Source organism: Hordeum vulgare, chromosome 7H (genome assembly GCF_904849725.1).
Source record: "Hordeum vulgare subsp. vulgare chromosome 7H, MorexV3_pseudomolecules_assembly, whole genome shotgun sequence".
NCBI classification, from domain to species: Eukaryota; Viridiplantae; Streptophyta; class Magnoliopsida; order Poales; family Poaceae; genus Hordeum; species Hordeum vulgare.
In genome coordinates this window covers 564,036,561-564,103,105 of record NC_058524.1, presented here as the reverse complement: position 1 = coordinate 564,103,105, position 66,545 = coordinate 564,036,561, and the positions used below count along the sequence as shown (strand labels likewise).

Sequence of the window (66,545 nt, the reverse complement as noted above, 5' to 3'; positions counted from 1 at the left end):
ATACGTTGGTTCTCAAACTGAGGGAAATACTTACCACCGCTTCGCTACATCACCCTTTCTGCTTCGAGGGAACACCAACGCAAGGCTCCAAGGCCACGGGGGAAATCCTTTGCATACTTGCCTAGGAAGTCCCTTAAGGCGTAGCCGCAGCTGAAGGATTCCTGGTGCCGTTGCTGAGGAGTATCAAGCAACACTCCTATTTCTGGCGCCTTTGGAAGGTCTTTTGTTGCAGTAGCATCCACCCACATATCAAATTATCAAAGTAACGAACGCGAATCATATGAACATGATGAAACTAGCATGACAGAAATTCCCGTGTGTCCTCAGGAGCGTTTTTCCTCCTATAAGACTTTGTTCAGGCTTGTCCCTTGCTACAAAAGGGATTGGGCCACTTGCTGCACCGTTGCTACTACTTTTTACTTGTTACTCTTTGCTTGCTATGTTTCACCTCGCTACACAATCACTTGTTACCGCTACTTTCAGTGCTTGCAGTTATTACCTTGCTGAAATCCGTTTATCAGAGCCGTCTTATCCTCGTTGGGTTTCACACTCTTACTTATCGAAAGGACTACGATTGATACCCTATACTTTTGGGTCATCAAGACTCTTTTCTGGCGTCGTTGCCGGGGAGTGAAGCGCCTTTGGTAAGTGGAAATTGGTAGGGAAACATTTTTATACTGTGCTGAAATTAATTGTCACTTGTCACTATGGAAACTCTTCCTTTGAGGAGTTTGTTCGGGGTATCTTCACCACGAACGTAAGCACGAGGAGTTTCTCCTCAACCTGAGGTACCTACTGAAAATATCTTCTATGAAATTCCTTTGGGTATGCTTGAGAAACTGCTGGCTAATCCTTTTACAGGAGATGGATCTTCACATCCAAACTTTCATCTAATCTATGTAGATGAAGTTTGTGGTTTATTTAAGCTTGCAGGTTTGCCCGAGGATGAGGTAAAGAAGAAAGTCTTTCCTTTATCTTTGAAGGATAAGGCGTTGACATGGTATAGGCTATGTGATGATGCTGGATCATGGGGCTACAATCGGTTGAAATTGGAATTTCATCAAAAGTTCTATCCTATGCATTTAGTACATCGTGATCAGAACTTTATTTATAACTTTTGGCCTCGTGACAGGGAAAGCATAGCTCAACTTGGGGGAGGCTTAAATCAATGTTATATTCATGCCCCAATCATGAGCTCTCGAGAGAAATCATCACTCAAAACTTTTATGCTCGGCTTTCTCATGAAGATCGTACCATGCTTGACACTTCTTGTGCCGGTTCTTTTATGAAGAAGGATATTGATCACAAGTGGAATTTATTGGAGAGAATCAAACGCAACTCTGAAGATTGGGAGCTGGAGGAAGGTAAGGAGTCAGGTATGAATTTCCAGTTTGATTGCGTTAAATTTTTTGTTGAGGCAAACACTTCTAGAGATTTTAGCGCTAAGTATGGACTTGACTCTGAGATAGTAGCTTCTCTATGTGAATCTTTTGCTGCTCATGTTGATCTTCCCAAAGAGAAGTGGTTTAAATATCATCCTCCTGTAGAAAGCAACATAGCCAAAACCAATCTAGTTGAGGAGAAAATCATAGCTTTTAGTGATCCTGTTGTTCCTTGTGCTTACACTGAGAAACCACCATACCCTCCTAGGGTAAAGGATTATTCTAAAGCTCCAACTGTGATACGTAGGGGATACATTAGTCCACTTGCACCCCCTGAGGAGATTAGAGTTGAACCTAGTGTGGATATTATCAAAGATCTCTTAGCCGAAGACATAGATGGGCATGTTATCAAATTCTGTGAGGACTCCGCTGTTGGAAATATGCCCTAGAGGCAATAATAAAATGGTTATTATCATATTTCCTTGTTCATGATAATCGTCTATTGTTCATGCTAAAATTGTATTAACAGGAAACAGTAATACATGTGTGAATAAATAGATCACAATGTGTCCCTAGCAAGCCTCTAGTTAGCTAGCTCGTTAGTCAATAGATGATCATGGTTGCCTGATCATGGGCATTAGATGTCATTGATGACGGGATCACACCATTGGAGAATGATGTGATGGACAAGACCCAATCCTAAGCATAGCACTAGATCGTATTGTTCGTATGCTAAAGCTTTTCTAATGTCAAGTGTCTTTTCCTTCGACCGTGAGATTGTGCAACTCCCGGATACCGTAGGAGTGCTTTGGGTGTATCAAACGTCACAACGTAACTGGGTGGCTATAAAGGTGCACTACGGGTATCTCTGAAAGTGTCTGTTGGGTTGGTACGAATCGAGATCGGGATTTGTCACTCCGTGTGACGGAGAGGTATCTCTGGGCCCACTCGGTAGAACATCATCATGAGCTCAATGTGACTAAGGAGTTAGTCACACGATGACGTGCTACAGAACGAGTAAAGAGACTTACCGGTAACGAGATTGAACAAGGTATAGGTATACCGACGATCGAATCTCGGGCAAGTTCTATACCGACAGACAAAGGGAATCGTATACGGGATTGATTGAATCCTTGACATCGTGGTTCATCCGATGAGATCATCGTGGAGCAAGTGGGAGCCACCATGGGTATCCAGACCCCGCTGATGGTTATTGGCCAGAGAGGTGTCTCGGTCATGTCTGCCTGTCTTCCGAACCCGTAGGGTCTACACACTTAAGGTTCGGTGATGCTAGGGTTATAGGGAATTGTTATACGAGGTTACCGAAAGTTGTTCGGAGTCCCGGATGAGATCCCGGACGTCATGAGGAGCTCCGGAATGGTCTGGAGGTAAAGATTGATATATAGGACGGATGGTTTTGGACACCGGAAGTGTTTCGGGCGTCAGCGGTAACGTACCGGGACCACCGGGTCCACCGGAGGTGGCCCCGGGGGTCCACCGAAGGGGGCAACGACACCAAAAGGCTAGATGGGCCTAGTGCGGGAGGGAACCAGCCCCTAGGTGGGCTGGTGCGCCTCCCACACCCAGCCCAATGCACAAGTGGCGGGGAGAGGGGGCAACCCTAGGGGCAGGTGGGCCTTAGGCCCACCAGGTGGTGCGCCACCCCCTCCCACCCTATCCGCCACCCCCCTTTCCCATCTGGTGGCTGCCGCACCACCTAGGGGGGAACCCTAGGGGTGGCGCACCCCCCTCCCCCTCCTCCTATAAATAGAGAGGGGTTTTGGCCCTTGGGAGACAGACTTCTCCCTCTCCCTCGGCGCAGCCCTGCCCTTCTTCCTCCTCCTCTCTGCTGGTGCTTGGCGAAGCCCTGCCGGGAGACCTCGTCTCTCCATCGACACCACGCCGTCGTGCTACTAGAGTTATTCCCCAACCTCTCCCTCCTCCTTGCTGGATCAAGGTGCGGGAGACGTCACCGGGCTGCACGTGTGTTGAACGCGGAGGTGTCGTAGTTCGGCACTAGATCGGAATCGCTGCGAGTACGAATCCATCAACCGCGTTCTAGCAACGCTTCCGCTTAGCAATCTGCAAAGGTATGAAGATGCTCTTACCCCTCTCTCGTTGCTGGTCTCTCCATAGGAAGATCTGAATATGCGTAGGGAAATTTTGAATTTATGCTACGTTACCCAACATCTGCTAGAATTGCTAAACCTCACGTGAAAGACAAGCACGAACCTGTAGTTGGCCTGCCCGTTGTTTTTGTTAAGATAGGAGATCACTGTTACCATGGTTTATGTGAGATGGGAGCTAGTGTTAGTGCAATACCCCGCTCTCTCTATGATGAAATCAAAGATGAGATTGCACCTGCTAAAGTTAGAACCCAATGATGTCACTATTACGCTAGCTAATAGAGACACTATCTGCCCTCTGGGAATTGTGAGAGACGTAGAAGTCCTGTGTGGTAAGATGAAGTATCCTACTGATTTTCTCGTCCTTGGTACTGCACAAGATAGCTTTTGTCCCATCATATTTGGTAGACCCTTTCTCAACACTGTCAATGCTCACATTGATTGCATTAAGCAGACTGTCACAGTAAGTTTCGAGGGTGTGTCTCATGAATCTAACTTCTCCAAGTTAGGAAGACAACCCCATGAAAGAGAGTCGTCTGGTAGGGATGAAATCATTTCTCTTGCCTCTATTGCCGTACCTCCTACGGATCCTTTAGAGCAATATCTGCTTGAGCATGAAAATGATATGCATATGGAGGAGAGAGATGAGATAGATAGAATTGTCTTAGAACAACATCCTATTCTCAAGAATAATCTGCCTGTTGAACTGCTTGGGGATCCTCCCCCACCAAAGGGTGATCCTGTGTTCGAGCTTAAACAGTTGCCTGATACTCTTAAGTATGCCTATCTTGATGAGAAGGAGATATATCATGTCATTATTAGTGTTCTCCTCTCAGAGCGTGAAGAGAAGAAGTTACTAAAAACTCTGAGGAAGCACCGCGCTGCTATTGGATATACTCTTGATGATCTTAAGGGTATTAGTCCTACTCTATGCCAGCACAAGATTAAAACCGATCCTGACTTTAAACCTGTTGCTGATCATCAAAGGAGATTAAATCCTAAGATGAAAGAGGTCGCTAGAAAAGAAATATTAAAGCTTCTGGAAGCAGGAATCATTTATCATGTTGCTCATAGTGATTGGGTAAGTCCAGTACATTGCGTACCTAAGAAGGGAGGTATCACCGTCGTTCCTAATGATAAGGATGAACTAATCCCACAAAGGATTATTACCGGCTATAGAATGGTGATAGACTTCCGGAAACTGAACAAGGCAACCAGGAAAGATCATTATCCTTTGTCGTTCATCGACCAAATGCTAGAAAGGCTATCAAAACACACACACTTCTGCTTTCTAGACGGTTATTCAGGTTTCTCGCAAATACCTGTTGCACAATCTGATCAAGAGAAAACCACTTTCACCTGCCCTTTTGGTACCTTTGCCTATAGACGTATGCCTTTTGGCTTATGTAATGCACCTGCCACCTTCCAAAGATGTATGATGGCTATATTCTCTGACTTTTGTGAAAAGATTGTCGAGGTTTTCATGGATGACTTTTCCGTTTACGGGTCTTCCTTTGATGATTGCCTAAGCAACCTTGATCGAGTCTTACAGAGATGCGAAGAAACCAACCTCGTCTTGAATTGGGAGAAGTGCCACTTTATGGTTAATGAAGGTATCGTCTTAGGACACAAAATCTCTGAAAGAGGCATTGAAGTTGATAAGGCTAAGGTTGATGCAATTGAAAAAATGCCTTGCCCCACAGATATCAGAGGTATATGAAGTTTCTTAGGTCATGCTGGTTTCTATAGAAGGTTCATTCAAGACTTCTCTAAGATTTCTAGGCCTCTTACCAACCTCTTGCAGAAGGATGTTCCTTTTGTTTTTGATGAGGATTGTGAGGAAGCCTTCGAAATACTTAAGAAGGCTTTGATAACCGCACCTATTGTTCAACCACCTGACTGGAAATTGCCCTTTGAAATCATGTGTGACGCTAGTGATTATGCTGTTGGTGTTGTTCTAGGACAAAGAGTTGACAAGAAGTTGAATGTCATTCACTACGCTAGTAAAACTCAAGACAGTGCTCAAAGAAACTACGCCACTAGGGAGAAGGAATTTTTTAGGAGTCGTGTTTGCATGTGAAAAGTTCAGATCTTACATAGTTGATTCCAAAGTCACTATTCACTCTAATCATCCTGCTATTAAGTACCTCATGGAGAAGAAGGACACTAAGCCTAGGCTGATCAGATGGGTTCTCCTGCTACAGGAATTTGATTTGCACGTCGTTGACCGAAAGGGTGCTGATAACCCTGTAGCAGATAACTTGTCTAGGCTAGGGAATGTCCTTGATGACCCACTACCTATTGATGACAGCTTTCCCGATGAGCAATTAAATGTCATCCGCACTTCACTTAGTGCACCGTGGTATGCCGATTATGCAAACTATATCGTAGCCAAATACATACCACCCAGTTTCACCTATCAACAAAAGAAGAAATTCTTCTTTGATTTGAGACACTACTTTTGGGATGATCCTCACCTTTATAACGAAGGAGTAGATGGTGTTATTAGACGTTGTGTGCCTGAACATGAACAGGGACAGATCCTGCAGAAGTGACATTCCGAAGCCTACAGAGGACACCATGCTGGAGATAGAACTGCCCATAAGGTATTGCAATCAGGTTTCTATTGGCCCACTCTCTTCAAGGATGCCCGTAAGTTTGTCTTGTCTTGTGACGAATGCCAAAGGATAGGGAACATCAATAAGCGTCAAGAGATGCCTATGAACTATTCACTTGTCATTGAACCATTTGATGTCTGGGGCTTTGATTATATGGGACCCTTCTCGAGTTCCAATGGGTACACTCACATCTTAGTTGCTGTGGATTACGTTACTAAGTGGGTAGAAGCTATCCCCACTAAAAATGCTGATCACCACACCTCTATTAAGATGCTTAAAGAAGTCATATTCCCAAGATTTGGAGTCCCTAGATACTTGATGACTGATGGCGGTTCACACTTCATTCATGGTGTTTTCCGCAAGATGCTAGCTAAGTATGATGTCAACCATAGAGTTGCATCTCCTTATCATCCTCAGTCTAGTGGTCAAGTTGAGTTGAGTAATAGGGAGATTAAGTTGATCCTACAAAAGACCGTCAATAGATCTCGAAAGAACTAGTCTAGCAAACTTGACGATGCACTATGGGCTTATAGGACTGCTTATAAGAATCCCATGGGCATGTCACCGTATAAAATGGTTTACAATAAGGCCTGTCATTTACCTCTTGAGCTGGAACACAAAGATTATTGGGCAATCAAAGAGCTCAACTTTGATTTCAAACTTGCCGGTGAGAAGCGGTTGTTTGATATCAGCTTGTTAGATGAATGGAGATCCCGGGCATATGAGAATGCCAGGTTGTTCAAGGAAAAGGTTAAGAGATGACACGACAAACGAATACAGAAACGAGAGTTCAATGTAGGTGATTATGTCGTGCTATACAATTCTCGTTTGAGATTCTTTGCAGGCAAGCTTCTCTCTAAATGGGAATGTCCCTATGTTGTCGAGGAAGTATATCGTTCCGGTGCCATCAAAATCAATAACACGGAAGAAAATTTTCCTAGAGTGGTAAATGGGCAAAGAATCAAGCATTACATCTCTGGTACTCCCATAAATGTTGAGACCAATATCATCAATGTCATAACTCCACAGGAGTACATAAGGGATGTTTATCAACCTGTTTCAGACCTTGAAAATGAAGATGTATCTGTTTCGGCAAGAAATTGGACTCCGATACTTTTCCAATAGGAAATTTCCTCAGTTTTGGAATTTTTGGAAAATTAGAAAAATAAAAAGCAGTCCGGAGAGCAAACGAGGCAGCCACAAGGGCCCACTCCGCCACCACCCCCTAGTGGCGGTGGGCAAGCTTGTGGGCACCTCGTGTGCCTCCCGGACTCCTTTTTCTTGCGGAGGACTCCTTCTGGCCCAGAAAAAATCAATATATGGTCGCCCGAAGGTTTTGATCTCCGTATCGCGCAGTTTTCCTCTGTTTTCGTTTCGAGCTTTTTTCTGTCACGGATCTCAAAGGTATAAATCAAAGATTGATAGCTCTCTTGGAATCAAAGGCGACAACAACACCACCATCACCACCGAAGGAAGGCAACTAAGCATTGGTATGGGAAATCCCCTTGGCTTCTGCCAAGCTTGGGGGAGTTGCCCTGGTATCGTATCACCTTTATATCTTTTGCTTTTACCTTTGTTTTAGTTCTTTCCTTTTTAGTTTTTATTTCTTATTTTAGAGGAATAAGTATTTAGTTTTTAGTTTGAGTCTTTTGTTTTTTTATCTCCCCCGATGTATTCGAGCTTACAAGCTATATAATAAAGAGTGTCTTAGTCAAGGGCTTTGCTTTGTGCCATGATCAATAGTATGAAAAGAACGATAGCATGAAAGATCATGAGACGATCTTATGGAAAGTGATAACTTCACATATGACACGTATGATGATTGAAACTTGTTGAGAATAAACCAACATAGACATTAGTCATTGTTGCAATTAATAATAAGTAATAAGGAAAGAGAGGTCCACATATAAATATATCATCTTAGACACTTTTTACAATTGTGAGCACTCATCAAACTATTACATGCCTAGGAGTAGATGTTGGACAAGGAAGACAACATAATGAATTGTGATTGCTTGGTTCCAAACAATGTTATATGATTAGAGATCCCTTAGCATGTGACGATTGCTTCCACCTCATATTAGCCAAAACTCCCGCACTAAGTAGAGATACTACTTGTGCATCCATAAACCTCCAACCCAGTTTTGCCATGAGAGTCCACCTTACCTACCTATGGATTGAATAAGATCCTTCAAGTAAGTTGTCATCGGTGCAAGCAATAAAAATTGCTCTCTAATATGTATGATCTATTAGTGTGTGGAAAATAATCTTTGTACGAACCTGTGATGAGGAAGACATAAAAGCGACAGACTGCATAATAAAGTTCTTTATCACAGGAGGCAATATAAAGTGATGTTCCTCCGCACTAAGAGGACACACATTCAAACCTCAAAAGAGCATGACAACCTCTACTTCCCTCTGCGAAGGGCCTATCTTGTACCTTTACTTTTTGCCCTTGTAAGAGTCATGGTGATCTTCACCAATTACTTATTTTCGCCTTTGTCTTGGCTACCGTCACATGCTTGGGAAAGATCTATATTCATATATCAAATTGGAGTTGAGTACTCATGCTTTATTATTGTTGACTTTACCATTGAGGTAAATCGTTGGGAGGCAAAACTATAAGCCCCTATCTTCCTTTGTGTCCAGCTGAAACTTTGACACCATGAGTACCACGTGATTTGTAACAATTGTGGAAAACAAAGAGATGATTGAGTATGTGGATTTGCCTTACAAGCTCTTATTTGACTCTTTCCAATGTTGTGATAAATTGCAATTGCTTCAATGACTATGGATTATTGTTGGTTACTTCTCGGTAAGGTTTTTGCTTCATGCTTTGCTTTGTGAAGGAATTTTTACTTTCCCATAAGAATCTTTATGATATATTGCTGTTCTATGTGTGATCATGATGCCCTCATGTCCGTATTTTGTTTTATCGACACCTTCGTCCCTCAACATGTGGACATGTTTATGGAACTTGGTTTTCGCTTGAGGACAAGCGAGGTCTAAGCTTGGGGGAGTTGATACGTCCATTTTGCATCATGCTTTCATGTTGATATTTATTGCTTTTTGGGCTGTTATATTACTTGTGGTACCTTATTTATGCCTTTTATCTCTTATTTTGCAAGGTTTATTTGAAGAGGGAGAATTCAGGCAGCTGGAATTCTGGACTGGAAAAGGAGCAAATCCTAGTCCACTATTCGGCACATCTCCAAATGCCCTGAAAATTTACGTGGATTTTTTCTAGAATATATTAAAAATACTGGGCGAAAGAACTACCGGAGGGGGGCCACCAGGGCCCCACAAGCTTGCCCACCGCCACCCCCCCTGGTGGCGCAGGGCAGGCTTGTGGGCTGCCTGAAGGCCCACTAGGCCCCCTCTTTTGCTATATGAAGCGTCCTAGTCTGGAAAAAATCAATCAGGAGCTTTTTCGTGGTTTCGCTGCCGCCACGAGGCGGAACTTGAGCAGATCCAATCTAGAGCTCTGGCAGGACGATCCTGCCGGGGAAATTTCCCTCCCAGAGGGGGAATCGTCGCCATCGTCATCACCAACACTCCTCTCATAGGAGGGGAGGCGTCTTCATCAACATCTTCATCAGCACCATCTCCTCTCCAATCCCTAGTTCATCTCTTGTAATCAATCTTCGTCTCGCGACTCCGATTGGTACTTGTAAGGTTGCTAGTTGTGTTGATTACTCTTTGTAGTTGATGCTAGTTGGATTATTTGGTGGAAGAGTTTATGTTCAGATCCTTGATGCTATTCATTACACCTCTGGTCATGATTATGATTATGTCTTGTGAGTAGTTACTTTTGTTCCCGAGGACATGGGATAAGTCATGCTGATAATAGTCATGTGAATTTGATATTCGTTCGGTATTTTGATATGTTGTATGTTGTTTTTCCTCTAGTGGTGTTATGTGAACGTCGACTACATAACACTTCACCATATTTGGGCCTAGAGGAAGGCATTGGGAAGTCGTAAGTAGATGATGGGTTGCTGGAGTGACAGAAGCTTAAACCCCAGTCTATGTGTTGCTTCGTGAGGGGTTGATTTGGATCCACTAGTTTAATGCTATGTTTAGACTTTGTCTTAATTCTTCTTTTGTAGTTGCAGATGCTTGCAAGAGAGGTTAATCATAAGTGGGATGATTGTCCAAGTAAGGGCAATACCCAAGCGCAGGTCCACCCACATATCAAACTATCAAAGTAACGAACGCGAATCATATGAACATGATGAAACTAGCATGACAGAAATTCCCGTGTGTCCTTGGGAGCGTTTTTCCTCCTATAAGACTTTGTTCAGGCTTGTCCCTTGCTACAAAAGGGATTGGGCCACTTGCTGCACCGTTGCTACTACTTGTTACTTGTTACTCTTTGCTTGATAGGTTTCACCTTGCTACACAATCACTTGTTACCGCTACTTTCAGTGCTTGCAGTTATTACCTTGCTGAAATCCGTTTATCAGAGCCTTCTGCTCCTCGTTGGGTTCGACACTCTTACTTATCTAAAGGACTACGATTGATCCCCTATACTTGTGGGTCATCTATATTGGTGTTGGGCTACTGTATTCTCACTTTTCCATGGCTAGTACCCCACGATACTATCCATAGTTTCATCAAAATAAGCAATCAACACAACAAAAACAGAATCTGTCAAAAACAGACCAGTTTGTAGCAATTTGTATACTTAGTATACTTCTGGCATCCCAAAAATTCTGAAACATTATGAAAATTGGGGCAATTTGCATCTAAACCAGAAGCAAAAAGAATCAACTCAAAATATCTTTCTGGATAGGAACTAAAAATAATTTCGTGAGCACAAAGTTTCTGTCTTTTTCATCATGATCAAACAACCATCACCAAAACTAATCATAAAGGTTTTACTTGGCACAAACACAAAAAGAAACACAAAAAACACAATCATAACAGAATTATGATGGTGTTGACACAACAAAACAGAAAGCAAAAAAGCAAAGATAAATTCATTGGGTTGCCTCCCAACAAGCGCTATTGTTTAACGCCCTTAGCTAGGCATAAGGCGATAGAATCAAGTATTGTCGTCTTTGGTGCTCAAACCATAAGTAGCCCTCATCATGGCTTCATAAGGCAATCTTATTTTCTTTCTAGGAAAGCGTTCCATGCCCTTCATTAATGTAAATTGAAATCTAATATTCCCTTCCTTCATATCGATGACATCACCAATAGTCCTAAGGAAAGGTCTACCAAGAATGATGGGACATGTCGGATTGCAATCAATATCAAGCACAATGAAATCTACGGGTACATAGTTCCTATTTGCAATAATAAGAACATCATTGATCCTTCCCATAGGTTTCTTAACAGTAGAATCTGCAAGATGCAAATTAAGAGAGCACTCATCAATCTCATTGAAGCCTGGAACATCACATAAAGACTTTAGAATAGCGGAAACACTAGCACCCAAATCACACAAAGCATTGCATTCATAGTTTTTAATCTTGATTTTGATATTAGGTTCCCACTCATCATGAAGTTTTCTAGGAATAGATATTTCCAACTTAAGTTTCTCTTCAAGAGATTTCATCATAGCATCAACGATATGATCGGTAAAGGCCTTACTTTGGCTATAAGCGTGTGGAGAGTTTAGCATGGATTGCATCAAAGAAATACATTCAATCAAAGAGCAACTATCATAGTTGATCTCCTTGAAATCCAAAGTAGTAATTTCATTACTACTCAAAGTTTTGATATCCTCTACTACACTTTCAGTGCTTTTAGCATCAAGATAAATAGACTCCGAATCATTGGGGCGTTTCTCAACCAAAGTGGATTCACATCCAGCCCCATCATCATTAGGATTGACATTAGAAAACAAGGATTCAATAGGAGTCACACCAAGCACTTTAAGACCTTCGTGATTCTCATCACGAGAACACGCCTTTTTAAGCCATTCATGTCTAGCATGAATTTGGGCGGTTCTTTCTTTACTCTCATTCATGGAAACACACATAGATTTCAAAGTTTCATCCATATTAATCTTGGGAGGAGCACATCTCAATTTCAAAGCATCAATATCAAGAGACATTCTATCAACGGTCCTAGCCAAGTCATCAATTTTGAGCAGTTGTTCTTCTATGGACGCATTGAAAATCTTTTGCGAGTTGATAAACTCTTTAATATTACTCTCAAGATCATAGGGTAATTTATTGTAATTTCCATGAGCATTGTTGTAGGAATTACGAAAGTTATTAGAGGGATTACTAGGAAAAGGCCTATGAATAAAGTTACCTCTATAAGCATTGTTGTTGCCAAAATTATTCCTACCAAAAAAATTAACATCCAAGCTCTCATTGCTATTCTCAATCAAGGAAAACAAAGGCATATCATTTGGATCTAGAGGAGCACCTTTACTAGCAAACAAAACTCATCCATCTTAGCACTCAAAGAGTTAATTTCTTCTATAGCATGCACTTATTTACTAGTAGGTGACCTTTCAGTGTGCCATTGAGAATAGTTTGTCATGATATTATCTAGGAGTTTTCTGGCTTCTCCTAATGTGATTTCCATGAAAGTTCCACCGGAGGCGGAATCCAAGATATTTCTAGAAGCAAAATTCAAACCAGCATAGAAGATTTGTATAATCATCCAAAGACTCAAGCCATGAGCGGGACAATTCCTAATCATCAATTTCATTCTCTCCCAAGATTGTTCAACATGTTCATGATCTAGTTGCTTAAAATTCATGATATCATTACGGAGAGAGATAATCTTAGCCGGTGGAAAATACTTGGACATATAAGCATCTTTACACTTGTTCCAAGAATCAATACTATTTTTGGGTAAAGATGAAAACCAAGTTTTCGCTCGATCTCGTAACGAGAACGGAAATAGCTTCAATTTAATCACATCATTATCCACATCTTTTTTCTTTTGCATATCGCATAACTCAATGAAGGTATTAAGATGGGATGCGACATCTTCACTAGGAAGGCCAGAAAATTGCTCTTTCATAACAAGATTCAGCAAAGCAGCATTGATTTCATATGATTCCGCACTAGTGGCGGGAGCAATCGGAGTACTAATAAAATCATTATTATTAGTATTCGAGAAGTCACACAATTTGGTGTTTTCAGTCATGGTGACTTCAGCAAGCAGACAAGCACACAAGCGAACATAAAGCAAGCGAAAGAGAAGGGCGAACGAAAAAGGTAATTATTTTTGTAAATTTTTGTTTTTCAGAAGTGGGGGAGAGGAAAACGAGAGGCAAAAGGCAAATAAAAAGTAAATGCAAGAGATGATTTTGCGATAGTTACTTGGAGATGCTTCACTTAGAATAGTCCCCGGCACTAGAAATTGGCACGTTGAAAGGAGACTATTCTTGACTTGATACTCCCCGGCAACGGTGCCAGAAATTCTTCTTGCTACCTCTTGAGCTTGCGTTGGTTTTTTCCCTTGAAGAGGAAAGGGTGATGCAGCACAGTAGCAGTAAGTATTTCCCTTAGTTTGAGAACCAAGGTATCAATCTAGTAGGAGTATCAAGACAAGTTTTCAATGTACCTGCGCAAAAACAAACAAACTTGCACCCAACGCTATAAAGGGGTTGTCAATCCCTTCACGATTATTTGCAAGGTGAGATATGAAGGTGGAAAGTGTAACAAAGTAAAAGTGTAGAGATGAAAATATGATGTGAAGTAGACCCGGGGGCCATAGTGTTCACTAGAGGCTTCTCTCATGATAACAAGTATTACGGTAGGTGAACGAACTACTGTCGAGCAATTGATAGAATCGCGCAAAGTCATGATGATATCTATGGCAATGATCATACATATAGGCATCACGTCCGAGACAAGTAGACCGATACTTTCTGCATCTACTACTATTACTCCACACATCGACCGCTATCCAGCATGCATCTAGTGTATTAAGTTCATAAGAAACTGAGTAACGCCTTAAGCAAGATGACATGATGTAGAGGGATAAATTCATGCAATAGATATAACCCCCATATTTTTACCCTTGATGGCAACAATACGATGCGTGGCTCGCTACCCCTTCTATCTCTAGGTGAGGACACCGCACGGTATGAACCCAAAACCAAGCACTTCTCCCATTGCGAGAATTATAGATCAAGTTGGCCAAACGAAACCCACAACTCGAAGAGAATTACAAGGATATGAAATCATTCATATAAGAGATCAGAGGAGACTCAAATAATATTCATAGATAATCTGATCATAAATCCAAAATTCATCTAATCTCGACAAACACACCGCAAAACAAAGTTACATCGGATAGATCTCCATGAAGATCATGGAGAACTTTGTATTGAAGATCTGAGAGAGAGAGAGAAGAAGCCATCTAGATACTAGCTATGGACCCGAAGGTCTGTGGTGAACTACTCACGCATCATCGGAGAGGCAATGGTGTTGATGAACAAGCACTCCGTGTTTGAATCCCCCCTCCGGCAGGGCACTAGAACGTGCCCCAGATGGGATCTTGCTGAGACAGAAGCTTGCGGCGGCGGAAAAGTATTTTCGTGGCTCTCTCTGGTGTTTTTAGATTTTAGGAGAATTTATAGGCGGAAGAAGTAGGGAAGAGGATCCACGGGAGCCCACAAGCCTGCTAGGCCCCCCCTTGGCCGGGGCTAGGTGGCTTGTGACCTCCTCCGAGGTCCCCTGCCTTGGTTCTCAAGTCTCCTGCGTATCTTCTATTATGGAAAAAATCATTCCGCAGGTTTTATTCCGTTTGGACTCCGTTTAATATTCTCCTCTGAAAAAGGTCAAAAACACGAAAAAACAGAAACTAGCACTTGGTACTGAGTTAATAGGTTAGTCCCAAAAAAGATATAAAATAGCATATTCATGCATACAAAACATCCAAAGTTGACAAGATAATAGCATGGAACCATCAAAAATTATAGATACGTTGGAGACGTATGAGGCCTCCACATCGTGGGTGCCCTCCTCGTAGTGGTGGGTGGCCTGAGCTTGTACGGGTACCAACCTGTTGGCTCTCGAGTTGAGAAAACACGGGCACACTGAGAAAACAACTCGTAGTCGTTGTCGAAGGCACCGACGGAGCCCCTCGAGAAAACACCATGAGCTGTTGTTTAAAGAAGACAACTACGTGCGAGGAGTCGATGGTGTCCTTGACGATGAGGTGCTGCTCTAAGATCCAGGGGTCGGCATGCATGTCATCCATCGCGGCCTCATCGACGCGTGCGGCTGATACATCTCCAGCGTACATATAATTTTTCATTGTTCCATGCTGACATATTATCATCCTAGGATACTTTTTGGGTCATAATTTACCAATTTATTCTATTTTTAACACTAATCTATTGACCTAGTGTCGAGTGCCAATTGTTGTTTTCTGCGTGTTTTTTTACTTTTTAGGTTTACACTACCAAACGAAGTCCAGTTGTCCCGAAACTTTTTTATGATTTTTCCTGGACCAAAAGAAGACCTGAAAGATTCGAGAGAAGGTCGGAAGCCACACGAGGGAGGCACAAGCCAACAGGGCGCGACTAGGCGGGTCGGCGCGTCCTGATGGTTTGTCCCTCCCCGGTGGCCCCACTACCTCCATTCTATGGCCTATAAATTCACATATATTCCGAAAACACCAAATATCATAGAGAAACACTTTTTCCACCGCCACTAGTCCCTGTTCCACGACGATCCCATCTGGAGCTTCATTTCAGCACCTTGTCGAAGAGGGGATCGATCACGGAGGGCCTCTTCATTAACCTTGTTTCCCTTGTGATGATGTGTGAATAGTTCACCACAGACCTACGGGTCCATAGTTAGTACCTAGAAGTCTCTCTCTCTCTTGATCTTCAATACAATGATCATTGCATCTTCGCTTTGATCAATCCGATGTAATTCTTTTATATGATGTGTTTGTTGGGATCCGATGAATTATGGGTTTATGTTCAGATTATTCATGAAAAGTATTTGAGCCTTCTTTGAAATTATTATGATTCTTATTTTCATGATCATCATAGCTTCGTAATTCTCTCTGATCTATTGAATTGCTTTGGCCAAGTAATTTGATATTTCTTCAGTGAGAGGGGTGTGTTGTAGTGGGTTTAACATGACAAGTTTCTATATCCCAGTGACAGAAGGGGTCAAGTTGCGTCTTTGTGTTGTTGCCACCAAGGATAAAACAATGGGGGTTATTCATGTTGGTTGAGTTTATTTGGTCTAAATCATGCCATCTTTCTCCAAGCATTACTCTGTTTGTCATAAACTTAATACGTAGAGATGCAAGCATAGAAGCGCTTTTGAAGTGGAGTATTAGTAGTAGGTGCAGGCATGAGTCGGCCTATTTGCTTATGGACGAGATGCCTATATACACATAATTATTGATGTGAAAATCACATAACTATCTGTTTTTCTATCATTTTCCCAACAATAATTTGTTTACCCATCATATGTTGCTTTCATGAGAGATTCCACTAGAGAACACTATGACCCCGAGTATATTCACTTATATATTCAGAAAACTTATACTTACCTTGCTGTTCTTATTTGTCTTTTATTTTATTTTTCAATTTACAATTATCTATAATTATCTAGACACCTCATTTGCTTGCAAATAATGAGATCTAGGGGATTGACAACCCTCTTGCCCGCGTTGGGTGCAAGTTGTTTGCTCTTTTGTGTACAACCGCTGAAGGTGGTTGAGGATTGATATTCCTATTGGTTCGATAAATCTTGGTTTTATAACTAAGGGAAATACTTACTCGTATTGTGTTGCAGTTACCCGTTCCTCTTCACGGAAAACCCAACACAGATCACAAGTATCAGGAAAGATTACTGGCGCTGTTGCCGGGGAATATCATCACCAACTATCAAGTAACTTCACATAAATTATCATTCACTTGTTTTTCTTTTTTATTTGTTGTTATATTTTGCTTGATTCCAAAAAAATCAAAAATATAAAAATATTTACCTTTGCTTATTACTCATTTTCCTATTTTGCTTGTCACATTTGCTTGAAAGTTGTTATCATGTCTGAGTTTGAAATTAGTGGTACCTCTGCCTCTAGTGTGGAAGCCCTTGATTATCAAACTTCACCTTGCAATGAGAATGCTAAAAGAAATTTTGATGAAGTTTCTGATGAAAAGCTTGATTTTCTTGTGGATGATGATCCTTCTAAGGTAGAGCATAGCAATGTTGAGGACATCGCTTATCGTTAGCGTCTCGGTCAGCTAGGGATAAGAGATTAATTAGAAGTCGTTTGATTAATTGATTTTATCAGTCGACTGATAATCGACCATTCTTTGCTAATCCCATGTTCCTAACACTGAAATATGCTATATTAATCACCCAAAAAATATTGGATAGAAGTGTTACCTTGATTCCTAGCCCTTGAATCCTCGTATAATGACAAAAAATAGGGAAATAATACATATTGCACAACAAGGTCAACAAAAACAAAAATAAACATAGTGTTTTGCAAGCATAGTGCTAGGAATAGGCCTAACTTATCGGTAGATTCCCGTCGCTTGTGAGAGTGATAAATCGGCCCAAAAGATAAATGGTTAAGATAAGGCATAATATTATCGGTCACCCCATGAGTAGTGATGGATCGGACGATAAATTGTTGAATCGGAAGATTTTTTGAACAGTGGAACATAGTATGCAAACTAAGGAACTCCACATAGGTAGTGGTAATATTATTGGAAAGAATGTGATTCAAGATTTTTTTTCACTTATGCGAGATCTCTACCCTTGATAGGAGGCTATATTGTTGCTAGAACTAAAAGTTATGCGGATGATATATCTTTTATTATAGTACAATTGGAAAGACAATTTGTTCACATGCATCCTTTCATACAATGGTTGTTTCTAGAATTCTCTGATATTCATGAAACTTCTACCAAACGTCTAGCCACTATATTCCTTGTTCAAAAATTTAGTAATATCATGCAAGAGGCTAGAGATATATGTGCTCATTATAGGTTTAATGGTGAGTGCCCACCCATAGAGGGGATTCTTTATGAGATGGAAGAAATAAGAAAACTAAGATCCACTGGCTATATTGCTTATGATGAGAATCTTAGAAAGAAGGTTCCACTTAATGTCTCGTCCACATGCCGCGACCACTCTCTTGACCTATTTATCTTCTCGTATGCACACCACCATCGCCGCCGCCATCACTCTTGGGACCTAACCTAACTATCTTCAATGAACAATCTGATCATAAAATGACAGTTCATCATATCCGAACGACCACACCATCGATTACATCGAATTGATCCCAATCATGTGAGTAAGCTCACATGAACATGGTATTAGAGAGACAGAGAGGGGGGGGAGGGAGGGAGAGGGAGATATAGATATATAGATAGAGAGGGAGAGGGAGAGGGAGAGAGAGATTCATCTAGATACTACTATGGACCCTAAGGTCCTAATGGAACTACTCGCACATAGTGATGGAGACAACAAGGTTGATGAAGAAGCCTCTGACAATGAATTCCCCATCAATTAGAGCTCCGGAATAAGCCTCCATATTGGATCTTCGCGAAATATAACTTGCGGCGGCAGAAAAAACCTTCTAAAATATGGTGGAGAGTTTCAGTATTTGAAGGAATTTATGACGTGGAATGGATGAAAGGCGATGCAGGTGGGTCCCACACGGCCTAGGGCAAGCCATAGGGCTGGGGCATGCCAGGTGACCGTGTGGCTCACTTGGCTCCTCTCGATCTCCCTTGAAGATTCTTATGTCCTTCGTCCCCCCCCCCTCCCCAAAAAAATCATATTATTCGACAAGTTATTTTGACCTCCGTAGATATTGATTTTCTCTAAACCAAAAACAAGCAGAAAAACATGAACTGACACTGGTCATTAATTAATATGCTAATCCAGAAATATATATAGAGAGAGAAATGATAATATGATAGCATGAAACAAACATAAAACAGACTCCCTCCGTTCCTAAATATAAGTCTTTTTAGAGATTTCATTAGAGGACTACATACAAAGCAAAATGAGTGAATCTACATTCTAAAGTATGTCCATACATCCGTATGTAGTCTTTTAATGAAACCTCTAAAACTACCTATATTTTGGAACGGAGGGAGTAGATATGTTTGAACATATCACCCGCCTGCTGTGAAACACTCCAGTATCAACTGAACACACGTAGTACTTTTTTTAGGTGTGTTATACAATACTTGAAAGAAACATTATTATATCAATTGAACCTTGAAAGCATAAAAACAAGCTCTCCAAATTGTCCTAGAAATAACGTGAGCTTACGCCTTTTCACTAGTCTTGTCATGGGACACACCTCATGGGCACACCAACTAGAAATTCATCAGAATATTCGCCGCACCGAGTAACGCCGTGCACGGAAAATAATAATCCAGAAGTCATCTAGTCCCACGTGATATCCACCTACACGAGATCCACACCCTCCTCGCAGCTCCGCATCCCGCGTCTCACCTGGAAAAATGAAACACACCTTCCCCGCCACGTCATATATCTGTGCCATCCTTTCCCCAATTCTCCACCACACATCTCTCACCCGGCAGTCGGCACCCCGCATCACGCGGATCGCGGCTGCGCCCTAAGCCCTAAACCACACAACTATAAAGGCGGCCTCGCCCTACACGGCAAAACCATCAACATAATTTGGATCTAACTATCTTCTACTCCACCCACCGCCGCCACCACCACTCTTTAGACCTAACTATACTCTTCTGTGCACGCAACCATGGACATTGTTTAGATCTAACTATCTTCTCCTCCACCCACCACCGCCACCGCCATCAACATACTCTACATATCTTTGCCCTCATAATTATGAGCCATCGTCTATGTTTTCCTCTCATGTGAGATCCATGGTATTCCAAGTCACTGACGAGCCGCACCATCAGGCCATTCCTCATGCACCACAGTCGCTGCCCAACTGTTAGGCCATGCTCTGTTTACATCTCGGATGAAGACAACAAGATCCAAAGTGAAAGGTACGGGAAATGAATTTATTCACTAGGATCATAAAAGGTTTTGTTCATACTTTTTTATGAGGAGCATATTAGAACTAAATGCATGTTACTCGGGCTTGTGCGGAAATCTCATTGCTCAAGTTCAGTAAGTGTGTTAAGATGCCACTTTTGGAAAGGAGAAGTCGAGGTCTAAAATCAAATCTAAGGGAAAGTAATTTATTCACTAGGAGCATAAAACGTTTCCGTTGATACCATATTTTGTTTTTTCTACAGGGTCATATTAGAACTAAATACCTATTTTTGAGGCTTCTACAAAATTCTCATCGTTCAAGTGCAGCAAGTGCATTAGGGTGCCACTTTTGGAACGGAGAAGACGAAGTCTAAAATTCAAGGTAAGGAAAAGTAATATATTCACTAGGAGCATAAAAAGGATTATCTTGATATCATTTTTGTTTTTCCGAGGGAGCATATTAGAACTAAATGCTTATTTTCCAAGCTTTTGTGAAAATGTCATGGTTCGAGTGCAATAAGTGTGTTATGATACCACTTTTGGAATGGAGAAGACAAGGTCTAAAATCAAAGATAAGGAAAAGTAGTTTATGCAGTAGAACTATAAGAGGTTTCTATTGATACCATTTTTATTTTTCTAGGGAGCATTTTAGAACTAAATGCCTATTTTGCAGGCTTCTGTGAAAATCTCATTGTTCAAGCGCAATAAGTGTGTTAAGATGCCACTTTTGAAACGAAGAAGACGAGGTCTAAAATCAAAGGTAAGGAAAAGTAATTTATTCAATAGGACCATAAGAGGTTTCTATTGACACTATTTTTATTTTTCTAGGAAGCATATTGGAACTAAATGCCTATTTTGCAGGCTTATGTGAAAATCTCATTTTTCAAGTTCAATAAGCATGTTAAGATAGCACTTTTGGAACGAAGAAGACGAGGTCTAAAGTCAAAGGTAAGGAAAAGCAGTTTGTCCACTAGGAGCATAATAGGTTTCTTTTGATACCATTTTTGTTTTCCTAGGGGGGCATACTATAACTAAAAGCTTATTTCCAGGCTTATGTGAAAATCTTACTGTTCAAGTGCAATAAAATCTTCAACTAGAATTACACCAAGGTGGTCTTTTGAATTATGTGTCTTTTTCTTTGTTGCGAAACTGAAATATGTGTGTATGATGATGAACTTGTACTCCCTCCGTTCCTAAATATAAGTTTTTTAAGCGATTTCACTAAGGGACTACATACGAAGCAAAATGAATGAATCTACACTCTAAAGCATGTTTATATACATCCGTATGTATTTCTCTAATAAAATCGCTAAAAAGACTTATATTATGGAACGGAGGGAGTATGAAGTAACCAATCAAGGGCACATCTATCCAACAGAACAACCACCTCACTTGTTATTTACAAGAAATTTCAGCCTATTGTTACTAGCTTGCAATGTCTCTCTAGTACACATCCACCTCTGCTGCATGATCCTATTTTGAACCATGCTCGAGATTTGCCTCGATAATCCGGCAAAGTTTATGTTGCATGTTCTGGTGATCATGTAACTACGATTTCATGAACACTTTTTTATGCCCACTGTTAGAAGCATATTATTATCATGGTGAAAAAAAATGAAAGGTTGTTGTCCAACCAAAATTCGTTCCCCCACCCACCCACCGGCCAGCAGTGAATGCCCTTTCAGCGATTAAAACCCGTCGTCCCGTCAAATGTCCAGAAATGGGAAACAGACAAAGCCCTTTCCAGCCCGCCCCCAAAAACCCCCACCTCCTTCCTCGCCCTTGCCGCCTCCTCCCTCCTCTCGCCGCGCTGATCAGAAAAAGCAAAAGCCAGAGCGCAGCAGAGCCCACGACGCGCAGCGCAGCAAGGAGGGGCGGCGGGCGCGCGGAACCGGCCTCATCCGCCGCCAAAACCCCGGCGGCCCCGTCGGCGGCGCACCCATCCCCGGCCCCCGGCGAGGAAGGACGAGGTGCGGCGCGGCCCCACCGGCGGCCTGCTGTGAACCCCTCTGGTTCTCGCGCCGGAGGGGACGAAAATGGTAAGTAAGATCCCTCGCGATGCCCTGTTCCGGAACGAAGCCGGCGAGAGGGGAAACAGGTGGTGGTTGGAGCGTGCCGTTCAGGGCTTTCTGCCGCGCAGAGTGCGTGCACCGGAGCGCGCCGCCCCGGAAGAATCCCCCTTTCTCCGTTTTAGGTTTTGTCCGCTTCTGGGAGTTGGGTAGGGTAATGTCGGATTCTGGAAGGCGTTTGAGCCGATCCGAAGGAATTTGCTGAAACTTTGACAAGGAGCACTATGGTTTCGTGGGATTTTAATACCGGAGGAAGATAAAAAAGAGAGGGTATTGTTGATTTGGTACTAATGTGTGAACAACTACTCGTACATGTTACTGAGTTTTCCTGTGGGATGGTACCGAAATAGTTAACCTTTTTACTTACACCGGGCCAGTACATGTTTCTGGAGTCAGCGTGCTATGGTGAAAATGGCCAATTGTTGAACTGTCCTGTTACAGCTACTGTTAATTCATTGCATCGGTGCCCAGCAATTTGTTGCCCTGTTGACAATAAACCTGTTATTTGTGAACAACCTCATGTGTTCAGTCTATTGCTAGATATACTATGAACTGTAGACCACGCCTCTACATGCTCTTCTTGAAGAGTTATACAGAACAAACTGTTCTTTGTCGGATTTTTTTTACAGAACAAACTGTTTCATCCAGTAACACTGTGTTTATACTTCTAAGGTACAGTGTTTAGTTGGATCACAGAGTTCTCAGTTCGCATATGGTAATTTATGGTAAATAGCAGTATGTCATGTGCTGTTATGAAGAGGAAGCAGATGAAATCTAATCATTGGTGAAACATTGCATTTTTACACATGTTTTGGGAATTAGATATTTTTATTTCTGCATTACTGAAGTGTGTCTCATTTCTATTTCTTCAGGTTTTTTCTGCACAAGATCCTCAGACAAGTAATCGTGGAAAAGAAAGGCATGGGAAAACCATTGATGAGGAAGGCAGCAGAGTGAGCTGCAATTACTGCGGTAAGGTGGTTTGTACTTACAACCGTCTAGAGCAACATGTAGCAGGCATCAGGGGCAATGTTCGTCCATGCAACCTAGTACCAGACAGTGTCAGGACAAGCTTAAGGGCTTCACTTGTGGATCGCAAGAAAGGTCGGATGCTCAGACAAACGAAGAGACTGAAGCATGAACATGATGAGGTTTCTCATAAAAGCCCAGCCCTTCCATCTGCTCAAGTCCAGCAACCAAAGCTACAACCAACTGTGTCCAGTAACAACCGCTGCTTTCTTCATTATCCACCGGATTTGACGCAGCCCAAGGAAATCACATATAATTCTTGTCAACTGAAACCCAAGGTTGAGGCAAGTGATTACTTCGATTCTCCGTCAGCAAAATCAATTGGGAAGTTCTTCTTCGAAGCTGGACCTGAGCCTGGTGTTCTCCATTCATCATCTCTGAAGGAGATGGTTGTGTTTCCCCATGGGCCTGGGGCTGTAATAATGCCTACGTACGAAGCTGTTCTGCAGGAGCAACTAAGAGAAACTGAGAACCGCGCAAAGGAACTCAAGCAGGAGTGGCAAACAAGTGGCTGCACTGTAATTGTGGATAGTTGGAAGAGCAAGTCCGGCAAAAGCTTTGTAAGTGTCCTGGTGCACTGCAGCAAAGGTATGCATTTCCTCAGATCCATTGACGTCTCTGAAATCACTGAGGACTTGGATGAGCTAGAATCAATGCTTTCTCGCGTGGTTGATGATGTTGGTGCCCATAACATTGTTCAGATTATCACAAATGATGTGTCGCCCCATATGCAGATTGCACGGCAGTATGTGCTAAATAAATATGATGAATTTTTCTTTGTGCTATGTGCTGACCATTGCATCAACCTTCTGCTGGAGAAAATAGCAGCTCTCAAGCATGTCAGTAAAGTCCTAATAAAGGCAAGGGATATCACAAGGTTTTTATATGGCCATGCATTGCCAATGAAACTAAAAGGAAGATATGTTCAGGAGGAGATTTTGAGCAGTTCTTACCTGAACTTTGTTGCAGCGTTCATCACATTAGAGAGGTTAATTTCTGCAAGAGTAGGTCTGGTGCAGATGTTCAGCTCGCCTGAATGGGTTCCCTCTGGTTGGGCTTGTCTTGATTTGTTCGAGCGTATCCAGCGCATAGTAAAGACAGACGATACATTTTGGCATGCTGCTGCCCAAGTCGTGAAGGTTACAAACCCACTTGTCAGGGTGTTGTCTAAACTGGAATCTGATATCTGTCCGATGGGTATCTTGTATGAAGCCATGGATGGTGCAAAAGAAGAGATACATGTCAATATTGGAGATGAAAGTGAGCTTTATTGGGGTATGATTGACAGGATATGGGATGGTTACTTGCATAGCCCTCTCCATGCTGCTGGTCATATGCTAAACCCAAGGATCTTTTATGCAGCTGGATTCCATGCTGATACTGAGATCAGCAGCGGCATCGCGGCCTGTACAATCCAACTGGGCAAGGCTCATTACAATGCCAGAAAAGCGTCTGCACAATTGGAAGTGTATGAAAAGAAGTTGGGCTATTTCGACACAGATCCAGCAATGCAGCAAATCATGGAATTACCACAAGGTAAGCTTCACCCTAACCTCTTGCAAAATGCCCACTCCCAAACAAGCCGCTGAAGGTAGTGCCAGTTCTGTGTCATATGTAGTGGATTTTTTCATTGTTTTGTTTGTGGGAAGGGTATCTTTAGAGCGAGCAGGGATAGTGTCACGAGGGGCTCCATGATATCTGATAACTGATGTGTGCATTTGTGCACCCTAATACAATGCGCCAACATATTTAGTTAGAATGTGAACATGGCACAAATATATCATGTCATAACTCATAAGGGCACATCTATTCAAAGTCAGAGTGTGTAGAATGTTCAACTTGTCTGCATTAGCCTAACTTGTCAACATGGTTGTTTAAATAAATAGCAGAGAAGTTAAAAGGTTTACAGATGAATGTGTAGAATGGTCAACTTCTCTGCATCAGCCTAAGCTTGTCAACATAGTTGTTTAGTTAGGAGTATGTTGCAAGTTGCAAACTGGAGTATATGGGCCTGCTTAGACTGTATCGCAGCCTTCTCTTCTACTGTTTTTACTTTAACTTTCAAACCCAAACACTTGCACCCACTAAGATCATCACCACTTCATCCGTTCACATCATGCTACATGAATTGCGAGTACCTTCTGACCGTGTCTCACTTGACATCGCAGTTCAATGGTGGTCGACGCACGGGGCACGCGTGCCGGACCTGCAGACCCTGGCGAGGCGGGTCCTGAGCCAGACGTGCTTCGGCGCCACCAGGTACAACATGGACTGGAGCCTGTCGGAGAAGCTGCACGCCGAGTGGGATGAGATGACGCCGCCCGAGCAGGAGAGGCTCCGGCAGAAGGAGTACGTCCACTACAACCGCGTCCTCGCCGGCGCCGCCCCGCTCCTGCACGGCTCCTCCGTGAAGCAGCACGACAGGGTCACCATAGTGCTGCAAGACTGGATCAGACCGCAGAAATAGGCTGCTGGACGGCGCTCAGTTCAGCCTGGAACAATGCCTTCGCCTCCTCCGTTTTGTTTGCTACTAGTATCTGTGTGCGCTACTGCAATGGTTTGCAGCAGTAATCTGTCGAATGCCCACCTGTGGCTTGCTCTTGTGCTATCGTGGTCTGAATCTCCAGGTTTTTTTATTTCTTGAGCTCCTGCTGGATTACCATGTTAGTTATGTTCTGTTGAAACCCTGCTGAATTTCCAAGTTATCATTAGTATGTTGGAGAAACCCTGCTGAATTTCCAAGTTATCATTAGTATGTGTGGAGAAACCCTGCTGAATTTCCAAGTTACTATTAGTATGTGTGGAGAACATATCGTTGCTTTGTTGGTAAACTGTGCGGATGCGCAGTGCACCCACCTAGGATCCACTCTCGGGCTCAGGTTGTTTCTTCTATAAATAAAATAAAAATAGGGTCAATGATATTCATCATACGTGTAGGCTTTAAAGGGGCCTTGCCGCACATTCCATGTGATATCTACGTAAAACAGCCCGCACGCCTTCGTGGAAGCTCCTATGCAGCGCTGCAGACGCCCGTTAACGGTCTGGAACCTACATCCTGCTAGCATGGACCGGCCCACTAGAGTGATGTCCAGTTTTTTTATTGTTTTTTGTTACGAAAAAATATAAAATCAAAAAAGGTTTACAGATTTAAAGAAAAAAGGTTCATTCATTTGAAAAAAAGTTCATATCTTTAAAAAAGGTTCATCAATTTTGAAAAAAGCTCATTGAAAATGAAAAAAAAAGTTCATCCAATTTAGCAAAAGTTCATTAAATTTTTAAAAAGTACAATAAATTTAAAAAAATTTGAAGAAAAGTTCATGTATTTTTTTTAAAAGTTCAATAAACTGACAAAATGTTCATTAAACTGGAAAAAAGTTCATAAATCTTTAAAAAGTTCATCCATTTTCAGAAAGATGTTCATCAAATTTCAAAAAAGTTCATCAATATTCAAAAAAAATCATCAATCTTAAAAAGTATTCATTGCAATTTAAAATAAATTCATCGATATTCAAATAAGTTCATAGAATTTTCAAAAAAAAACATCACAAGCGCCTAGATGGGCCGGCCCAGTTCGAGCAAAACAGCGAACCCCCGCCCGTGGTGCCAAATAGGAAACGCCCGCCTTTGTTCAAGCAAAACAGCGAACCCCCGCACGTTCGGGCATCCACCTTGCGGCCCACACGTCCGTGCGTCCCACCTAGCGACCCGCACAACCCTCCTCCCTCGTCACAAACTAAAGTAGGTCTCCCGCGAGAGAATCGCCACCCCAAACCTCTTAACCTCTCTTCCATCTCCCACCACCAGATTGGCTTCTTTCCCTACCCCTCCTCGTGTTTCCCAAGTTGCCATGACAACCACAGCAAAACCCTAGCACCGCCTAGCCGAAAACACGACAACGAATTCCTCAAGGTGGGAAACCTCATGAATCCGGCCGTTCTCCTCTCCCCTTCCCTTACAAATTCCTACATATTTTCAAACAAATCTGACACAAAGGTGTGTGTCATTCAAAATTGCCATGCTTGCCGCTCACGAATAGTTGGTAGAAGTTGGATGTGTGAAATTGCCACCATGTTGTCCTAAATTTGATCTGCATCTTAGTTGCCATGTGGTTGGCAATGCATTCTCGCATGTGTCCACTTCTAGAAAATTTTGTCATGTACATGATGATATGTTTGCCATGTTTTCAGTATTGCACTGCCATGTCTAACCAGCTAACATTTGCCATGTATGTGGAATAGCAGTCGCAATGAGCAGCACAATGCTAACATAGATGGGCAGTGAAATAACAACCAAATGGACATTGGAAAACTCAGTTAAAGTAGTTGCCACGTAGCATCAATTAGAGTTGCCATGTATCATCAACTAGACTTGCCATGTAGCATCAACTCCAGTTGTTTACACATTTTTTATAGTTGCCATGCATCATCAACTAGAGTTGCCATGTATCATCAACTAGAGTTGCCATGTGTAAACAACTGGAGTTACCATATCTGAACAACTATAATTGCCATCTTCAGTGGCAAAAATATAATTGGGATTCCCATAAAAATCGCCATGGGCTGCTAATGCTTTCATATTGTAGCACAAAGGGTAGTTGCCATGAGCCCTACACAAGCATGTCAAAAAGTGGGTTGTAGGCAAGTAGGGAGTTATCTGCTAACTAAAGTAGCATGGCAAACTGGTAAGTTGTTACACAGATATAGTTGTCATGCTTGCACCACATAAACATAGAAATTAAGCAAGAGATATTTGCCATGTGGCCTTGCAAAAAAGCTTGGCAACAAACAATGTTTTGGAACATGAAGAGCAAGTTGCCACCTGCTAACTAAATACACTGTGCAGTTGCCTCGTAACATTAAAAAGACAAGGCAAATAATGGTTTGGAGTAAAAGAGGGAAACACCATATGCTTTTAAGCACCCTAGGTAGTTGCACTATATCACTACAAAAGACATGGCAAATGACAGTTTGGGGTAAAGAGGAAATTGACATCTGGTTCTAAGCACGCTAGGCAGAAGCAGACGATCGGGGGGGGGGGGGGGGGGGCGTGCGGGCGTGACTACAATTCCACAATACGTCGGGGGTGGCATGGACTCCTGTGTGTGCGCAAACGAGTGTCAGGGCGAACTGTGAAACGCCCACACACATGATGATGCCTACGTGGCACACAAAGGTCATCAGACACTGTCAAGATTCATGCAAAATAGAATCAACGTGGATAAACGTGTGTTGGGGAAGTGCAAACCTGCCATACATGCGGGCTTTATCATTTGGGTAAAAATATGCCGCCAAGGGCTAGATAGTATGTTATGACATAAACAGAGTAGTATTCCCTTCGTTTCTAAATATAAGTATTTTTAAAGATTTTATTAAATACTACGGCGGAGCAAAACAAGTAAACTATGCTATAAAGTATTTTTATATACATCTGTATGTAGTCCGCAGTAGAATCTTTAAAAAGACTTATATGTATGAACGGAGGGAGTGTATTCTACTGCCAGTTAGTTTTATTTCCAGACAGTACATAGTAGATTAGCCTTTTTGTTAGTGTAATGTGGATTAGCTAGAGCTTCCATGCTCACTAGGTACACCAATCATATTTTTTTTGCGAAGAGGTACAACAATGATCTGAACATACAAACATGACGGTAAGGAGTTATTGCAATCTCCTCTAAGAAGTACGAGTACTAATCAACAAGCCAATCCCAATCTCCAATATGGAACACAAATCTGCTCACTGAATCCCAATTTGCTGCACCAAATCCGTTCCTTGTCGCTTAGAACTTAGAAGCAAGCCTCCAGCAGGCAGCAGCAACAAAGGGCAGCCAAGCTGTCAAAACACAAAGAGAAGAAAACAAAAATGCATGTCAGCAAGCTGGTGTCGCTGTACATAATTACACTCGTATTTCTACAAATTGCACAGTACATAAATGAATATACGTTGTACGCCCGTAACAAGACAAACAAGGAATACAGCCTGTCCAAGCATGATCTCAATTCTGTAGCAGTTAATTTTTGGATAAATCCCTCTGGAAATATGAAAAGGTTTCAGAAAATATTGACCTTAAGCTGGTGTCATCTCAATAAACATGTAAAGTACTCCCTCGTTCCTAAATATAAGTCATTTAAAAGATTTCAGTACTGGTCTACGAAGCAAAATGAGTGAATCTACACTTTAAAACATGTCTATATACATCCGTATATAATTCATTAGTGAAACCTCTAAAAAAGACTTATACAATTTAGAAACGGAGGGAGTAGTATCTAATTCATCATTTACAAATCATAAATATCTTTCCGCACCAGAAGACCTAGCGTGACTAAGGAGACTAGGAGGTTGGCTGAGGCAACCACCCCTAGTGACAGACAGATCACAACGGCAGGGAAAAGTCACGAGTGGAGGGATGCGGGGCCGAGGTCACCCACCAACGAACCCAACCCACTCCCTCTCCCTCCCTCCCGGCCACACAAAACGCCGACCCCCCAACCCAACGTCCACTCCGACGCCGACGACCCACCGGCGACGGCGAGCCCAATCTGGCTTCAGTTGAGAGATCTAACGCGATACTACTATAACCAAGACGAAGGACGAAACTGAGAGGAAGAGGGAGTGGGCTTAGTCTTGTCTTACCATCCCTCCATGAAGGAGGGGCCGCTGCTCTGCTGCTGCCGCGGCGGCTGCTGGGCGTACTGAGGCGGGTACCCCTGCTGCGGGTACCCTTGCTGCGGCGGGTACCCACCCTGCTGTGGCGGATACCCACCCTGCTGCGGCGGCGGGTATCCCTGGGGAGGGTAGCCCTGCCCCTGCCCCGGCGGTGGGTACCCGGCCGGAGGGTAGCCTGCCGGCGGGTACTCCTCCTTCCCTGGATACCCTGAGCAGAAACAAATCAACGCACGCGGGTTACTCGAAAAGATAATACGGTGGATAACAGAAGCAGCGGCGAGGTTATAGTATTCGGTCGAGATGTGAAAGGAGGAGGGAACTGAGGAGGAGACGGACCTTGCTGTGGAGGCACGCCGACGGGGGGCTGCTGCTGGCCGTAGTAGCTCATGGCGGCGGTTAATTCCCCGTGCTTCCCTGCGAGGGACGACGACGAGAGAGAGGCAGCGAAGGAGACAAGGAGGCGGCGAGCTCTATGGACCTGTATGTTATGCTCTATGGGCAGCGAAGGAGACAGGTGGGCAGATATTACAGTATTAGGTGGAACAGACGGCAAAGTGGAGCCCGTTTGAGTTGGCGACGTTGGGCGCAGCGGGGCCGCAGCAAGGTGGTTGTACCGCACTCGCGCGCCTTGCCGCGTCCGCGGCGGCGGGGATTTATTTTCAAAAATACAACGATTTTTTTTACCAAATTCGAAAACCATATGTTAAAATAGAAAAATAAAATAAAAATAATACCCGGTCGGCCTCTAGTTGGCCGAAGGGGGCCTGTCAGCCGACGAAAGGTTGAAGTGGGCCGGTCAGCCCACGGTGGCTGGTCGAAGAGGGCCCCTCGGCCTACGCGAGGCCAAAGAGCCCGTGATAAGGCCAACATAGCCCTTCTTCCCTCTCACTTGTTGGCTCCTCTTCTCTCTCTCGTTTTTCTTCCCTCGTTTTGCCCCCCTCCGATCTCCTCCATCCTCCACCCATTTCCCTATTCAATCCGGTAAAACAGTAGATCATACCCACCTCCACCGGCCTACCTACGGTCTCATTTTGTGCCATGGGGTAGGTAGTTTTTTGTTCGTTTGGAGGAGCCATGGTGGGGTGGTGGAGGTGTGGATGCTGAGGAGGTGGTGTGGTGGAGAGGAAGAAGAAGGGGAAGAGGAAGAAGAAGTCGTCGAAGGTATACCGATTTTTTATTATAGGTTTATTTTTGTATAAATTTGTTCGTTGCGAATAATGACAAGCTAGCAATGTCTGTTAGGTGAAAATGTCTGAATCCGTAAATTTGACTGTTTATTACGGCCCTGGTAATGTTTGATATAATGAGTTGGGGGTTGATCTTAGCGAGTTTAAAAAAGGGGTCATGACACTTTCAGACCCGGACAGACTGGACATTAGGCAGTTGAGCACTGGTTGACTACTAGTTTTGGGCTGGATCCTGAAGTCTGTTCCGTCAGTATTCATGCATTGTGGACCAAATCTTATAAAAATGTCAAGTGGAGTTGATGCCGATAGATAGGAGCCAACATTGATTGTCCCTGTTAAGTCGTTCCAGAGACCGAAGAATCCACCCATATGCTCTAGTGCAACCGGTGGCGAAGGAGGAGAATTTCATACAAGTCAATGTGGGGTATGAACCAGGCTAGGGTAGTCAAGTGGGTAACGAAATTTATGTGTCTGGGTCACAGCCACTGGATGTGGATGCTAGCCAAGCCGACAAAGAGTCAGATTATGTGCCACACAATGTTAGTGGTCATGATACTGGGTAGAGTATTCAGTCGATAGTATTAGCTGGCTCTGGTGTTGCTGATGTGGATGAGGAAGGCGATGAAATGCAGAGGGTGATGGAGGAAGAGGACGAGGATGGGTTCGCGGAGGATCTGGATTCTGAAAATTCCGAGGATGAAGTGGAGGTATCGATTCCTTCTGCATGGGATCAGGACATATCCGTCGGCATTACTGTCAACGATGGCCATGAGACTCCATGGCAATATAATCTGAACCAAGTCCAGATCGGGGCTATGTTTGACACAAAGAAAAAAATGAAGTATGCGGTGATAAAGTGGGCTATGTCTATGCAGAGGGTTTTCCGGACACACATATCGACTTCAAAAAATATACCGGTTGAAACAGGTTGTCCTGGGAAGGTGCACGAGCACGTGCCGGAGTATAACATCCACTAGGTTGTCGACAATCTGGTTCCACATAATTGTGTGAGAAAAAACCTGTTGGTTCGTCATTCAAATGTGACTTCAACTCTCATAGCGCAACTCATGTATATTGAGATAGTTGAGAAGAAAGATATGGAAGCAAAACATATCCAGAAAGCAGTGACGGTCAGATGGAATTATGACATTCCATATGGGAAGGCTTGGAGGGCTAAGCAGAAGGCTATGGAGGAAAGGTTTGGGACGTTCTTCGACTCATATGATAATGTTGTCTGTCTCCTTGACATACTGAAGGAGAGGAATCCCGACACTTACGTTAACATACAACACATGAGGTTGGATATTACACTAAATTACAAGGTGTTGGAAATATTGCCCCGACCAAAAAAAAGACGGTGCTTTCACATCGACGAGTGCTTCCACATCGACGACTGCGACAACAGTAGCAGGAGGTGGTCGTGGCAGTCGTGGTGGACGTGGCAGTCGAGGCCGAAGGGGTGGACGAGGAATAAATAACTCAGAAGCTACACAATGTGTCGGCCTACGTTTTAATTTATAATATGTATGCACTATGTTTTAATGTGTAGTATGCGGGACTACGTTTTAATTTATAATATGTTTGCGCTATGTTTTAATGTGTACTATGTCGGACTACATTTTTATTTAATATGCAAATTTGAGAACAATTTTCGAACATGAGCTTAGTAAAAAAAATAATTACTCATACTACTGGATAATTATGCTGCATAATTCAATAAAAATTCTAGTACTGGATAGTTCAATACAAATTCAACCATTACATACTCGATAGGTCTACTACTGGATAGTTTAATACAAATTCAACCATTACATACTGGATAGTTCTACTACTGGATAGTTCAATACAAATTCAACCATTACATATTTAAAATTTATCACAGATCTCCTTCAACTTCTTCACCTTGTCCTTATAACCATGGTTCTGTTTCATCATATCAGAAATAACGTACTCCAACTTTTTCTTCTCTTCCTTCATTTGGTCTCTTTCTAGCACAAGATGGCCCCTCTCCTTCTCTGCCTTTGCCCTAAGTACCTGATGTAGATTGGTGCAAGCATGGTTTGCCAAATTTTTCTTCTCAATCTCCTCTTTCAGATCACTCATAGCCAACCTAGCACTGCCAAGATGATTAATAGCCTCCTCCTTGTCAGCCACCATTTTTGCAAAATCAAGTTTGAAAAATCTAAGCTCTTCCTCCATCTTCCTCTTTTCTCCAATTCTTTGAAATTTTCTTCAAGCAGCTTCAGATTTTCTCTGATTCTGTCATCGTTTTGTTTGTCATGCATGCTCCACAATTGACCTATGCAAAACTGCATAGCAACTGACCACTTATGGTCTATCCACTCCAGATAGCTGCACTTTTCTTCTGCCTAAAATTCAAAACAATTTCAGTGATTAACATACATGAAATTAAGTGGAGCAGAAACTAACTAAGATTAACTAATTACAGTGCAACATACCTTCTCCTTTGCATAAGCAAGAAAACGCCGGCGAGTGTCAGTAGATTGAAATGCAACTTGCCTGAGGCAAGGCTCTAGATGTAGACAACGGGAAGATAGTTCATGAGCAATGCCACTCCATTTATAGCATGGGATAGTTCTAGGAAGCTAAAAACAGAAGACATCGAACTATTATGAAATCCCGAAATGAAGAACCCTAAACCTATTAACCATAAATGCTGGAATGCCGAAATTAACGTACCTGGCTGGTCACACTATCGTCATCCCAAGAAGAGCTTGATCCCTCGCTTCAAGAGACCATGGCAGATTAATCGGCACACATAAATATTTATACTACTTAATTAACATACCTAAATATATCCAAAACCAAACCTAAAAATATTTAAACTACTTAACTAAGTCACCTAAATATATCCAAATCAACCGGAGCATACGTGAATGATTGTTGAATTTTACCCTTAAAATGTGCGAGGAACGACTAACTAACAAACGAGGAACGACCACCACCTTTATCCACACCTCCACCTCCACCACCACCATCACCACTATCCCCTTTTTCACTCCTCTCCACCTTCTTCTTCCTCTAACCACACCACCTGCTCACCATACACACCTCCACCACCCCACCACCATCGCACAAAATGAGTAGTTAGGCCCGTGGAGATGGGTATGATCTATGGTTTTAGCGGATTCAATAGGAAAATGAGTGGAGGATGGAGGAGATCGGAGGGGGAGCAAAATTAGTGAAGAAAAACAAAAGAGAGAAGAGGAGACAACAAGTGAGGAGGAAGAAGGCCCCGGTCGGCCTTATCAGGGGCTCTTCGGCCTCCTGGAGGCCGACTGGCCCTCTTCAGCCAGCCACGTGAGTCAACAGCAGCTCTTCGGCCACCCATGGGCCGATCGGCCCTCTTCGGCCTCCCGCCGGCCGACAGGCCCCCCTTTGGCCAAGCAGAAGTCGAGGGGGTATTATTTTTGATTATTTTCCATTCCGACATATGGTTTTCGAATTTGGTAAAAAAATCGTCGTAGATCGCTAAGCGGAAACATTGAGAAATGCGGTTGATGTAGTCAAATGTCTTTGCAATCCAATCATGATCCATCCCACGATCCAATCACGAACGTCCCGATCAAGTGCCGAACGGACGACACCTCCGTGTCCAATACACATACAGCTCGATGACGCCTTCACCACCTCGATCCAGCGAGCATGGGTGAAGTAGTAGCTGAGTTCTCCGGCAATAGGACGGTGTGGTGGCGGCGGTGGTGGTGCTATTCCGGCACGGCTACATCGAGCGCTACGGAAACCACAAATGGAGAAAAATTGATCTAGGGAGAGAGAGGGGCGCCAAGGGCTTGGTGTGTCCTCTTGGGGCGCCCCTCCCCTTTATATATAGGTGGAGGGGCGTGGGAAACAGCCCCTCCAAGCCCTAGGTCGCAGCCAAGGTGGTAGGAGGTGGAATCCTAGTCCTCCTCCTTCCCTTCCATACAAAGATGGACTTTCCATCTTTCCCAACTGGATGGGCCTTGAGGGCGTTGTGTGCCTGGCCCAATAAGGCCAGGGAGCCTCCCCTCAACCCATGCAAACCCTTGGGACATGGTGGAACCCTTGATGGACTTACAGACTCCTTCGGAAGTTTTTGGAACCTTCTAGAAGCTTCCGGGTACAATACCAAAAAAACTTGAAACTTTTCCGGTAGCCAAAATATGACTTCCCATATATAGATTTTTACCTTCGGTCCATTCCGGAGCTCCTCGTGATGTCTGGATATCATCCGAGACTCCGAACAACATTCGGTCACCAACACAATAACTCAACTATGTCTATATCGTCACCGAACGTTAAGTGTTTAGACCCTGTGGGTTCGATAACTATGCAAACATGAACGAGACACCTCTACGGTCAATAACCAATAGTGTGACCTGGATGCCCATATTGGTTCCCACACATTCTATGAAGATCTATATCGGTCGAACCAATGATGTCAAGGACTCAGTTAATCCCGTATCCAATTCCCTTTGTCCATCGTAATATTACTTGCCCGAGATTCGATCGTCGGTATCTCCATACCTAGTTCAATCTCCGACCGTCACTAAATCCTTATCCACATTGCTTGCAAGCTTATTGTGATTTTGTATTACCGAGTGGGCCTCGAGATACCTCTCCGTCATACGGAGTGACAAATCCCAGTCTTGATCCATGCCAAATCCACAGTCACCCTCAGAGCTACCTGTAGAGCATCTTTATAGTCACCCAGTTATGTTGTGACATTTGATAAACACATGTCATTCCTCCCGTGTTGGTGAATTGCATGATCTCATGGTCATAAGAACAGATACATTGACATGCAGAAAGCAATAGCAGTAAACTGGATATGATCAAACGCTATGCTTAAGGTCTGGGTCTTGTCCGTCACATCATTCTCCTAATGATGTGATCCGTTTATCAAATGACAACTCGTGTCTATGGCTAGGAAACCTTAGCCATCGTTGATCAATGAGCTAGTCCAGTAGAGCCTTACTAGGGGCACGATGTTGTTTATGTATCCACACATGTGCTTGAGTTTCCAATCAATACAATTATATCATGGATAATAAACGATTATCATGAGCAAGTAAATATTATAATCACTACTTTATTATTGCCTCTAGGGCATATTTCCAACATGTATTCCGTATATAGTCATATGTGATTGCGATAAGAACTTGCATACCATGTTTTGTCCTACCCTCACGTGGCAGCGGGGTCCTAATGGAAACGAAGGGATATTAATGCCTCCTTTTAATAGAGAACTGGAACAAAGCATTAACACATTGTGAATACATGAACTCCTCATACTACGACGATTGATACGTCTCCAACGTATCTATAATTTTTGATTGTTCCATGCTATTATATTATCTGTTTTGGATGTTTTATATGCATTAATGTGCTATTTAATATTATTTTTGGGACTAACCTATTAATCTAGAGCCTAGTGCCAGTTCTTGTTTTTTTCCTTGTTTTTGAGTATTGCAGATAAGGAATATTAAACAGAGTCCAAAAATACCAAAAATATACGGAATGATTTTTCTTGGACCAGAAGAAACCTGCCAGACTTGGAGAGTGGGGCAGGAGACCTGCTCGGAGACGACAAGCCTACACGGCGCCCCATAAGGGGGGCGCCCCCGTGGCTTGCGCCCCCCTGCAGGCCTCCTAACCCTAATCCTCCTCCTATAAATTTCCAAATATTCCCCCAATACGAAAAATCAACAAAAAATACTTTTCTGCCGCCGGGAGCCTTTGTTCCCGTGAGATCCAATCTGGGAGCCTTTTTTGGTAATCTATCGGAGGGGGAATTGGTCACGGAGGGCATATACATCAACTCCATTGCCCCTCCGATCATGCGTGGGTAGTTCACCACTGACCTCCGGGTCCATAGCTAGTAGCTAGAAGGCTTCTTCTGATCTCTTTGTTCTTCCATGTCATGTTCTTCATGATCTTCATGAAGATCTATCCAATGTAATACACTTTTGCGGTGTGTTTGTCGAGATCCAATGAATTGTGTGTTTATGTTCAGATTATCCATGAATACTATTTGATTCTTCTCTGAATTCTTATATGCATGATTTCATATCTTAGCAAGTCTCTTCAAGTTATTAGTTTGGTTTGGCCAACTAGATTGGTAATTCTTGCAATGGAAGAAATGCTTAGTTTTGGGTTCAATCTTGCAGTGTCCTCACCCAGTGACAAAGTAGGGGTAGCAAGGCACACATTGCATTGTTGCCATCAAGGATAAAAAGATGTGGTTTTCATCATATTGCTTGAGTTTGTCCCTCTACATCATGTCATCTTACCTCATGCGTTACTCTGTTCTTCATGAACTTAATACTCTAGATGCATGCACGAGTCGGTCAATGTGTGGAGTAATAGTAGTAGATGCAGGCACGAGTCGATCGATGTGTGGAGTAATAGTAGTAGATGCAGAATCGTTTCGGTCTACTTGACACGGATGTGATGCCTATATGCATAATCATTGCCTTGGATATCTTCATAATTATTCGCTTTTCTATCAATTGCTCGACAATAAGTTTTTTACCCATCGTATTATTTTCCTTCATGAGAGAAGCCTCTAGTGAAACCTATGGCCCCCGGGTCTATTTTCCATATTATACTTTCAGATCTATAAACCGAAAATACCAAAAATATATTGCTTCCATTTATTTACTTTTGTTTTACTTGTTGTTCTAGCAATCTTTTATATCCATCTCTATCATATCTCATCCTTGCAAATAACCGTGAAGGGATTGATAACCCCTTTTTAGTGTTGGGTGCAAGTGTTTGATTGTTTGTGTAGGTGCGAAGATTGGGGCCTTGCTTGTTCCTCCTACTGGATTGATACCTTGGTTCTCAACAAACTGAGGGAAATACCTATCTACGTTGCTGCATCACCCTTTCCTCTTCAAGGGAAATCCAACACAAGCTCAAGTAGTAGCAAGAAGGATTTCTCGCGCCGTTGCCGGGGAGGATACATAGCAAGATCAAGCCTACCAAGTACCCATCACAAAATCATATCTTGCCTTTTCTTTATTTTCCATTTGTGTCTCGTTTTCCTCTCCCCCAATTCTAAATAAACGATTTTCAGAAAATACCAAAAATGTTTGCCTTTTTATTCGCCCTTCTTCCGTTCGTCTTTTCGTTTTCTTGCTTGTGTGATAGATTGCTTACTTTGTCACAATGACTCAAGAGAATACCAAGTTATGTGACTTTTCCACTACTAATAATAATGATTTTATTAGTACTCCGATCGCTCCCGCCACTAGTGCGGAATCTTATGAAATTAATGCTGCTTTGCTTAATCTTGTTATGAAAGAACAAATTTCTAGCCTTCCTAGTGAAGATGCCACATCCCATCTAAATACTTTCATTGAGTTGTGTGATATGCAAAATAAGAAAGATGTGGATAATGAAATTGTTAAATTGAAGCTATTTCCTTTCTCACTACTAGATCATGCTAAAACTTGGTTTTCATCTTTGCCTAAAAATAGTATTGATTCATGGAATAAGTGTAAAGATGTTTTTATTTCCAAGTACTTTCCGCCCGCTAAGATTATCTAGGGACGATATAATAAATTTTAAGCAACTTGATCATGATCATGTTGCACAATCTTGGGAGAGGATTAAACTAATGATTATGAATTGCCCCGCGCATGGTATGAGTTTACGGGTGATTATACAATTTTTATTATGCGGGATTGAATTTTCCTTCTAGAAATCTTTTAGATCCCGTCGCGGGTGGTACTTTTATGAAATCACATTAGGAGAAGCTACTAAACTCCTAGATAATATTATGGCAAATTACTCTCAGTGGCATACCGGAAGATCTCCTACTAGTAAAAAAAGTGCACGCTATTGAAGAAATAAATACTTTGAGTGAAAAGATGGATGAATTGATGAAATTGCTTGCTAGTAAGAGTGCTCCTATTGATCCCAATGATATGCCTTTGTCTTATTTAATTGGAAATAATAATGAATCTATGGGTGTGAATTTAGTTGGTAGGAACAATTTTAGCAATAACGCGTATAGAGGTAATTTCAATCCTAGGCCGTTTCCTAGTAATTCCTCTAATAATTATGGTAATTCCTACAACAATTCTTATGGAAATTATAATAATATTCCCTCTGATCTTGAGAATAATATTAAAGAATTTATTAGCTTGCAAAAAGGTTCCAATGCTATGATTGAAGAAAAGTTGCTCAAGATTAATGATTTGGCTAGGAACGTTGATAACATTTCTCTTAAGATTGATTCTATGAAAATTAGATCTATTCCACCCAAGTATGATATTGGCGAGTCTTTAAAATCTATGAGAATTTCTATTGATGAGTGTAAGAAAAGAACCGCTAGAATACGTGCTAAGCGTGAATGGCTTGAAAAGGTGTGTTCTCGTGATAATAATGATCAATATATTAAAGTGATTGATGTGACTCTTATCGAATCTTTGTTTTCTAATATGAATCTTTAAAAAGATGGTACTGGAGACGAGTCAATTTAGTTAAAAGGCATCCCAATGATTCAGAGTTTATAGATCTTAATGCTAAGATTGATAAAAGTAGGATTGAAGAGGTCAAAACTTTAAATAGCAATGAACCTACTCTTTTGGATTTCAAAGACTTTAATTATGATAGTGTTCTTTTATTTATTATGTTTTCTTGTTGCAATCCATGTTGAATTCTCTGCATGCTTATAATCAAAATAAAGCTTTTACTAAACATATTGTGGATGCTATGATGAAATCTTTTGAAGAAAAACTTGATTTGGAAGTTTCTATACCTAGGAAGCTTTATGATGAGTGGGAACCTACTATTAAGATTAAAATTAAAGATTATGAGTGCCATGCTTTGTGTGATTTGTGTGCTAGCGTTTCCACGATTCCAAAAACTTTATGTGATATGCTAGGTTTCCGTGAATTTGATGATTGCTCTTTAAATTTGCATCTAGCGGATTCCACCATTAAGAAACCTATGTGAAGGATTAATGATGTTCTTATTGTCGCAAATAGGAATTATGTGCCTGTAGATTTCATTGTTCTTGATATAGATTGCAATCCTACATGTCCTATTATTCTTGGTAGACATTTCCTTAGACCGATTGGTGCAATTATTGATATGAGGGAAGTAAATATTAGATTCCAATTTTCATTGAGGAAAAGCATGGAGCACTTTCCTAGAAAGAAAATAAAATTACCTTATGAATGTATTATGAGAGCTACTTATGGATTGCATACCAAACATGACAATACCTAGATCTATTGCATTATGCCTAGCTAGGGGCGTTAAACAATAGCGCTTATTGGGAGGCAACCCAATTTTATTTTTATGCTTTTGTTTTTGCTTCCGTTTTTGAATGATGCACACATTATTATCTCTGTAATAATTGTGTTTTCTTGTTTTAATTAGTGTTTGAGCCAAGTAAGACCTTTGGGATGGTCTACGGTGTTTGCAAGTTGATTTTGCTGAAAAACAGAAACTTTCGCTCTTAGGCCAGGAATTTTGTAAATTCACTAGAACGTGATTTTTGTCTGAAATATTTACACAATATTTATATATAAATTTTCCCAGTTGTCCTAATGTTTCAGAATTTTTGGAGTTACACAAGTACTCGAAGTTTATAGATTCCTACAAACTGTTCTGTTTTTGACAGATTCTCTTTTCTTTGTGTTGTTTACTTATTTGATGAATCTATGGGTTGTATCAGGGGGGGGGGGTATGAACCATGGATAAGTTGTAATATAGTAAATATTGCACCAATATAAATAAATAATGAGTTCACAAAAGTATCTAAAGTGGTGATTTATTTTTCTTACACTAACGAATTTCATGAGTCTTTTGTTGAGTTTTGTGTTGTGAAGTTTTCAAGTTTTTGGTAAAGATTTGATGGACTATGGAATAAAGAGTGGCAAGGGCCTAAGCTTGGGGATGACCAAGGCACCCCAAGCCATATTCAAGTATACCAAAGAGCCTTAGCTTGGGGATGCCCCGGAAGGCATCCCCTCTTTCGTCTTCAATCCATCGATAAATTTACTTGAGGCTATATTTTTATTCACCACATGATATGTGTTTTAGTTGGAGCGTCTTGTATGATATGAGTCTTTAATTTTTAGTTTGACACAATCATCCTTGCTGCACACATCTTTTGAGAGATACACGTTGAATCATGAATTTATTAGAATACTCTATGTGCTTCACTTATATCTTTTGAGCTAGGCAATGTTGCTCTAGTGCTTCACTTATATCTTTTAGAGCACGGTGTCGTTTTATTTTATAGAAATTATTAAACTCTCGTACCTCACTTATATTATTTTGAGAGTCTTTAAACAGCATGTTAATTGGCTTAGGTTATGAATTTAGTCCTAATATAATGGGCATCCAAGAGGGATATAATAAAAAACTTTCATATTAAGTGCATTGAATATGATGAGAAGTTTGATTCCTTGCATATACTTTTGAGATATGAAGATGGTAATATGAGAGTCATGCTAGTAAGTAATTGTGAATTGGAAGGAATACTTGTGTTAAAGTTTGTGATTCTCGTAGCATGCACGTATGGTGAACCGTTATGTGATGAAATCGGAGCATGGTTTGTTTAATGATTGTCAACCTTTGTGTGGAGGTCGGGATCGCGCGATGGTTAACTCCTACCAACCCTTCCCCTAGGAGCATGCATCTAATACTTTGCTTCGATAACTAATAGGCTTTTGCAATAAGTATGTGAGTTCATTATGACTAATGTTGAGTTCATGGATTACACGCACTCTCTCTCTTCCACCTTTGTACCGCGCAACTTTCGCCGGTACATTAAACCCACCTTCCTCAAAATAGCCACCATATACTTTCCTCAAAACATACTCCATATCTACCTATTATGGCATTTTCATAGCCATTCCAAGATATATTTCCATGCAACACCACCGTTTCGTTTTTTATGACACGCACCATCACTTCCAGATTGCTTATAGAGTCATATTTTGTTCTAGATATCGATTTGTAAGTAAATAAAAGTGTGATGCTTTGCATTATTAGAGCATTGTCCCGTGTGAAAAAAGGATGATGGAAGCTATGATTCCCTCACAATTTGGGATGATTCTCCGGTCTTTACAAAAAATAAAAGAGGCCAGCGATGCCCATAAAAAAAAAAAAGAGGCCAAATATGCCCACCAAAAAAAAGAAAAAAAAGAAAAAAAAGAAAAAAAATGAGAGAAAGAGAGAAGGGACAATGATACGATCTTTTTTCACACTTGTGCTTCAAAGTACCACCATATTCTTCATAGAGAGTCTCTTATTTTGTCACTTTCATATAACTAGTGGAATTTTTCATCTTATGGACAACCATTTAGTTTTCTTTTTGAGCTTTCATACACTTATAACTCTAGTGCATTTGTTGCATGGCAATCCCTACTCACTCAGATTGATATCTATTGATGGGCATCTCCATAGCCCGCTGATATGCCTAGTTGACGTGAGACTATCTTCTCCTTTTTTTTCTCTTGCAACCTCCACCATATTCTATTCCACCTATAGTGTTATATCCATGGTTCACGCTCATGTATTGCGTGAGAGTTGAAAAGGTTTGAGAACATAAAAAGTGTGAAACAATTGCTTGACTTTCATCGGGGTTGTGCATGATTTACATAAGATGAAGCATAGGGAGACCATATGATTTTGTAGGGATAACTATCTAAGGCCATGTTATTTCGAATGGACGCAATTTCCTTGTTAGTATGCTTGAAGTATTATTGTTTTTATGTCAATATTAGACTTTTGTTTTGAATTTTATGGATCTAAATATTCATGCCACAATAAATAATATTACATGGATAAATATGTTAGGTAGCATTCCACATCAAAAATTCTATTTTTATCATTTACCTACTCGAGAATGAGCAGGAATTAAGCTTGCGGATGCTTGATGCGTCTCCAACGTATGTATAATTTTTTATTGTTCCATGCTATTATATTATCTGTTTTGGATTTTTATATGCATTAATATGATATTTTATATTATTTTTGGGACTGACCTATTAATCTAGAGCCTAGTGCCACTTTTTGTTTTTCCTTGTTTTTTGAGTATTGTAGATAAGGAATATTAAACGGCATCGAAACGGAATAAAATCTCCGGGATGATTTTTCTTGGACCACAAGAAACCTGCCAGACTTGGAGAGGGGGGCAGGAGACCTGCCGGGATACGACAAGCCTGCAGGGCGGGCCCTAGGGGCGGGACGCGCCCCCTGGCTTATGGCCCCCCTGCAGTCCTCCTAACCCTAATCCTCCTCCTATAAATTCCCAAATATTCCCTCAATACCAAAAGAGCAACAAAAAATACTTTTTTTTTGCTGCCGGGGGCCTGTGTTCCCGTGAGATCCAATGTGGGAGCCTTTTTTCGGTAATCTGCTAGAGGGGAATAGATCACGGAGGTCATCTACATCAACTCAATTGCCCCTCCGATGATGCGTGAGTAGTTCACCACACACCTACGGGTCCATAGCTAGTAGCTAGATGACTTCTTCTCTCTCTTTGTTCTTCAATACCATGTTCTTCATGATCTTCATGAAGATCTATCCAATGTAATACTCTTTTGCGGCTTGTTTGTCGAGATCCGATGAATTGTGGGTTTATGTTCAGATTATCTATGAATACTATTTGAATCTTCTCTGAATTCCTATATGCATGATTTCATATCTTAGCAAGTCTCTTCGAGTTATTAGTTTGGTTTGGCCAAATAGATTAGTAGTTCTTGCAATGGGAGAAGTGCTTAGTTTTGGGGTCAATCTTGCGGTGTCCTCACCTAGTGACAAAGTAGGGGTAGCGAGGCACGTATTGCATTGTTGCCATCAAAGATAAAAACATGGGGTTTTCATCATATTGCTTGAGTTTATCCCTCTACATCATGTCATCTTACCCAATGCGTTACTCTGTTATTCATGAATTTAATACTCTAGATGCAGGCACGAGTCGGTCGATGTGTGGAGTAATAGTAGTAGATACAGAATCGTTTCGGTCTACTTGACACGGACGTGATGCCTATATGCATAATCATTGCCTTGGATATCATCATAATTATTCGCTTTTCTATCAATTGCTCGAGAGTAATTTGTTTACCCACCGTATTATTTTCCTTCATGAGGGAAGCCTCTAGTGAAAACTATGTCCCCGGGGTCTATTTTTCATATTATACTTTCAGATCTATAAACCAAAAATACCAAAAATATACTGCCATTTATTTACTTTTGTTTTACTTTTCGTTCTAGTAATCTTTTATATCTATCTCTATCAGATCTCATCCTTGCAAATAACCGCGAAGGGATTGACAACCCCTTTTTAGCGTTGGGTGCAAGTGTTTGATTGTTTGTGTAGGTGCGAAGATTGGTGCCTTGCTTGTTCCTCCTACTGGATTGATACCTTGGTTTTCAACAAACTGGGGGAAATACTTATCTACTTTGCTGCATCACCCTTTCCTCTTCAAGGGAAAACCAACGCAAGCTCAAGAAGTAGCAGCAATCACCGAAAAGAATCCCAATTATTGTGACTTTGGGGGATGCATATCGTAACACATAATAGTTGCATACAACTTGCAAGATAGGATATAAACACTTTTCATATTTAGAGAGAACATAATAAGTTTAGGCCTGAAATCATGGCACTTGGGCCCTAGTGACAAATATTAAGCATAGAAAAGTCACAACAACATCAATCTCACAACATAATGGATACTAGGGATCAAGCCCTATCAACTTAGCTCGATTACATGATGAATCTCATCCAAACTCCATCGCCATCAAGCGAGACTACAAAGGAATTACTAAATCCCAGTGGCAAGCATCATGGAATTGTTGATGGAGAAGGGTTGGTGATGATGACAGCGACGAATCCCCCTCTCCGGAACCCAAATCAGACTCCAGATCAGCCCTCCGGAGTAAGAACGGGAGGTGGCGGCAGCTCCGTCTCGTAAAACACAATGGAATCTTCTCTCCTATTTTTTCCTCCGAAGATGTGAATTTATAGGATTGGAGTTAGGGTCGGAGGAACCTTGTGGGCCCCACCACACAACAGGGCACACTCACAGGGGGTGGGCGCACCCTGATGTGTGCTGGCCCAGAGGAAGCCCCCCTCTGGTACTTATTTTCTCCATAATTCCTCATATATTCCACAAATAATTCACAAAGACTTTCATCTGATTCCGAGAACTACTATTTCTACAACAAAATAACACCACAGTAGTTCTAATGGAAACAACATCAGTCCGGGTTAGTCTCATTCAAATCGTGCAAATTAGATGGCAAAACTAGAGCAGAAGTGTTTGAAAAAGTAGATACATTTGAGATGTATCAACTCCCCCAAGCTTAACTCATTGCTTGTCCTCAAGCAATTCACTTGCTAAAATGAGAATGATAAAAGAAAACTTTTACAAACTATTTTGTTCTCGTTGTTATACACATGCTTAGCTAGTGTTCTAGTTTTTCAACATAAATCATAAATAATAATATCCATGATAACAATCAAACATCATATTTACTCATGAAAATACATAACCAACTATCAAGCAATAATAAAATATCTCACATGCCAATAGTTTTTCAAAAAAATCATGACATAATATTTCGCTAGCCCTTTCTGAGACTGTGAAACATAAATGCATAGCACCTGTGAGTTTCAAGCAGCGACTAAACATTATAATTCAGGGTAGAAGGGATCCAATCATGCTCACCTCCAACATTAAGAAGACTCAATGCATAAGAATGACAATAATGCTCTCAGATCTGGTGCTTTAGTGACAAGGTGATGACTCAAGAATAACAATTAAAGTAAATAGACAGGCCCTTTGTAGAGGGAAGCATTGATTTGCAGAGGTGCGAGAGCTCAAAGTTTGAAAACAAAGATGAATTGTAATTTTGGGTTGTGTGCTTTTCTTGTCAACGTCACAATAGAGTTTTCAATATCTTCCGTACTAAGCACATAATTGGCGGTTCCCTAGCAGAAATATAAAGTTTACTCCTATTACATCATCCATACACAAACCATAGCATGTTTTACTTATCATGACTTTCCATGTACTTGCACAAGACAACAATGGGAGTGGCCGATGTTTTCCACCGAGGTTAGTTTCATCCCTCGGCTTATACTCCATCTGTTCCATAATGTAGTGCACCCAAATTTTTTGAACATTCAAACTTTGCAAATTGTGAACAAATTTATAGATGATACTATTTATATATACCACACCAGAATGTATACAATATGGAAGTAAATTTTGTGATGTATCTAATGAAATGTATTTGAAATTCTAGATGTATATGTTTTTCTCTACAAACTTGGTCAAAGTTAGTAAATGTTGACTTCTCAAAATTATTTATACGCAACTCATTGTGGAAATGAGGGAGTTATATATTACACCATTCTGCAATTGCATTTTAGCTTCTAATACCGACTTGTTGCTTGTAGGTAGATATGTCCTTGGTAAAGATCCACACCTCACCTGGACCCTTATTTTGTGGGGGGCAATTCATGAACCAACATCTAATGACGAAACTTATAAGGATTGTTAGGGAAAAGGGACAAACGATGCCAATTAGTCTATTTGTTTATGCTCTATCCACCACAACATTGAGTTGTAGGATCGTAAATATGAACTGTGTAGCATTCTATTAGCACTATCCATAATAAGTTGTCACACAACAATATCTAAATCTTTTTCTTCTGCAGTGGTTCCCAAAGTAGTTTACTTAAAATTACCTTGCAAAGTGCATGATTGGTGGACATGGAATTAAGGTTAAAGCATATCATTGAGACTACAGTGAGTATCGAGAAATCGTAATGAAGTGAGTGAAGGATGGGCGGGCGGCCATCACTAGGGGTTGGCCTAGAGTCGTGTGTGCGTTAGGCATGAAGGAGGGCACAATATATGCATTCCGCTTGATCTTCTCCAGCAACCAGAATGTCTTTCGGCTCTCTCTTTACCGTCTTTAATACAAACATGGTCCCATCATTCTTCATTTGGTGCTTTTGTAGTTCTCTTTTTTTGCGAATTGATGTTTGTGTAGTTCTTGAGTATATGTACATGTGAATCGAATTATGCATTCATTCTTGAACCTATATTTGTAAACATGACCGTTATGAAATAAACAATTTCCTACTTTCAAATTTAAATTATGTGAATTTTGAACACATGTATGAAATTAGGGATAAATTATGATGTGCAGGGCATCACAATGCACACAGTTTGTGAAACCAAAACGTTTTCTCCACTCACGATGCGTGCAATGGATTGCCATTGCACACACGTTCAACCAAGAAATTAATGTGTGAGATTAACAACACAAGCATACATAATTATTTATGATAGTCTCCTTATCTCACACGGTTTGGTAATGTGAACTGTTTGTGATGTTGTGCCCATCATAAACATTGGTCAAAAAAGAACGTATACAATAGATCTTCATTCGGCATGGGTAGTACGTATGAAATGTTTGAGACATTTTACAAACCACAAGCATTTATCAATAGCGCAGCGTGTGAGATAGGTTCAACTTTCGCATACGGTTTTATAAGGATAATTGTACCACAGACGATCTCGTAAAACTAAATATATGCTCCATTACCCTAATCGTACACGCTTTACAATTATGAATTGTTTGTGATGCTGCACACATCATAGACGGTGCACCACAGAATAGCGCGCGTGAGAATAATGTGATCTCACACGAGTAGCAAGGATGGACCGTTTGGGAAATATCTCATATCTCAAACGATTGACCAATGACTATCGTTTGTGATAGATACGGACAACTCATACATTTAGTTTTGCGAAATATTTGCGTTCAATGGTCACCATCGCCTATAAATTTTCTATGTCGTGTGGGATGGACCCCCTATCACCCATACACGAAAGACGACGGTTTAAAACTATATTGCGGAAAGGGGCTAAAACCAGTTTATATAAGACGCGTTGCACTAGTGATATTGGAGTTCGACAGGGCATATGGCGCAGTGCTGGAGTCTTGGCACTGAACAGGTGCAGGAGGCAAAGTCACATCAGCTTCATCTTCAATGATTTCACAGTCGGGATATGGATCAGATGAAGAATAATGTGAACACTTCAACGAGGGAATGATACGACGTTGAGCATTGGCAGGAGGTGGTTACGAGTAACGCAACCTTTCCTCAAACCCATAAGTTGAAGATCTTCGACTGACCTATGAAGTGTAAGAGCACGCCACGCGCGACGACAAGCTTCATGTCCAACAAAAGCGTTCTTCATGGAAAGGTTGCGGATGTGGTACACATCATGAAGAAGATTTTGCATTTGGCGCTTGGACTACTCGTGATGCCTGCCATATATTTGATGAAGAGAAACGAAAAGCTCTTGATTAGTCATCACCTTGGATTTCTTAGGTTCGGACTGGGTCACAGAACAGGTGTGAGTGGCTTCAGTAGTGGGGGCGCTTGCTCTAGGCTTACGAAATTGACCGGCCAGCCTGGCGTTTGCTTCATCAGCAACAACAACAATGGCTTCAACATAATCAGTGAAGCTCGGACCTTGCTCAATCGGAGTCTTGTCAGCAGATGGATAAATTTCTTCATGAATGACTTCAACCTCTGTCAAGAAGATCGATGGTTTCTTCTAGATGCTTAATATGGTGTGTTGGATCTATACTTGATAAAGTCCATAATCTATGGATCGTATGCTTTGGGATCAAATAACTCTTCAGCAATAGGATTTGTTCAAATAGACCTCTTACAGAAAGCAATTGTCAGAAAAGACCACCTGCGAGACATTAAAAAAGATCCCTTTCAACAGGTGACAAGGGTGCAGGGCGACGTGTATCACATGTCGCCACGTACAGACGGCATGCATCTGCGGCCAAAACGCGATGCGTCCAGCCTCTTTTTTGGTTCAGCCAGGTCCGGATAGCCTTTTTCCCTGTCCCAGCCAATGCACTTTTCCCGTTCCTTTTTGCTGCTGGCCGCCATGCATTTTGGCGACAGGTGCTGGCCGTCGCTGCCCGTGGCAGCAGGTGATACGTGTCACCTGACGCATCTGCCGTCCGCTCGAAGGTTTTTTTAACAATATATCTTGCAGATGGTCTTTTCTAACAATTGCGATCGATATGGGGTCTTTTTAGACAAAAATTTCAGTAATAGTGTCCAGTATGTGAATGAATAAATCATGCAAGTTCGAGCAAATACCATGGATGGCATTGTACAATGCTCTCAACAAGCTCAGTATTTGGTGTGTGCCCTTTGATTGGTAGACATTGAGCAAATTTCAAAAGTTGCTTAAAATTAATAAAAAAAATGTCTAAAAGCGGGTTGCTACAGCGACAACCTGCAAGGTTGTGCGTTTGGTCGAATGTTTGATGGCACTAGCGCCAACCCAGGGCCCCTCCCTCTATAACCGACATGTAGTCGTATCCATCCGTGAGGCCATGCATTAGAGAACCTCTAGCCGTTCGCCCCCTAGGGGCGTGAAATAGCGCCGTCGGGGAAGCGCTCTGCCATTTGGGGGAGAGAGAGGGAGAGGAGGTGCCGACGATGAAAGGGCGAAAAGAGGAGAGGGCATCGACGGCGAGGGTGTGGTGAGAGAGGTCTGTGGCCACCGGTGAGGGTAGGGGCGGCTTATATAGCCGTGGACGGACGACATGCAGGTGGCAGCTGTGTGAACGTGTGGTAGAAGCGGACGGGATGCGCGTCGCTCGGACACGTGTCGCCCGCCTTCACTATGCCGTCCATGAAGAATCAATGGAAGGCTTACCGCCGATGCAGTCTTCGCATTGGTTCCCGTGGGAATTGAGGCGATGAGGACGACGATCACGCGCTAGTCGTTAACTCGATAGGTCCACGGCTATTTCGCGCCAAAAACATTTTCGCCGGTGCCCCCCCCCCCCGAAGCGCGCTGGGTTCTTTCTCGGACCGTCGGTGCCAATTTTGATCCTAACCGACGAAAAACGAATTCATGGAGGCGCGACTGGCCCATTTTTTCGTATTGACAATAAAAAACGGCGTGAGGAGGGAAGAAGAAGGATGTTGGGGACGCGGGTAGATACGCTCTTTGAAAGCGTGTAACGTGCCCAAGCCGGCAACTTGTAACCCACCATGTGGGTAAAGAAGATATGCACGTGAACTCACCATGAGACCTCCTATTTAATGCTTATAGCTCCCGCATGCACAAACACACAACCTCCCCTCCTGCCCCCGCATACAGTTCTGGGCCTGCCCATGTGCACGGCGTGTGCGCCTGTGTTTTTTCTTCTTCTCTTTTTACTTATTTTTGGTTCTTACTAAGTTATTTGGAGATTAAAAAAACTAGAATTCAAAAAATGATGACGTTCTTTTCTTCCGAAATATCAAAAAAGTTCATCAAATTAAAAAACAATCCCATATTTTAAAAATGTTTTGTATTTAAAAAATATTAGGGAATTTCAAAAAATTTACAGAATTGAAAGATGCTGCAACTTATAAAACATATTCATGAAATCAAGAAGACGTTCACAAATTTTTAAAATGTTCCTAATTGAAAAAATTAATGTACTAAAAAAATCGTGAAATTCAAAATAATTCACGAGTTATAAAAAAACGTTCCAAAATTGTAAAATATTTCTCAACTAAATTATGTTTATGCTTTTAAAAAATGTTATTGGGCCAAATAACAGGCAAATCCTCTTTGCCAGTTTGTGTGAGCAAATATCGCCCTGTTGCACGGAGCTGCCGTAAGAGTGACTTAACTATTTTTCGCTAAGTTTCCTAATGTTTTATATCCGAACTATTTTTTTCTGTCGTTTCCTTACTAGTTTCTTCTTTAAATAAATCTCCTCCTTTTTACATTATTGGGTAGTTTCCAAATTAGTTTGAAAGTAAAAGCACATTGTTGGAAATTATTTGAGAATTTTCAAAATATTTTGTTTTCAAATATTTTCTTGAGTCTTTAAAAAAATGTACTATTTTTATCTCAAATTCAATAAAGAATAAGAATTTTAAAAGTCAACTTTTTTATATATTGTTTTGAAATTTCTGAAAATGACCACCTTTTCTAAATTTGTTCAACTATTTGAAGATATTTTCATTTTAACATATGTTCAAGAATTTCAAATATTTTTTGTGTTTCAAATAATTTTAGATATTTAAAAAACATGTTCTCAATAACTAATATTATTTGCACTTTACAAAAAATCGCTTTTTCATATTGGTGAAGATAAAAAAGAGTTTAAAAACCAGTTGCTACATTGACAAACAGCGATGGTATGGGTGGACGGTTTCACACGTCGAGCGCCGCCAGATAGGAGCTCATCAATAACCGGCCTATTACATAGCCGTGTTCGTTCGCGCGAGGCTATGGAAAAACCAACTAGTTGACGAGCACTTCTTTGACACTCCCACGCGTCGTCATTTTACGCGCTTTCAGTTACCATCACGTGTCGTGCTTTGAGTATTATCTTTGGATTTTGTTTGTTTTTTTGCATGTATTTTTGATTTGTTCGGTGGGTTTTTTCGGCATTTCAGTTTTTTACCGGTCTTTCTCTGTTTTGGAATAAAAAAAATAAAAAATACGCAAAAAATGTGTTTTATTTTTTCCCCAAAAAGCACAATTTCTCTTGCACCCGAGGCAAGAATTTCTTTCGCGAGAGGCACGCCCGTGCCTCTTGAAAACGGAAAAAATATGTTTTTTGTTTTTTTTCTCTTCGCGAGAGGCACGATTTTGCTTTCGCGAGAGGCTTGGATTTGCTTACGCGAGAGGCACACCCATGCGAGGGAGTCAGGGATTCTGGGGTCCTCGGGCGGCTGGTTAGTCAATGCTGGGTTGGCCCATTGGGTCGTACTATTGAAGACCGGGCCTCATGAGGACCTCTATTTTAGAAGGAATGTTGTGAAGATTGACGTGTACTTTAAGCTTGGAAAGACTAGGTCGGCTCTTCTATCCCCGACTATACTCGGTAACTTGTAAACCCTAGGGCCCATGATGTCTATATAAACCGGAGACCCCTATTCGTATAGAGGAGGCTGAATCACATAGGGTTTAGCATATACGATCTTGAGGTAGATCTATTTTGTAATCATCTTCATCGATACAATCAAGCAGGATGTAGGGTGTTACCTCCATAGGAGGGCCCGAACCTTGGTAAACCGATGTCTCCCCGTTCATCCTACAACCCATCGATCCAAGGTCCACAGTTCGGGACCCCCTACCCGTGATCTGTCGGTTTTGACACCGACATTGGTGCTTTCATTGAGAGTTCCACTTTTGGTTAGCTGAGAAGATCGATGACTCGCTTAATCTTCAGCGACAGAATCAGCAACGGAGACATCTTTGTCCCTGGTCAGGTTCTCTCGTTCGGCAGCATTACGCTGCGTGCAGACCCAACCAGTTGTCTGTGGCAGATTGGAGGTTTCATCCCCGATAAGCAAACAAGGCCAGGGAGTTTCAAAATCCCAACCCATCCGCAAACCGATGTGGTCCTCGCAAGAATCCTCGCTTCAATCGATGAGATCAAAAACCCTGAAGCTTTAACTTCGGATCCCGCGTTTGGCCATGTCCTCGGATCCCTCTCTTCCGAAGAGTCGGCCCCTAGATCGGACCCGACCCTGACGCCTCGATCACAGCAAACGACTTTTGCTAAACACGCCACCCTCACGGAGGCCCCGGAGGCTAACTCTGAAAACCAACCAACGATGTGACAGCACGAGCCCTCTGTGTTAAATGAGATGCTCGGCTAGATCCAATCATTGCACATCTCAACCAGCCCGACCCGCTCCCAGTAAGGCTGTGAGTCGAAATATAGGGACTTCTACGGCCCACCCACCACCCACTTGGTAGCTACCGTTGAAGATTTAACTGACGCGTTAGACTACGGCTCCGAGGAGCTTCAGGGCATGGACGACGAGGCCGATGAACCCACACCCACAAATACAGGGCGATGAGGCGCAAATTGGACTTATGACGTCTACATGATGGACACGCACGGTAACAACGATGACATCCCCCTCCCCCCATCCAAACGATGACAAATCCTGGAAGGAGCAATCAAAGTGTCGAAAGCAACGTAAGCGTGGTAAGGCGAACAAGGGAAAAATCTCCGCAAAAGGCACTGAGAAAATAAAACCCCACAGGACCACGGTAACCTCGAAATTCCAAAACATCCACAAGAGGATGCGGACAAGACCGAGGAGCAGGATGACCCGACGTCATTAGAAGTCAGACGACAATGATAACTCCCCCCCCCGGTCGACGACTACCCGGAGGATGAAGACTTTGTAGTTCCCGATGACCTTGAAGGTCAAGAAGAGTTTCAGTAGCTACTCCTAGCTACTTCTCGAAGTTTAAAGGTGAAGGAGCGTCAACTCCAGGCCGAACAAGACACTATAAACAATAGGTGGACCAAGGTACTGTCCGTCGAAGAAGAACACAACCCTGGATGGACGAGTTAGAAGAAAAGTTACCCCTGTCGCCGACTTCTGCCAGAATTCGATGACGAGGCCCCGAAGCCCGCATCCCCAAGCACGGAGATTATGACTAACCTGCCCGCCTGCCCCGAGGGTGCGATAGGGTGGCATCGGACACCGAATTCTATCCCGGGCCTCCCGCAGAAAGGGGAAGGAAAAAGTGCACCCTCGGGGTAGACACGACCTACGATACAACCTGGATAACAAGACAGGTCGCAACAAGTCCATTTACGGGTCCAGAAGGTACTCCCCCACTAGATGGAATGGAGAGCCACCTCGGGTCTCCTACTACCCCAGAGACCGGGATCCATACCGGACTCAACCCAAAGCCGACCTTCGGACAAGATAGCCCGGACTAGAGGCGCCGCACACCCACTATGCTTCACACACGAAGTAATGCAACACCAGTTTCCGGAGGGATTCAAACCCGTCAACATAGAGCAGTACGACAGAACTACGAATCCCGTCGTGTGGATAGAAGACTTCCTTCTCCAAATTCATATGACGAGAGAAGACGATCTCCACGCCATTAAATATCTACCCCTCAAGTTGAAAGGGCCAGCGCAGCACTGGTTAAACAGCCTACCCGAGGACTCGATCAGAAGCTGGGAAGAGCTCGAAGAAGCCTTCTTGTCCAATTTCCAAGGGATCTATATCCGACCCCCAGATTTCTCCGACCTAAGAAACATCGTCCAAAAGGCGGGTGAGTCAGGGAGAGAGCTCTCGAATCGGTTCTTAACAAAGAAAACAAAATTGTGGACTACCCGAACGTCGAGGCAATAACCTCTTTTAGGCAAAACATTCGAGGCGAGTGGTTAGTTCCCGAGCTCGTACAGGACAAGCCGAGAACCATGTCCGCCTTCACTTCCCTCATGACCCGATTTTGCACGGGCGAGGACAACTGGCTAGCTCGGCGTAGCCACAACACAGAAGACCCTGGAACCTCCGAGGTCCGGAACGGAAATGACAAGCCGAGGAAAAACAAGAACAAACGCTGCCTCCGCGTCGCGATGCCGAAGGCACAACAGTAAATGCTGGATTTCGTAGCTCCAAGCGAGGACAGCATAAGAAACCCTTCAAAGGGAACAAAGACGGGCCAACCCAATGGGAAAAAATATGGAACGACCTTTGTTGGGGATATTACCTGCGGTATAACCCGCCCTTGGTGGGACGGGTCATCAAAGGGGCGACTCAACATTGGAAGTGCGTTCCTTGGCCCAGAAGCCGGATGGCGGTTCGAGAAGCTATGCAGATGGTAGACTACCAAGGGAGTTCCCAATCTTGGAGGACACGGCGAGTTAGAGATAGGGAAAGCTACGATGGGTAGCATGGCCAGGACTCTTGTATACCCTAGGGTCTCGACCTGTATATAAAGGCGAGTCCCGGGGGAAAGTCAGGCGAGTCCCGGGGGAAAGTCAGGTCAGGCAAGTTACGCCCCCCTTGTAATTGAAACCCTCATCAATCCACACAAAGCAGGACATAGGCTTCACCTCCATACGGGGGGGGGGGGGGGCGAACCTGGGTAAATCTAAGTCCCGCTTTCGCTCACCTCCATCTTTAAGTCCTTTCACGAGGACATCTGCCGTGATAAAACCACAAAAGTTGGCGCCCATCGTGGGGCTAGCTCACGGTGGAGTTGAGTTCTCAAAGCGAGCCCTACCAGGGTCAGAAAGCTATGCGGTCGGCGTCATGACGAAGAGCCGCCGCGGAAGGTACTACATCGACAACTCGCTATGGGGGCATAAGTCGATTCAGTCGAATCTGGTTACAGGGTCCCCTTCGGCAAGATCAACATCTTCATCGGCATGATTGGGACACCCGTGCCTGAGCCGGACACGACCACCGACATCGTCGAGCCGGCCAGGTACATCCTCCCCATCACACGACAGAACATGAGTCGCCACGCCTTCGTTGGTTTTACACAGGGAAACGACATACAAGACGAACCGACGACCCAGGAGATCACCCTCGTCAATTCTGACGGCGAGTCGTCCATGGGCGAGACAGATTCAATCCATCCTCTTCATGAAGGACAACTCGGAGGGCTGTCGCTGGCGATGGGCCCCGAGATCCTTGAGAGATCCCATCGACAAATTGCCATCTATATGGCAGGGGCGACACAGCCTTAGCAAAACCCGGCCGGCAACAACGAAACCGGCGGGACGTCGAAAACCCCAGCCCAGGCCATGACGGAGTTAGCGGCGGAGATCGCCAGCCTCATGGCGACCGCGGTCACGCCCGAGAATCGGGAGTCTATCAACGCTGAGCTGGCGAAGCAGCCGGAGGCGATGGCCAAAGCACAACGGGACATGAAAGCAGAAGCCACCAGGGTAGAGACGCAGCAGGCTGCAATCGCAGCAGAGACGTAGCGGTTGAACACCGAGGGCTGGCGGCTCGAGAGACAGCAGCACGCGTACGACGCCGTTCACCAAAGGAGAAACCACGGACGCATCCCGGCCGACTTACACCCGACTCGCCTCTTCGACACCCCGCGCACCCCTCGGGTGGGTCCTGATCGACCTTTACAAACTGTTTTGAGGGGAGGTCCGGTTCAACCACCTAACCCGCCGCCGCCTCAACCAATGGATGCCCATGCGACTCGTTTCCAGACGCCACGAGGTCACTTCTCGAATCCCGTGGACAATGTGCTAGCGGCAACTCGCCATTTGGAGTCCCTCCAGATTTATGGAAATTCCCCGGCTGAGATAGAGGCTAGAAACGCCATCGAGATGCTAAAGACGGCCGTGGTCTAGCACGCACAGTATTCTCATAGCCTCGACCGGCTACACTATTGGAATTATGCCCTAGAGGCAATAATAAATATAGTTATTATTATAATTCCTGTATCAAGATAATCGTTTATTATCCATGCTATAATTGTATTGAATGAAGACTCATTTACATGTGTGGATACATAGACAAAACACTGTCCCTAGCAAGCCTCTAGTTGGCTAGCCAGTTGATCAAAGATAGTCAGTGTCTTCTGATTATGATAAAGGTGTTGTTGCTTGATAACTGGATCACGTCATTAGGAGAATCATGTGATGGACTAGACCCAAACTAATAGACGTAGCATGTTGATCGTGTCATTTTGTTGCTACTGTTTTCTGCGTGTCAAGTATTGTTCCTATGACCATGAGATCATATAACTCACTAACACCGGAGGAATACTTTGTGTGTATCAAACGTCGCAACGTAACTGGGTGACTATAAAGATGCTCTACAGGTATTTCCGAAGGTGTTCGTTGAGTTAGTATGGATCAAGACTGGGATTTGTCACTCCGTGTGACGGAGAGGTATCTCGGGGCCCACTCGGTAATACAACATCACACACAAGCCTTGCAAGCAAAGTAACTTAGTGTAAGTTGCGGGATCTTGTATTACGGAACGAGTAAAGAGACTTGCTGGTAAACGAGATTGAAATAGGTATGCGGATACTGACGATCGAATCTCGGGCAAGTAACATACCGAAGGACAAAGGGAATGACATACGGGATTATACGAATCCTTGGCACTAAGGTTCAAACGATAAGATCTTCGTAGAATATGTAGGATCCAATATGGGCATCCATGTCCCGCTATTGGATATTGACCGAGGAGTCTCTCGGGTCATGTCTACATAGTTCTCGAACCCGCAGGGTGTGCACACTTAAGGTTCGACGTTGTTTTATGCGTATTTGAGTTATATGGTTGGTTACCGAATGTTGTTCGGAGTCCCGGATGAGATCACGGACGTCACGAGGGTTTCCGGAATGGTCCGGAAACGAAGATTGATATATAGGATGACCTCATTTGATTACCGGAAGGTTTTCGGAGTTACCGGGAATGTATCGGGAATGACGAATGGGTTCCGGGAGTTCACCGGAGGGGGGCAACCCACACCGAGGAAGCCCATAGGCCTTGAGGGTGGCGCACCAGCCCTTAGTGGGCTGGTGGGACAGCCCAAAAAGGGCCCTATGCGCATTGGAAGAAAAATCAAAGAGAAAGAAAAAAAAAGGAAGGAGGTGGGAAGGGAAGGAAGGACTCCCACCCACCAAACCAAGTCCAACTCGGTTTGGGGGGGAGACCTTCCCCCCCTTGGCTCGGCCGACCCCCTTGGGGCTCCTTGAGCCCCAAGGCAAGGTCCCCTCTCTCCCACCTATATATATGGAGGTTTTAGGGCTGATTTGAGACGACTTTTCCACGGCAGCCCGACCACATACCTCCACGGTTTTTCCTCTAGATCGCGTTTCTGCGGAGCTCGGGCGGAGCCCTGCTGAGACAAGGTCATCACCAACCTCCGAAGCGCCATGACGCTGCTGGAGAACTCTTCTACCTCTCCGTCTCTCTTGCTGGATCATCGAGCTGTACGTGTGCTGAACGCGGAGGTGCCGTCCGTTCGGTACTAGATTGTGGGACTGATCGCGGGATTGTTCGCGGGGCGGATCGAGGGACGTGAGGACGTTCCACTACATCAACCGCGTTCACTAACGCTTCTGCTGTACGGTCTACAAGGGTACGTAGATCGCTCATCCCCTCTCGTAGATGGACATCACCATGATAGGTCTTCGTGCGCGTAGGAAATTTTTTGTTTCCCATGCGACGTTCCCCAACATACACTCCACGCTTCAGGTGAGCTACACCAGAAGTCGCCACGAGGACTTACCCGCAGTAACCAGCGGGCAACAGCGCCTTCCTCAAAACAACTTGCCCGGGATGCCCGACACACGAGCCCAATACATCGTGGACGCGGCGCGAGCTGCGCGTCAGATAGAAACATCAGGCGCGGCGGGTCGGATCTACCCGGATTACACCTCGACACCTCCCGTGCCCCTTGACACCGGAGTCAAGCACATTGGAGTGTCATGTCTTGCGCCAGCTCTGCGCAATGAGCGGATGCCAAAGGATTTCAAAGGACCCAGGAAGGTCCCTAATTACTGGCCAGATCTTGAACCAGGGTCATGGATCGAAAGTTACGAACTCGCGATGGACATGCTCAATGTAAATGAGGCGGTTTGCGCCAAGTATTTCACTATGATGCTTGAAGGAACGGCGCGTGTGTGGTTAAAAAACTTACCGCCTAACTCCATCAACGCCTGGGCAGAGCTAAAAGAGTGTTTCGTCAAGAATTTCAGAGGGACTTGCAAACGCCCGATGACCATTGTCGACCTGCAGCACTGCGTTCAGCGACCGGATGAGTTGACCCATCATTGGACCTGGCGAGTCGCAGAGGTTATTCATTCATTAGAAGGCATCTCAACGGCTCGGGCAGTGTTGATCTTGGAGAAAAACTGCCATTACGAACCTCTGGTACTGAAGCTGGGGCGACTTAAGCGAAAAGTACATGACATGGGCGAGTTGATGGACACCCTCACGAGGTATGCTGAGTCGGATGACACCAAGGATCCTGGAGAGGACGACGACCAAATTAGTACCGCCAGGAAGGGCGAGTTACCGAAGGGCCATTCTCAGTTTCAGGGCCGGGGCAACCACCATCATGGTGGGCAAGGCAAAAAGAGAGAACAGGAAGGTCCTACAGATTTTGTCGCTAATACCAATACCGACAACGGAAACCAGCGCCAGAAGAAGCGGGGCTTCAGTAGGAAGAAATCGCGCAATTATCACGAGATGCTCAAAGGCCCTTGTCCGTAGCATGCCACGACGGAGGGACCCGCGACTCACTCTTGGGAGGATTGCTATGTGATGCAGGAATACCGGGCCAAGGCGCTGAGAAGAGGTTAGGGCGGTGGTCAGGGCCAGCGACAGGAGCAGCCCGACGCGCTTGGGTCATGCCAGATCCCGTTTGGCGGCTTTCCTCACTCGGGACCACAGGGCGGGTCGCAACCCAACGCTGGACAATACTAAGTTCACAACCAGAAGTACAACTCGCCAGGAGTATTTCAGCAGCCACTCCTGCAAGGGGATCTCCAACGACAGGAAGATCATGGCGGTTTTCAGAATAACCCTAAGCAGCTGAACAGCGAGCAATATCACGTGTTCACCACCAGCACCTGCAAGCGGGATCAGAAGGTGAAACATAGAACCTTCAGCGTGGTCGAGCCGGCGCTCCCCCGATACCTTCACTGGTCTGAACAACCCATGACCTGGAGCAGGGAGGACCACCTGCCCCGAGTGGATAACCCTGGTGACTTGGCTTTGGTCGTGGCTCCCCAAGTCAGGGGTTACACCCTTTCCAAGGTCCTCATGGATGGAGGCAACAACATTAACATCTTATACTTTGATACCTTCCGATGGATGAATATCTTGGAAAAAGACTTGATGCCATCGTCCATGGTCTTCCACGGCATCGTCCCCGGTAAGTAGGCGTATCATATTGGGCGGATTAAACTTAACGTGGCCTTTGGCACAAAGTCCAATTACACGAGCGAGTCTCTCATGTTTGAGGTGGTCAAAATCAAGAGCCCCTACCATGCGTTGTTTGGAAGGCCGGCGTACACCCGATTCATGGCCCGCCCATGTTATGTTTATCTCAAACTCAAGATGCCCGGTCCTAAGGGACCTATTACCATCAGCGGAGACAGGAAGATAGCTCAAGAATGTGAAGAAGGAGACGCAGCTTACGCCGAGTCGACTTGCGCGGCCGAAGAGCTCAAGTTTCACCAAGCTAATATTGACCCGGCAGACATGACGCCGCTCAAGAGGCCAACCATCAACTCTGAGCCGCCCCTCAAGTTTAAACCAACGGACGATACCAAGGTCATAGACTTCACGCCTGGTGACTCCACCAAACAGTTCACTATTGGGGCGGGTCTGGATCCCAAATAGTAAAGCGCGCTCATCGAATCCATCCGTGAGAATCGGGACATCTTCGCATGGAAACCATCTGATATGCCAGGTGTACCGAGAGAATTCGTTGAGCACCATCTTAACACTGACCCCAAAGTAAAGCCAGTCCAGCAGTACCTTCGAGGTTCAATGAAGAGTGTCGTAAGGCGATCGGAGAGGAAGTCGCCCGGCTTTTGGCCGCCGGGTTTATCATCGAGGTTTTCCATCCTGAATAGTTGGACAACCCGGTCCTAGTGCTATAAAAGAACGACACTTTCCGCATGTGCATCGACTACACTCATCTCAGCACAGCCTGTCCGAAGGATCCCTTCGCCCTTCCCCGCATTGATCAAATTATTGATTCGGCGGCGGGTTGTGAGCATTTGTGTTTCTTGGATGCTTATTCAGGATACCACCAGATCAAGATGGCGGTGGCGGATCAGGAGAATACATCCTTCATAACCCGCTTTGGAGCTTTCTGCTACGTGTCTATGCCGTTTGGGCTCAAGAGCGCGGGGCGACTTATCAGCGTTGCATCCAAAATTGTTTGCACAACCAGATCGACCGTAATGTCCACGCTTATGTGGACGACATCGTGGTCAGATCTCAATGGAAGGAGTCTCTCTTGGAGGATCTCAAGGAAACTTTTGACAACCTGCACGTCTACCAGATGAGGCTTAATCCCACCAAGTGTGTGTTTGATGTTCCCGCAGGGAAGTTATTGGGTTTTTTGGTGTCGGAACGTGGCATTGAAGCTAACCCGGAAAAAATTGAAGCAATTACTTCGCTAGGGAAACCGGCTAACATTAACCAAGTCCAGCGCATGGTGGGTCGAATCGCAGCTCTGAGCCGCTTTATAAGTCGCCTCGGGGAGAAGGTCATCCCTCTCTACCAGCTGCTCAAGAAAATTGATCGATTCGTATGGACAGACGAAGCCAACGAAGCCTTTGAAGCCTTGAAACGACAATTAGTTAACCTGCCAGTATTGGCGGCTGATAACCCACAAGTATAGGGGATCAGTCGTAGTCCTTTCGATAAGTAAGAGTGTCGAACCCAACGAGGAGCAGAAGGATTTGACAAGTGGTTTTCAGCAAGGAAATATCTGCAAGCACTGAAATTGTCGGTAACAAGTGATTGTGTGGTGAGATGATTCGTAGCAAGCAACAAGTAACAAAAGTAGCAACAGTGCAACAAAGTGGCCCAATCCCTTTTGTAGCAAGGGACAAGCCTGGACAAAGTCTTATAGGAGGAAAAACGCTCCCGAGGACACACGGGAATTTCTGTCATGCTAGTTTTCATCATGTTCATATGATTCACGTTCGTTACTTTGATAGTTTGATATGTGGGTGGACCGACGCTTGGATACTGCCCTTACTTGGACAAGCATCCCACTTACGATTAACCCCTCTCGCAAGCTTCCGCAACTACGAAAGAAGAATTAAGACAAAGTCTAACCATAGCATTAAACTAGTGGATCCAAATCAACCCCTTACGAAGCAACACATAAACTAGGGTTTAAGCTTCTGCCACTCTAGCAAACCATCATCTACTTACTACTTCCCATTGCCTTCCTCTAGGCCCAAATAATGGTGAAGTGTTATGTAGTCGACGTTCACATAACACCACTAGAGGAAAAACAACATACAACATATCAAAATACCAAACGAATACCAAATTCACATGACTACTATTAGCATGACTTATCCCATGACGTCAGGAACAAAAGTAACTACTCACAAAGCATAATCATATTCATGACCAGAGAGGTAATGAGTAGCATCAAGGATCTGAACATAAACTCTTCCACCAAATAATCCAACTAGCATCAACTACAAAGAGTAATCAACACTACTAGCAACCTTACAAGTACCAATCGGAGTCATGAGACGGATATTGGTTACAAGTGATGAACTAGGGTTTGGAGATGAGATGGTGCTGATGAAGATGTTAATGGTGACGAGTCCCTTCCGATGAGAGGAGTGTTGGTGATGACGATGGTGACGATTTCCCCCTCCGGGAGGGAAGTTTCACCGGCAGGATTGTCCTGCCGGAGCTCTAGATTGGTTCTGTTCAAGTTCCTCCTCGTGGCGGCGGCGAAACCACGAAAAGGCTCCTCCTTGATTTTTTCCTGGACAAAACCCTTCATATAGCAAAAGAGGGGGGCCAGTGGGCCAGGAGGCTGCCCACAAGTCCTCATGGCGCGGCCTGGGGGGGGGGGGGGTGGCCGCGCCGTGCAAAATAAGAGAGAAAAGGCATAAGAATTGTACCGTGAAGTGAAATAACAACCAGAGAAGCGATAAATATCAACATGAAAACATGATGTAAAATGGACGTATAAATTCCCCCAAGCTTAGACCTCGCTTGTCCTCAAGCGAAAGCCTAGCTCAATAAATATGTCCACATGTTTAGGGAGAGAGGTCTCGACAAAACAAGATACGAACATGCATGCATCATGATCATGATCAGAACAGCAATACCAACATATAATCTCTCATGCTAAAGTGATAATTACTTCACAAAGTAAAGCATAGATCAAGAACCTTACCGAGAAGTAACAACCGATAGTCTTTAGTCATTGAAGCAATTGCAATTTATCACAACATCAGAAAGAGTCAAATAAGAGCTTGTAAAGCAAATCCACATACTCAATCATTCTTTCGTTCTCTACAATTTCTACAACTCACGTGGTACTCATGAGATCAAAGTTTCAGCTGGACACACAGAAAGGTAGGGGCTTATAGTTTTGCCTCCCAACTGCTTACCTCAAGGGTAATGTCAACAATAATAATTCATGAATGCCTACCTCCAAGTTGACATATGAATATAGATCTTTCCCAAGCATATGACGTTAGCCAAGACAAAGGCGAAATAGGGAATTGGTGAAGATCACCATGACTCTTTCAAGGGAAAAAAGTAAAGGTACAAGATAGGCCCTTCGAAGAGGGAAGCAGAGGTTGTCATGCGCTTTTGAGGTTTGAATGTTTGTCCTCTTAGTGCGGAGGAACGTCACTTTATATGGCCTCCTGTGATAAAGAACTTTATTATGCAGTCTGTCACCTTTATGTCTTCCTCATCACAGGTTCGTATAAAGCTTATTTTCCACACACTAATAGATCATGGATATTAGAGAGCAATTTTTATTGCTTGCACCGATGACAAGTTACTTGACGGATCTTATTCAATCCATAGGTAGGTATGGTAGACTCACATGGCAAAACTGGGTTGAAGGTTTATGGATGCACAAGTAGTATCTCTACTTAGTGCGGGAGGTTTTGGCTAATAAGAGGTGGAAGCAATCGTCACATGCTAGGGGATCTCTAATCATATAACATTGTTCAGAGCCAAGCAAACACAATTCATTACGTTGTCTTCCTTGTCCAACATCTACTTCTAGGCATGTAATAGTTTGGTGAGTGTTCACAATCATAGATGGTGACAGAGATGATATATTTATATGTGAACCTCTCCTTCTTTATCACTTCCTATTAATTGCAACAATGACCAAGGTCTACGTTTGCCTACCATCAACAAGTTTCAGTCCTCATTCTTTTTATATGTGAAACCATCACTTCCCATTAGACACTCGTTTGATCATGGCAAGAGGTAAAGCCCTTCAACTAAGACACTCTTTATTATATGGCTCATGAGCAAGAATACATCGGGGGGGGGGGGGGGGTGACACAAAGCAAAACTCAAGACTAAAACACTAAGACTTTTAATCTACTAGAGAAAGAGAAAACTGAAAAGGAAAACTAAAACAAATGTAAAGGCAAAAGATGTGATGGTGATACGATACCGGGGCAACTCCGCCAAGCTTGGCACAAGCCAAGGGGATTGCCCATACCAATGCTCAGTTGTCTTCCTTTGGTGGTGATGGTGGAGTTGTTGCAACATGGGTTTGATCCTCCGTCTTCCAAGGCATAGGTGCTCCATCATGGAAAGATGAACGAGTCTCCGGAATCCTCAAATCTGCAGCCAACCTTATTGATTTAAATCTATACTCATACTCACAGTTTTGGTTCTGCACGTCATAGATCTGGGCCTGGAGTTGATCAATCCTATCATAGAGCCTGGAGAGATGCTTCCCAATGTCATTGGCATCAATCCTGTGCTTGTTGGTGAACTCTGTGATCATCATGTGGTTGGCGTTGAGTCCACGCTCCACCATCCCTTGGCACTTGAAGACTTGTTGCTCCATTGCTTCGAGCCTCGTCTCCACGCTTCCGGTCTTCTTAGGCCCCTCAACATCACGGATGTGCAACATCCCCTCACGCATCTCGATAGATTGAGGGTGTTGCTGCACTACCATGAGGTAGGGATTGATGACCTTCTCGAAGATATTGTCCTTTGGAGCTTTTGGGGAAGTCATAGCGATCTAGATCTGCAACAGAAACAGGCTCGAAACGAAAAACACAGGAAATCTGCGTGATGCATGGGTCAGACCAAACGGAAGTATATATAATGAATTTTTTTTCAAACCAGAAGGAGTACCCCGCACGAAAACGGAGTCCGGGAGGCGCACGAGGTGGCCACAAGCCCTCACCGCGCGGCCAGGGGGTGGGCCCGCGCCATGCAGGCTTGTCGCCTCCTCGCGCACTTTCCGGACTACTTCCATTTTTTGTATTTTTTCAAATATTCCAAAACGGAGAAAAATTCCTATTGGAAAAGTTTTGGACTCTGCTTTCTTACCGAAACACATATCTCTTCGTTTTCAGAGTCTGAAACAGGCTGATAAACATCCCTTAGGTATTCCTCCGGAGTTATGGTATTGATGATATTGCTTTCAACATTTATGGGAGTACTTGAGATATAATGCTTGATTCTCTACCCATTTACCACTCTCGGACAATTACCTTCCGTGTTGTTGATCTTGATAGCACCGGAACGATATACTTCCTCAACAACATAGGGACCTTCCCATTTAGAGAGAAGCTTGCCTACATTGAACTCACGCTTTTGTATCCTCTTATCATGCCACCTCTTAACCTTCTCTTTGAACAGCTTGGCATTCTCATATGCCTAAGTTCTCCACTCATCAAGCGAGCTAATATCAAATAACCTCTTCTCACCGGCAAGTTTGAAATCAAAGTTGAGCTCTTTGATTGCCCAATGAGCTTTATGCTCTAGCTCAAGAGGTAAATGACATGCTTTATCGTACACCATTTTGTACGGAGACATGCCCATGGGATTCTTATAGGCAGTTTTATAAGCCCACGGTGCAACATCAAGCTTCTTAGACCAATTCTTTCTAGACCCGTTGACAGTCTTTTGCAGAATCAGTTTAATCTCTCTATTACTTAGCTCTACTTGACCACTGGACTGAGGGTGATAGGGAGACGCAATTCTATGGTTGACATCGTACTTAGCAAGCATTTTACGGAAAGCACCATGAATGAAGTGTGAGCCACCGTCGGTCATTAGATATCTAGGGACTCCAAATCTAGGGAAGACAACTTCTTTCAGCATCCTGATAGAGGTGTTGTGATCAGCACTACTAGTGGGGATAGCTTCTATCCACTTAGTGACGTAATCAACACCAACTAGGTTATGAGTATACCCGTTGGATTTTGGAAAAGGCCCCATATAATCAAAGCCCCAAACATCAAATGGTTCAATGACAAGTGAATAGTTCATAGGCATTTCCTGACGTTTGCTAATATTACCTATTCTTTGACATTCATCACAAGACAAGACAAACTTACGGGCATCCTTGAAGAGAGTGGGCCAATAGAAACCTGATTGCAATACCTTGTGGGCAGTTCTATCTCCCGCATGGTGTCCTCCGTAGGCCTCGGAGTGACACTTCTGTAGGATCTGTCACTGTTCATGTTCAGGTACACAATGTCTAATAACACCATCTACCCCTTCCTTATAAAGGTGAGGATCATCCCAAAAGTAATGTCTCAAGTCAAAGAAGAATTTCTTCTTTTGCTGGTATGTGAAACTAGGTGGTATGTATTTGGCAACGATATAGTTGGCATAATCGGCATACCACGATGCACTACGTGAAGCATTGATGACATTCGATTGCTCATCGAGAAAGCTATCATCAATAGGTTGTGGGTCATCAAGAACGTTCTCCAACCTAGACAAGTTATACGTTACTGGGTTATCAGCACCCTTTCTGTCGACAACATGCAAATCAAATTCTTGTAGCAAGAGAACCCATCTGATAAGTCTAGGTTTAGCGTCCTTCTTCTCCATGAGGTACTTAATAGCAGCATGATCAGTGTGAATAGTGACTTTGGAATCAACTATGTAAGACCTGAACTTTTCACATGCAAACACGACTGCTAAAAATACCTTCTCCGTAGTGGCATAGTTTCTCTGGGCA

At 43.2% G+C, this 66,545-nt stretch overlaps 2 protein-coding genes across 3 annotated transcripts; one reads left to right on the top strand and one right to left on the bottom strand.

Moving 5' to 3' along the window:
- The first annotated feature begins 19,750 nt into the window (after positions 1-19,750).
- Positions 19,751-25,902, top strand: LOC123410254. Of its 2 annotated transcripts, XM_045103164.1 has the most exons (6): positions 19,751-20,080; positions 20,333-20,451; positions 20,743-20,829; positions 20,931-21,017; positions 23,011-24,703; positions 25,336-25,902. In XM_045103164.1, exons 3-6 carry the CDS (start codon positions 20,788-20,790, stop codon positions 25,632-25,634), a joined length of 2,121 nt encoding a protein of 706 aa, XP_044959099.1. In that variant the 5' UTR covers positions 19,751-20,080; positions 20,333-20,451; positions 20,743-20,787; the 3' UTR covers positions 25,635-25,902. The 2 variants fall into 2 exon arrangements, with proteins under 2 accessions (XP_044959099.1, XP_044959100.1); XM_045103165.1 differs by lacking the exons at positions 19,751-20,080; positions 20,333-20,451; positions 20,743-20,829; positions 20,931-21,017 and adding an exon at positions 22,018-22,108.
- Positions 25,903-28,752: 2,850 nt separating this feature from the next.
- On the bottom strand, positions 28,753-30,547 carry LOC123410253 (acidic proline-rich protein PRP25-like). The gene is made up of 3 exons (XM_045103163.1): positions 30,167-30,547; positions 29,798-30,038; positions 28,753-28,996 (listed from the first exon to the last, which is right to left on the bottom strand). Exons 1-3 carry the CDS (start codon positions 30,528-30,530, stop codon positions 28,951-28,953), a joined length of 651 nt encoding a protein of 216 aa, XP_044959098.1. The 5' UTR covers positions 30,531-30,547; the 3' UTR covers positions 28,753-28,950.
- Between the last annotated feature and the right edge of the window lie 35,998 nt (positions 30,548-66,545).

Bases quoted from the DNA above. Each gene is read 5' to 3' on its own strand.
- LOC123410254 (XM_045103164.1), top strand. From the start codon at position 20,788: ATGCCACTTTTGAAACGAAGAAGACGAGGTCTAAAATCAAAG. The intron at 20,830-20,930 runs GTAAGGAAAAGT...CCTATTTTGCAG, and splicing joins GACGAGGTCTAAAATCAAAG to GCTTATGTGAAAATCTCATT. The intron at 24,704-25,335 runs GTAAGCTTCACC...TTGACATCGCAG, and splicing joins AATCATGGAATTACCACAAG to TTCAATGGTGGTCGACGCAC.
- LOC123410253 (XM_045103163.1), bottom strand. From the start codon at position 30,530: ATGGTTTTCGAATTTGGTAAAAAAAATCGTTGTATTTTTGAAAATAAA. The intron at 30,039-30,166 runs GTCCGTCTCCTC...GTTTCTGCTCAG, and splicing joins CGGCGTGCCTCCACAGCAAG to GGTATCCAGGGAAGGAGGAG. The intron at 28,997-29,797 runs GTAAGACAAGAC...GTGTTTTGACAG, and splicing joins CCCTCCTTCATGGAGGGATG to CTTGGCTGCCCTTTGTTGCT.